This window comes from Myodes glareolus, chromosome 22 (genome assembly GCF_982192425.1).
Source record: "Myodes glareolus chromosome 22, mMyoGla1.1, whole genome shotgun sequence".
NCBI classification, from domain to species: Eukaryota; Metazoa; Chordata; class Mammalia; order Rodentia; family Cricetidae; genus Myodes; species Myodes glareolus.
Window position 1 is genome coordinate 21,455,577 of NC_142047.1, and position 71,765 is coordinate 21,527,341.

Below are 71,765 nucleotides of genomic sequence, written 5' to 3' on the forward strand. Positions count from 1 at the left end.
CAAACATGGTGGTAGAAGGCTATTCGTTCATTCCAGGCCACTCAGATCCAAAATCATCACATAGAATCTATATGATCTGCAATACTGTTTGGCTAATAGCTTAAGCGTACTGCTAGCTAGCTCTTGTATCTTAAATTAACCCATCTCTATTTATCTGTGCATCCCCACGTGGTAGTGGCCTACTGGCAAAGTTTCGGTGGGCTCTGCCAAAGGCATCTATCTCTTGTGATGGCTACATGGCTTCTCTCTGATTCAGCCTACTCTCTATATGTATCTTTTCCAGTCTGGCTATGTTCTGTTAAGCCACTGGCCAAAACAGCTTTATTCATTAACCAATAAAGCGACACATATACAGACAGACCTCCCACACCATATATGGTTGTGTGTAATGGTGACTGTTAAAAGCACTTGTGGGTACAATTTAGTAACTTCTGTAGTTGGGATTTTCTTTGAACCACCACCAAGCTCCCAAATAAAGACGTGGGGACTTATTAATTATGAATGCTCCACCTTAGCTTAGGCTGTCCTACTGTCTCGTTTAAGTTAACCTGTTTCTAGTCATCTACATTTTGCCTTGGGGCTTTTTACATTTTTTTCATTCTGTGTGTCTACTTTCCTGCTTCTTTCTGGTTCTGTTGTCTCTTTTTCTTTTTTCCCCTTGAGCCTAAATTCCTCCTCCTCCTACTTATTCTCCCTGCCCAGAAGTCCTGCCTATACCACCTCTTTCACAATTGGCCTCCCAGCTTTTTATTAGACCAATCAAGTGCCTTAGGCAGGTAAGGTTAACTAGCAACACATCTTTACATAGTTAAACAAAGACTTTACAACATAAATAAATGCAACATATCTTTACACAGTTAAACAAATATTCTGAAACATAAACAAGTAAAACACATCTTTGCTTAGTTAACAAATGTTCCATAACAAACTTCTGTTTGCAGTGCTAGATGGTATTCTGAGTCTGTTGCGAGAAGTAAAGTAACTTCTTCCTTTGTAAAACTCTCCTATAGATTTCTGTTAAAACTCCTGCATTCCTTTACCTATGCCATGTTTTCTGTGCTGTTCAATTAATACAGAGGCACAACAGATAGACACAGAACACACAAGCACCAGGGACAGACAGACCAGACGCACAGAACAGATAGATTATAGATAGGCCAGTAAACTACAGACACACAAAAGCATATGGAGAGAAGGAGAGAATTCAAATTTGGCCTCACCCTTTTTTCAAGCTGATGAAAGAGGAAATTGCTTTGCTGTCATTCCTTATGGAGACATCAGCATATTTTGGTGCCCTCTGAGGTTGTCTTTAATGGATTAACGGTTGCTCCAGGGTCCTCTTTTAGGCATCCAGAAAGCAGGAATTATAGGGTGCTATCAGGCCTACTGGGCTTGTATGTGCATCCTGGAGGCCCAAGCTCCAGTCCTTGTGCCTTCCGGACAAGTGTTTTATCCACAGAGCCTTCTCCACAACCCTTGAGATTTATTTCTAACAAAGGACTTGCAATCTAAACTATATAGGGTCTCTTACAATCAGTAAAAGGTTGATTCACTAACCCTAAAATGAGGACACCAGAATGACAGTCAACACATGAGTTGACACGTAGGCGGTAATATTCTGCTATGATAGGCTAACCACAGCTTGGCAGTTAAAAGAAACAAGCTTTGTGAATCTCAAAGGCTTTGTTGGTGATGAGGAGAGAGAGAGACACACACACAGCTTAATGCTGTCATCCCCAGCAGCCTGAGAACTTCCACTAGACTCTTAGCGACCTCAGTTCAGGCCAAATCAGGACTCAGGCCTTCAAAACTGAAAAGAATTTCAGGACTAGCCAGTTTAGAATTAGAGTTGCCGAGTTTGTGGAAGACATTTTTAATATGGATTTAAGCACAAGGAAAGACATCCATACCCAGGTGAGTATGGGATCTTCAAGGGAGAGCTGCAATTAATGGTCTTAATTTCAACCATAGATGCCTTTTTGATGACTCTTAAGTTGCATATTGAAAGATTGCCAAGGAACCCCTGCCTCTCCCCCCATCTCTCTCTCTCCCTCTCTCCCTGCCTATGTGTAAGATGATACCAGTGGCTCCAGAGATGCCTTGAGTGGAATTGCAATCCTACACAGTAAAACCAGAAGCCACTGGGGTTGCACAAGGGTGTCTAGCACATGTCCTTTCCCCATACATGGGGGTTCTGGTGAGATTCCTAGAAAATTGTAGGTTTACAGTCGGGAAGGGAGAGAGGCCTTAAGCAGTTGGTAATGATGCTGGGAGTGTTTCCCTGCTGGTGACAGGCTACGACCAGATTCAAGGATCTGATTTCCGTCTCCCTTCTTGTGTTCTCAAGACTTTCCTTGCTTTCGACCCCACCTCAATGTAACTTTGGGTAAAAGAGACCAGACACAGGAGAGTACCTCCTCTAGGTCTCTGCATATAGGGTTTGTCGGAGAGAGTACTATGACATCAGTGATAGGGCTGGGAGCAGTGTGCTTTGGACAGGCCTGAACGCAAGGCACAGGAACACTTTTGGAATGAGTGTTCCAGTTCTAAGTTAGTGTGCCTCAAGCACAGGGGTCCCCTTACCTGGGCGGGGTACAACCCAAGTCCTCCAAAAGGTGACTGAAATGGTAGAGAGGATGGTGCCGTGTGTCCCCACTGCCTGTTCCCGCATGTATATGCCCATGACAGCCTGCATGAAGTAGGCACAATAACTAATGAGCAAATATACAGAATAACAGAACAGAGGAACTGCAATTGCACACTGTAACGACAGCCACTGTTTCTTTCTAGGAAATGTAGCATCTTCAGACTATGCGTGACTGCTGGCGCCACACCAATGAAAAGGGAAGTTCTGCTGTGTCAAAACTCCCTGAGCTGTACACGTAAAACCTACGCAACCCTGTTCTGTGTAAAGTATGCTTTTGTTTTATTTTTAAAAAGTTAAAAACATCTTAGTTGTAACAGGAATAGTCAAAATAGTCAAAGTGATACTCCTTCCCCACGGTGGGTACCCAGACATGCACATGCCTACACACACACATACACACACACACACACACACACACACACACGCACACGCAAACGCACACGCGCTCACACACACATTAAGAGGATCAGGAGGGAAACTGTGGAGGGTTTATTTTTCTTCATAAACTCAGAATTATTTAACACTTTAAAATCTAGGCCTATATAACTGATAATAATAAAGACTGGAGAAATGGGGCGTGGGGTGTGTATGGGGGCGATGCCATCTGTAGTGTTGTGAGCTCCACCAGAGAAGCAATGGCTTTCATTTCAAATAGGGAGTTATTGGTGGTGAGTGAGCAGCAGGCCTCAGCCCGGGACTGTCCCCTTGCTGTGTTCTTGTTACAGCGGCACTACTACCAGGCAAGCATAGAGGGTAATGTGAGAAAATCCTGGAAAAGCAGGCATTAACTAAGACAGGAGTGGAATTGTGACAGAAATGATCTGTGCACCCTAATTACAGAAGTCACACGCCACACTTCCACTTACCCCCCACCCCCGCTACAGATGCAAAACCAAATTCCACATTGTCTAATTAACCATCACACGCGAAACTTTCCAGGAGGGGTAGGTGTGACTCAGCACAATCAAAGAGACCCCCCCACACTTGCCAGTCCCCCCCCTCCCCGCCCTGCAAGCTGTGCCACCTGCCAAGGGCTCCCAGGCACGCCATTTTGTTTTCACACATCTCTCCTTTCAGGGCTCTGCTTGTAGTATTTACAGAGAAGGCAGCCCAGTAAACAGTTTCACACAATGAGGTGCGAGAGTTGATAGGGTCCTATTCAGCCCTGAACTCCCCTGATGAGCTGCCAAAAGTTGTTATGAATGGCCAGGCTGACAGGGTGATGGCTGATAGAGGAAAAACAAACAGCTCGGGCAATTCATGAAAACACACAGCGCCAAGACAGATCCGGTGGCGAGTGACAGTTGAGATAATGGAATTCTGGAAGCATCTCTTAAGGGGTCCTCTCTACACAGCCATTCTGCTAATAGATTCCCCTTAATGTATCAGGATCTTCAACTTACTTCTACAGAAATTATTTATGGTGATGTCTGGTGGGAAGAACCGGCTCTGGACTTCTGTGCAATGGCCAGTTCCCAGTGTTTTTCCAGAGCAGCCAGAATCTTAGGAGATGTAGACCGCTGCCTGCCATTTAAAGAAATAAAATACCCTATTTGCAGTTCGATTACCAGATACATTTCTGAGACATTCGTCTCTCGTTTATAAACCATTTGCCGCAAACCTTTGATTAGAAAATAAATATTGGCTTACACACTCAACTGCTAATATTTAAAAAGAGAACAGTTTTAAATGTGGTTGATGTCAGTTTCCAAATTGCAGCCCATTTTGTGTTCATTTCCTTAAATCAGGCGTGGCGAAGCAAGAAAGTATCAATTTGTTGATGCTTTGCTTTTGTGCCCGATGGTTTTTCATGAAACACATTGTGGTTTCTGTAAAAAAAAACACAAAAAACAAAAAAAAACCCAGCCCATTTCTTAGTGTTTTAGGAAGCAGAAAAATGAAGACATATATTGGAATGCATATATGCATATGTAAATACTATCAGGTGAGCCAAGAGAGGGGGAAGGGAGGAAAGAGAAAGAAGCAGGGAAGCAGGGAACAGCAAGCCTGGGGGCATTGGTCAAGGTGTGTGTGTGTGTGTGTGTGTGTGTGTGTGTGTATAAGAGAAAGAATGTGTGTGTGTGACAGTGAGTGTGTGTGGGTGTGTATAAGAGAGTGTGTGAGTCAGTTTGTGTGTAAGAGAGTCAGTGTGCTTATGTGAGTGTGTGTATAAGAGAGAGAGTCAGTGTGTGTGTGTGAGAGAGTGTATGTGTGAGAGAGTGTGAGTGTGTGTTAGAGTGTGTGAATGTGTGTGTGAGTGCAAATGTGTGTGTGTGTGCACGTGTGTACCTGTGCGTGCGCCTGTGTGTGTATGTGTGTGTCGAAGGGCTGAGGCCAAGCAGTTGTCGAGACATGCAGAACCTGGATCCTATCAACTGCCACCCAAATCAAAACCCACGTTTTAACAGGCGCCCAGGTGATTGACACACACATCCAGGCTTTGAGAAGCTCCATAATTGACGTGGCTGCTTCTCTTCCGGTGTTTAAGGGTGACAGTTGTGAAAGCTTGCAGCTTATCATGGTCCCTGTTTGACAAAAAGTTTGAAACTGTGTCACAAGTTAGCTATTTCAAGCTTTCTCAGAGTCAGTTATAGCAAGTCTTCATTCAATCTTTTAAAAATCATTTTCTTCTCTTTCCCTTAAAGTATCTTGAGCTTTCTGGGCCTCCTGGGAAGGTCCTCCTCTTCCTCGGTCATTTCCCTTTAACTCTGATCATCACATTCATCAGCCCACCGCACAATGCTAGGCCCTGTGCCATCCTGGCTTTTAAAACACCGAGACGGTAATGATGATATGGTTTCCATAACAACCACAAAGACACTACAAAGTCCTGTCTTGACTATAGAATCAATTGCTTATTTGTATGGAATTTTATTTGTTTTTGAGACAGGGACTCTTTATGGAGAGCTGGCTGACTTTGAACTCACAGTCCTGTAGCCTATGTCTCTTGTAGGCTGGGATTTGTGGGCTGCATGACCACACTTCAGCTCAGGATCAACTATTTAACTACTTAACTACTACGTTGTGCAACTGGGTATCTTAAAGGAGAGCTCAAAGCCTCTTCGGAAGGCAGCCAGCCAGGGAACTCTCATGCATGCATGGGATGCAGTCAGAATCTACCATTAGAGACAGTGGCTTTAGACTTTGTGTTCATTAATATCTACAGAGTCTTTTTTAAACTTGAAGGAATCTCGAGATCTAATCCAGCTATCAACCAGTTTCTTAGGGATTGCCAAATTTAACCACATATAAATTTCAAAGTTCATAGCCTAAAGCCAAAAGTTATCAGGGAAAACATCTGCAATTTATAGTTATTATAAGGATTTGTCACCTTAAATGAAAAGGGATTGCTTGTTTGAGTGTGGTTTTTTTTTTAATTGCAAATATTCATTGTTCAACACAATAATGATTTCCTTACAGCATCTTCATGTATGTATATAATGTGCTTCGATCATATTCACCCCCACTTTACCCTCAGGTCCCCTTCCTCCACTTATTTTGTCCCCAGACAGAGTCCCTTCTATTTGAACAAGTCCTGATCCCTCCTCTTCCTTCTCCTCCTCCTCTGTTCTCTGCATGAGAGAAAACACACCATATTTCTCTTTCCTGGTCTTCCTTCTCATGTTGATCTCCAGTTCCACAAACGGTGTGACGGCCTTCTTCTTTATGCCGACTCAAACTCCCCTGCACACAAACCCTGCTTTTCTGTACCCTCCCATCTCCTTCTGGGCACATAGACTGATTTCACAATTGACTGCCCTGGGCTAGTGCACTAAGCAGGGGGTGCTGGAGTGTCCTGCTCCTTCTGCTGCGTACCCTGGAGTAGTACAGCTGGGTCATCTGACAACTCCAGTTTTAGTTGTGACAACCTTCACATTGATTTTCAGAATGGCCATACTAATTGACTATTTCGCTAACAGACTCCACAGCATTCCCATCCTTGCCAGCATGAATCATTATCTTAACAGTTGAGTTTATATATGTAATTCATTTGGGAAAAGGCACGTCCAATGGGGAAAAGGACACTTTGCAAACAGAAACAAAGAAGACAAACCAGAAATGAAGACATGAAAGGGTGCTCAAATTCATCCATAAAGATGATCCACCAAAGCAACCATGGCAGAATATCCTAAGGCTGGCATTTCATCACAAGTGACGAGACTTGACAATATCAGCTGCAGGCAGAAACAGGCTCCCTCCTCCTCACTGCTGGAACTGGGCTGCCCTCAGCACGCAGAAGGCTGGAGGGTCACTTCTATCGGAACAGAGGATGTGCCCTGCTTCTTACCTCAGCAGTCCCACGCTGGGAATTTAATCTAGAAAAACATTTACAAAAATGTTGAGCAGAAAGGAGCAGGGCTATAAGAAGCAACAAGTCAAGGGCTGAGCAACCTATGATGCTACAACCCAATGAAGGGGAGCAGTCTCTGCCAATGTAGACCCAACCACTCTGTGTGCTTGGCCTGGATGCTCTGTTTATTACACATACAAAGTAGAAAAGCAGAGACAACTTGCTCCCTTTAGATTAAAAATACATATTTACCAGTAGGTGATGGACATGTTTTTCTAAAAAACGCTTAAAAAGAACCGGTTTATATTGCTCCCTTTGAGATGAGGAAATAGCTTGGCAGTGAAGGGGAGGAGAAGGAGGTCTTATTTTTAATGTTTACTCTACCTTTTTCATTTTCTAAAAGTGTATATGTAATGGAGGCCGGCAATGTCGTGGCACTGAGCTTTTGAGCCATGTTGTCTTTAATCCCAGCTAGTATAATATTAGGAGAAACTCTCTAGAGAGAATTTATTTCCCACATGTTCATCTCCATCACTGAATCCCTTCTAGCAAGGAGACTTCCCACAGAGCAGCCAGACATCCTGGAGAACTTTCTCCAGGGGGCACTCAGATTGAGGCAAGAGAATCACAGATTCCCAATCAGTCTGAGGTACAATAACATAATTTAAGAGAGAGAGAGGGAGAGAGAGAGAGAGAGAGAGACGCACAGAGGCAATGTGTAGATAGGGTACTTTCTCTAACGTAGTGTTCTCCACCTGGTGAATTCCCTGCTCAGAAAATGGTCCAGCCTGTGTATGTGGACAGGGACATGAAATGGACCATCTGTTTTTTTGGAAAACGAAGAGTGGGACATACAAATCAGACAGTCCACTAGCTAATTACAGATGATGAAGCGTCTTTAATTGCCCTTGTTCATCTGATTCACCTTCGATTTGTTCTTAGAAGCAGCAGATGTGCTCACAGAAGCTGTGAAAGCATGCACACGCCAGCATAGGTTCAAGTAGGGGTCCCAGTCATGTGTGTGTGGGGTGGACACAGGTTCCCATTGCTAACCGAGACGCCATCTTCAAGTGCTAGTCTAGGGCAAAGGAAGAATCAGTCTCCTCCACTCAGGTCTCACTGGGTACCGCAGCCATGCCTCAGGGTGCCCAGGAGCAGTTGGCCAACACAAAATGAACTCCATGCTGTTTTTGTAAACTTTTTGTCTCATTTTGCTTTGCGCATGTTTTTGTCTTCGCAGTCTCTTGATTGCTTCTTTCGGTTTTTGCTTGTGTGTGTGCTTCCTGGTTTTGTTGTTTTGTTTTTGTTTGTTTTAAAGAGAGAGAAAAAAACATCTTGGAAGTTGGGTGGGTAGGGATGTGAGGCAAATCTGGGAAGAAGAGGAAATATAGTCAAAATATATTGTATGAATAATTTTTTTTTCAAATAAAAAAGTTTAAAAGCAAAACAAAACAGAAAACGAAGAACATCGCGGGCTGCTTGCCAGTGTGCGCCTGCCCAGCTCCGTGGGCTCTGAGACCCCCTTCGCCAGCATTCTGCTTGCCTGACTTGGGGCTCGGACCAACACATGCCTGCATGGCCATTTCATCATTCCGTGGTGACCAAGAACATTTGGAAAGTGGTTTTAAGGGTGTAATTATCATTTTTTTTGTGGTCTTTTAGGAGTTTGAGAAAAAACTTTTGGCAGCCACAACGGCTATCCTGTCACCTAACTCCAAGAAAAAGCTACGCGCATGCCCAACATATGTTATACTCAGGCACTGTTGGTCTGATTCGCAGGGCTGGGCCCCATTTATGACAGCAGGCCAAGGCATTAAAGCCTTTTGACATATTACACTGGCCTCTGACATGCTGCCTGTGTAAAATGACACAGCATCCTGAAACGGTAACATTTAAAACTGTGATAGTAAATGGGTCAAAGAACGAGCTGATGACGCTCACGGATGCTAATATGGAATGCTAACCATCATTTGATTATATCTAAAATTGTATCCTTCTCATAACAATGACATCACACACACACAAATAGTAACCAATAAATAAATAACACCGGGAGCCTACCATATGTAGCCATGGTTTTAAGCAGTTATGTGAGTCACCCCAGAGTCCCCACTGAACACGCCCTATAAGGCAGGTGCTATTAGAACCCTTAACTTACAGATGAGAAAACCAAGGGCCCAAGAAGTGAACTCAGCAAACTTGCTCAAAACAGGCATCTCCCGTGAAAGCAATCTGGAAATCTGAGTATGTCTCTTTCAAACTCACTCCATAAATCAAATTTTACTTCTGACACACTTTGTAAAGAGGAAGCTCTGAGTATATGCAAGTGTGGTAGGCTCCCACATGCCGGTTACCAGGCTCCTTGTTCCCTTCAAACAATGTCTATTTCTTCTTTTCTAAAGCGGTGATAAACTCATTACAGAACTCATGAGTCTTCAATGCTAGTGTGGGCTGAAGTGTGTCTCCCTCTCAGGTGTTGAAGTCACACATGACTTCCATCGGCGACAGTCTGAAGACCGTGTCTTTCAGAAGGGAGTTAGTCTTGAGGGAGACCCTTACAGTGAATTCTGACCTAACCCACTGAGGTCCTTAGAAGGTGAACTGGACACAGTGCAGGATGCTGGGGGCAGAGCTCTCTGTAAGCCAGGGAGTCAGACCTCCAAAGAGACCAACTCTTTTAACCTCCATAACTGTGTGAGATCAGTATCTGTGACTGAGACCACTCAACTCATGACTTTTGGGGGAGGGGCGTGGAGTGGGGAGCAACTCTCACGAGTGAATACATAAAGTCACATTGAAATTAATGGCCATAACGACTAGCAACCAGCAAGTACTCAGTTAATGGTTTCACTGTTGCTTCAGTTGTGAATAAAAACACATGTGACAGAACCTTGAGTTTTGACTTAAAAGCAGTATGTCCTGCAGTATTAAAACACAATCTGAAAAAGAATGTTTCATGTCCAGCCAATAGACCTTTTGTGAAACTTCAGCCGAAGGACTGAATGCCCTCAACTCTGAGCTAATAAGGTCTACCAGGATTGGCTGAAAGCCAGTGTCCGTAACAGCCTGCTCATATCAGGAAGTTGAGTTTGCATGTGACTTCAGACCCTTTCCACTCTTGCGGCTCCTGCAGCATGCGCTCTAAGTTCAGGTTATGCATCAGCAGCAGCCATGTTGATAGTAACGCTCAAGCTAGGATACACACAAAGTTGTGCTATCTGGGCATGAGTCCATGTAACTGAGGAAAGAGAGAACACAGACATTTTCCCGGACCAGTCCCCTGGGTTTCCTTTTGTGTTGAGAAAGGTTACAAGACCACATATAGGCTCAGAAAAGTCCAGTGCACTGGATTAGGGGCAGCGTGAGGACAGGAGGCTGGTAGCGAATGGACTGCATCATCCCCATTCTGGAAGGGGGACACTGGCTAACAAGACTTTAACCCCCATCCTCTAATTAAAGGTCAGCAAAGCTCAGACAACTTGAGCATTGGATGTAATTCAATACCTTGTTAGTTCTGCAGAATCCACTAATTTTCTGTATGTGTATATTTCTTGTGACATTTAAGCTTGTTATTTGAGAACAGAAGAGAAACCACTAAGCCATCAAAGGTCATTTGCTGATTACTTTCCAGGTTACTATACAATTTGAACTCACTTAATAATAGAACCCCAGAAACGCAGAGGAAGGCAAGTCACCACGGCAGGCTGTGGGCTGTCATACAACAGTAGGTCTGAGGCTCACACACTGGTAATCAATAACTTGGTGACCTGTAGATGCTGCCCAATGCTTGAAAGATGTGATTGTGGAACACATTAGGACAAAGCCCTAGAAGACGATCTCTAGAATTTGAGTCAGGGTCCTTTATATCCAAACTCAGTTTGCTTCTGAGCCAGGAACCATACCTCAGGCTACAAGAGTAGTCTGAATTGACAGGGAAGCATCAGCCACTGACTCCTCTGTGACCCACCGTAAAAAGTCACCAGCATTGCTTCTAAGGCACCTAGTCAAAGCGTCTATGTAAAGATGTTGAGGAGTCTAAGATGGCGCAAACAAGCCCTCAAGGGTCACATTGCTTCCCACGGAGAAACCACCAGCTCAGCTCTAACCAAGTCCACCACACAGGTCAAAAGGTGGAAGTAGAGAGACAGTGGCAAAGAACTAGGCTCAAGACAAGCAAGGAGTACATGGAAAGCCCAGCCCTTTCCTCACCAAGATCACTGAAGAGCCCCACCAATGCTCAACTCATCCCCCTGCATCAGGCAGACAGAAAAGAGACCTTAGGGTTCTGGCCTGCTATGAACATCAATCTGGATTGTCAACTTGATGGAATTTCGAGTCACCAGAGAGACAACCTCTGGGTACATCTGTAAGAGTGTTGAAAGTAGGTTAACTGAGGTGAGGTGCTCCATCTTAGACGTGGGGATCCTGAGGTGATATGCTCCATCTGATACATGGGGGTCTTGAGGTGAGATGCTCCATCTTAGACATGAGGGTCCTGAGGTGAGGTGCTCCATCTTAGACGTGGGGATCCTGAGGTGATATGCTCCATCTGATACATGGGGGTCTTGAGGTGAGATGCTCCATCTTAGACATGAGGGTCCTGAGGTGAGGTGCTCCATCTTAGACGTGGGGATCCTGAGGTGATATGCTCCATCTGATACATGGGGGTCCTGAAGTGAGATGCTCCATCTTAGACATGGGGATCCTGAGGTGAGATGCTCCATCTTAGATGTGGGGGTCCTGGACAGAGGAAGGGAGAGAGAGAGTCAAGCAGCCCCAGGCACTATTCTCTGCTTCTAGATTTGGGACACCGTATGAATGTCCTCTGTTCCTGTTGCCAGCCTTCTCAGTCACCACAGGCTGTGTCCCCTCCAACTATGACTCAAAACAAACCCTCCCTTTGGTTGCTTTGGTCAGGCATTTCACAGCATCTAGAAAAGCAACCAACACATTCATGGTGCCTAAGGTAGGGAGCAAAGTTCTCACAGAGACGGGACCCAAAGATCTGTCAACAGACCACAATTAGGAAGAAGTGAGTCTGCCACCACTCACAGACCCCAGTGACCCCAGCTCTGTTAGGCTGGCTGAAGGAAGCTGATTCACACAGCAGCCTTTTTGTCACACCAGGGACGGAACCCAGTGCTTCCCAAATGCTAGGCAAGCGTGGTGTCTCGGAGCCGTGTCTCCAGCACTCTTTGCTCAGCTTCATTTTGAGATTGCAGTTTACGAAGTGGCCTACGCTGACCTGGAGCTCCTGCAGTAGTCTGGCCCTGCCTCAAGCTTTTGATCTGTCTGCCTCAATCTTCTGAGTAGCTGGGGCACAACTTGAACCCCAGACCTAGCAGGTAGCTACTTTTTGTACTGCGTTAAAAAGTTGGAAAATTGACAAAAGGTCGGTAGTATTCTTTTAAGTTGTCATCTGAAACGTAAAAGCAAAACTAAATAAGAATTGTGTCAAACTGTTTTAACACAGGAAATTATCCGGAAGACTTTAAAAGTCTTTTCCTGTTCTGGAAACTAGTAACAGTCAGACTGACAGACAAAGAAGACAAGCTAGCCACCAGCAGGACTTCAGAAATCATGGTGTCCACATAGCTTACATTTCTAGCAGCCTCCTTTGTGCTTCCCAGCGGAGCATGCCGAGGGCTTACAGATGGCGTATTTTCTGGTGTTCTGTAAGCAGTACCTCCATAGACCAGCCTTGCCCACCACCAGAAGAATGGCCATGCTGTGGGAAAAGCTCAGGGATGTTGTTCTCTTCCCAGAAGCAAAGCTATGTACTTCTCCCAGGATCGCTGATGCTCACTCAGCATCACTGTGTCTCATCTCTAGACATCCCAACTTGAAACTACAGTTAGCGATGCTTCAGTATGCTTCTTCCAGACCAGTGCAATCTGCCGGTCGGATGTTGGGGTTTCTGGTGTCTTATCTGGAGAAGTCCTTCAAATCCCTACAGCCTTCAGCTCCTTTATGACTCTAGGAACCAGAAAGTGCCAGGATCAAAGATGAACCCGGACAACACAAGGGATGAACCTATCCGTTCCTGTTTCATCTCCTCTGCAGCCCAGGAAGGCTTTGGAAGTCACACAGTCCATTAAAGGCGAAGGATGACGTAGCTGCAGGAACAGCAGGTTAGCCACTCAACAAAGGGCCACAGGCAGGCGCGATAAATGCCACCGGGATGTGGAATCGGCATCCTTTGATTTTATTCCCTCTGCCCTCAAACCCTGCTTGCTGTCAGGAGCTGTGGGACTGGTGGGAGGGCAAGGAAGAAATGTCTTATGGCTGTAGTTAAAACCGCGCATCACAACTGAAAACTCAAGTCACGTTTTTATCTCTTTTGAGCTACTGTCTCTATCTGTGTTGCTTTATGACCATGATGGGTGGTGTGGAGGGAGCACAAAGAGCACTGGGCTATTAGACGTCATCCATTCCTTTTCCATCAGGAGGAAAATTTGTTGTTGAAATTAGTTGTTTGTCCTGGAGACAAGGGTTGAGTGTGTATGTGGCAATCATGTGGCCCGGCCTCAGGCTCCTGTACGCCCTGATAAGCTCTACAGTAGACCTAGTCCTAAGGCTGCTTGTGAAGAGCCCACTCCAAAATGACAGCACCCAGTGCCAGAAGCAGCTGCTTGGTGGCTGCAGACACTGGGTTTCCACCTCTGCTCAGTGCTGACAGGAGGAGAGCCAGATGGATGACCTTGTGGATGGCTCCTGCCTCCGAGGTACCAGGCCCTTGACACCAGTGACCCGGTGCAGTTGGGTAGTAGAGATGTAGAACTCTCAGCTCCTTCTCCAGCATCATGTCTGCCTGTGTGCTTCCGTGTTTCCCGCCGTGATGATAATAGACTAAGCCTCTGAACTGTAAGCAAGGCCTAATCAAACGTTTTCCTTTGTAAGAGTTGCTGTGGTCATGGTGTCTCTTCACAGCAACAGAACACTGCCTAGGACACCTCCTTAGGAGAATTTAATACAAATGTGTGCTCCCCAGGAAGCAGGTGTCTGCATATAGTAAATGCTCACCCAATAAGAGATCTTACTGCTAACTCTTTGACTTTCTACGTCCACAAGCAGTCCCTATGCAACACCTGTGCATGGCAGGCACGATTGATTGTTTTGGTTTTGGTGGTACTAAAGATTGAACCCAGAGCCTTTTACATCCTAGGTAAGAGTGCTCCCACCGATCTACACCCTAGCCTTGGAGTTCAAGCTATTAATAGGCACGGTAATGTGAAGTTGCACATTGATTACAGTAAGGCGATTAAAAATTAGTTCCATTGCAGTAAGACAGACAACCTAATGAGGAGCACAAGACCCCATTTCCGGGCTGCTGGTTGTTCTCTTTCCCGGGGTGACACCTGCCTGGCTCCTCATTCCTGAGTCAGTCTTTTGGGCCTGCCCTATCCTTCCCATGGGGAGTGTTTACTGAGCATCCATACTACTACATATATAGCACCCTGAGAACAGCACTTTTCCAAGGCTTGGAACCTGCTCCTGAGGCACATGCAAACCAGAAGAAGAAATATGTGTCACACAGGCCTTCAAAACAGTGAACTGGATGTACCATGACTGTGCAGGGTGTGTGTATGTGTGTGTGTGTGCGTGTGTGTGTGTGTGTGTGTGTACAGTCAGTATGGCTACAGAACCCACATGTACAACTGTCCAGTTCACATGTTTTCCATACATTGTCTGTCTTCTTCTTCAGTGTCTGTCCAGGTAGATACAATATGACATCGGCTGTTCAGAGACAAGGTCAGGGATCAGTCTGTTGGTGTTTTATCACCATGAAGATTATGTTCAGAGAGACACTGGGATAGAGACAGCCACCCATATGCTTTCAATACTAGATAGTCCGGATCAAACAAGCGTTTTCTCTGTGCTCTGCCTCTGCCCTTGCTTCCTGGGTGCTCACAAGATCCCACCCAGGCTTCCCCATGACTGGTTTTTCCCCATGCAAGCACACCTAAGGTCGCTTCTCTGACATGCCTCAGCTGGAGTTCCCGAACCCTGGAGCTGACCTCTCTCCACCCGCTATGGTCCATTTTTCTAAGAACACACTGCATCTATGGCCATTTGAGTACGTCATGATCTTCCATGTCATAAAGCAGAGGTTTCGAACTGCATGTCTGGTTTCCCCTATAGACTCAGAGCCCAGCCTGAGAGCTCTGGCTTTCCCGGCTTTTTCCAGGCTCTGTACAATGCCCGTATTGACTTATTTATGTAGCTCCAGTATTTGTCAGCTGTTGTCTTAAACTGCCACCTACTACGGCGATAGAGACTACGGTGACAGCCCCATAGCTAAAGTCAATGGGAACCTGTGCAAATTAGGGAATGATCGCCCCCCCCCCTCCCGGCTCAAGATGCTTTGTTTGTCTTTGCTTGCAAGTGGTCAACATAAATGTACACAAGTTTACCATGTCCACAGTACAATGCCCTTGTACAATGGCTGCCGATGGAAAAAGGACAACAGGAAAGGCATTTCTGGGCAGTAAGCCATGCAGTGAGTGGTGGCACTGACTGGTGAGATGTGAGGGCTGTTGCTGCTCCTTTGCTGCTCTCTGGTAGGACTGAACTATGGGATGCATATTCTAACCACACACATGAAAATAGCTCTCCTTCTGTTGAGACTAAGATCGGTTATTTTACAGGGCTAATGCTAGGGGACACCAGGAATCTGCCTGCACATAGCAGCCACACTCCCAAGTCCTTCTATGTCTTGATAACTATCCCAATTGGGGAAATTAAATGAGAGGTTCCAGAAGTGGCTGACGGAACAGGTCCAATGCACTTCAGGGTTGTTGCATGTGTGAGAGTCTCAGTTAGTAGCCCAGGACGGCCTCAGGTTTGTGATCTTCCTGCTTCAGCCTTTCCGGGGCTGACTTTACAGGCTCGAGGCATCACATCTGGCCCAGGATAACTTGTGGTTAAATAAGGATTTGGTATTGCAGTTATTATTCATCAAATAAAATGTACTACTGGGGAAAGTTTCAATACATCCCCAGTCATGCTATGGGAAAATCAGAGCTGCTAATGTTCTTGTTTCCATATTTGATCACTTTAATTCCCCAGAGGAGCCATCTGTCTTATTCCTGCTGCATGACGGTCTGTTCTTGTGTTGTAGATACAGTAGCCTCTTATTTCTTGGAGGTTACTGAGGTTCTGTAGTTTGTGTTCTACAAATCCCATTTTCTGTGTGTTTGGGCCTTTCTCTTTCATATTGGATGATCTCCTTAAAGAGCTGTGTGTTCATTAGCTACAATCTGTAAGAGGAATATGCTACTAAAGGAAATTTGTAAAGAGTTGCTTCTAAGAAGAAGATGAAGAGGGGGTGAGGCATGACACATTTTCTTTATAAACCTCCAAGTGGTACTTATTATCAACAAATTCATCATATTTTCTTTGATAAAAATAAAAATAGAGAAAAAGGAAGGGCCAACAAAATGGTTCTGCAAGTAGAAGCACTTGCCTAAGGCCCGAGTTTCTTCCCTGGAATTCACAATAGAAGGTGAGAGAACTGATCACTGGAAATTGTCCTCTGACTTCCACACATGCCAGGAAATGCAAGCATCTGCATTCACACACGTAAAAACCACACTAGGAAATACACCTGCAACCACACATGCATAATAACAACCCTAGGAAATGCACCTGTATTCACACATGCATAACAACAACCCTAGGAAATGCACCTGCATTCACACATGCATAGTAACACCCCAGGAAATGCACCTGCATTCACACATGCATAATAAACAACCCTAGGAAATGCACCTGCATTCACACATGCATAATAACTACCCTAGGAAATGCACCTGCATTCACACATGCATAGTAACATCCCAGGAAATGCACCTGCATTCACACATGCATAATAAACAACCCTAGGAAATGCATCTGCATTCACACATGCATAATAACTACCCTAGGAAATGCACCTGCATTCACACATGCAAAATAAACAATTCTAAGAAATGCACCTGCATTCACACATGCAAAATAAACAATTCTAAGAAATACACCTGCATTCACACATGCATAACAACAACCCTAGGAAATGCACCTGAATTCACACACACACCAATAATAATGCATTTTTAAAATAATTGAAACATCAGAGTATACTACAGGCCAAGCAGGTACAGCAATTGCTGTTCAGAAGATGAAGGTTTTCCTTCTTGACGGAGTGAAGATAAACATGGAGGTGACAAATGAGAACGACCCACATCACTGAGAAGCCACCTGGATAGTGACTGCTAGCAGGGTGGAGTCTGCAGTATGCCAGACAAAGTGCCTGAAACACAGAAGTCAGGGAGGCACACACTGTAAAGACCGGGCAAACCTGGCTCAACCCTGAGAGTAAATGTCTAGGTTTGCACCCTGTGGGCCTGACCGACCACAAGCCCACACTCCAGGTCCAGAAGGAGAAATGCAATGTGTACAGCTCATTTCCCGGGGCCTAGGGCACAGGGAGAACTCCACTCTTCTAAAACAGGAAGGAAAGGAAACCACGAGGCAGTTTCCAGCCAGGAGTGCCACAGGCACAGCCTTCCTCCCACCACCAAAGGGGACAGAGTGCCGAGGTGCAGCAGTCGCAGGAGCATCTACCACTACAACGAAGTGGAAGAAAGCCTGTACTCCTGAGAAAGAAGTTCGGCGCCAGGGCTTGATTTATTAAGCAGACCTAGGGTAGTTTTCCTAAGCAATACAACACACGTTCTATTTAAACTTTGATTATTGTGTATGTGACACGTGTGAGCGCAGGCATGCTTATGCCGCATTGTGTGTGTGGAAGCCAGAGGACAACTTTTGGGAGTTGGTTCTTACTGCATCCTGCACAGCATGGTCCAGGGAGTTCGACTGGGTGACAAAGGACAGACAAACGTACAGAAAGACAAACGTACAGAAAATCTGGGATGGTGTGGGCTGTGCCGGCTCTGAGGCACCTACCATTCAGCCTAGAGACTCAGTGAGTTTATGATGTATAGCAAAAGGAGAAGGCATTAGTGCTTCTCAGTAGGAGGTCGCTGTAGGTGGACAGTCTCAGGCTGTAAACATACAGGAGGAAGCAGCTGTGGTCAATACCTCACAGAGTCAACATTCCTACTCAAGCTTTACCATTTCCGAACCTGACAACACACACTCCCGTAGGACATCATTGGCTCTCCAGAGGTTTGCTCCTTTGCCATTGGTTCTGAAGATCAAACTCAGGTTGTCAGTTTCGCTCATCAAGGGCTTTCACCTACTGAGCCAGTTGTTAACCCATCCCACGTTCCTTTAGAACACGCATGTCTTCTATACCAAGAAAGATGCACAATAACCATGCTTTGGGTTTCAAATGAGTGAGTTTATTAAATACACAGCAAGTAAAAGAAGGAAGCAGCAAGCAGCCGATAAATGGCCGGACATTAGACTGGGAGCTCACAGAATCCAGCAGGGCTGGCACACAGAGGCCGCAGCAGGACTGCTGGTCCAGAAACACAAAGCTGAGCTTAGAGGTTAACTTAGAGCCTAAAAGTAGTTTTTACAAGACAAGAGAGAGGAAAAAACAAACAACACCTAAAACCAAACCAAACCAAAAAACTAGGCATGCAGTTAATGTACCCAGGAAAGTTTTAGTTTTATTTAACGTACACGAGTGTTTGGGCTGCATGTTAGATACACTGCATTCATGCCTGCTGCCTGGCGAGCTCAGAAGAGGCTATTGGATCGCCTGGAACTGAAGGCTGGTTGCAAGCTGTCATGCAGATGCTAGGCACCAAATCCGGTTCCAAGAGCAGCAAGTGCTCTTAACCACGGACTGCCACTCCAGATCCCAAATTTGGGTGTTTGAGACAGGATTTTTTCTGTGTAACAACCCTGGCTGTCCTGGAACTAGTTCTTGCAGACCAGGCTGGCCTTGAACTCACAGTGCTGACATTAAAGGTGTGTGCCACCACCGCCTGGCTCCAAAATATTTTTTAAGTTAAAAAAAAATTAATAAATTTCTGGTAAGTGTGACACAAAAAGATGTAGAAACTAAACTGCATTTGGATTAAGAAAGACACAGGGCTGGAGAGAAGCTCAGTGGTTATGAGCACTGGCTGCTCTTCCAGAGGACTGGCTCCATTTCCAGCACCCATATGGTGGTGCATTACTGTCCAGGACTCCAGTTCCAAAGGATCCACCGCCCTCTTCTGGCCTCCAAGGGTACTGCACACACATGGTGCACAGACATACATGCAGGCAAAACACTCATACACATAAAATAAATAAAAAAGAAAGTAGACACAAGCACAGGTATCAAGGACATTTCTAAGTGAAAGTTCAATGCAGAACTTTATAAGGAGAAGTTGAAAATCTTAAGTGAATTTAAAAAACCTTTGAAAGTATTTACAAAATATACAAGTATTTATCCTGTTTTTCTCTAAAAATTAAATTTGCATTGATTCATTGATTCAAGGGCTATGCCTGACTCAAGGATGGGGAGGTGGCCTACCGAGTCAGGACTAGGATGGTCCTATTCTGCTCCCTCACAAGAATCTATACACTAATTACATCTCCCAAGCAAACCCTCAGGCAACTTTAAAACATTGTTTGAAGAATCTAAAGCTTACCCCCAAAAAGTAAGTGTTAGAAATTAAAGTTTCTTTTGAAATAGGAAAGTGGATTTGCCTGAATAACAGGCAAACCGCACACCCATGTACGGACTCAGACACCCTGGTGATTAGCTATCCTGGTGGGAGTTGGCCTGAAGCATTCAGAGGGAGGAGAGTCAAGAACTAAGAGTCTGGGTTTCACTTTCATATCAACTTTTTTAAGCTTTGGTTTTTTGAGACGTGTCTCACTCGGGTTGTGGCAATCCACCATCTCATCTCAGTGTGAACCAGCTGCCCACTGTGCTATGGTAACAAATCACCGCACTTCAGACGCCTGTCTTTCAGAATCAACGACATGGGCCAAGTTTTACTTTCTTCAGGAGAGTACAGAGGGTAAAGTCTTGTCTTCTTCAGTGGCAGTGGCTGCCTGCAGTCCTTGGCTTGGGGCCCCATTCTTCAAGGTGCAAAGCCAGAGGGCTCTGCTGAGTTTCTCATTCTGCAACTCTCAAGCCTCCTCCCTCACCTCCCTTTTCCACATTTACCAGTCCTCGTGATTACTCTAGGATCTCCTGGGTAATCCGGAGTAAGCACCCTGGGCATCTGTAACCTTAGTGCCCCTTGCCATTTGTTGGTAACCATCCTCACGGGTTGTTTTATTATGTAGCTCAGGGTGACCTGAACTCACCAACCTCCTGTCTAGCTTGGGATTCTTTCATCACGCCTGAAAGAGTGCACACTACTTTTATAAAGTTAGATGCACACAACAGACATCATTTTAATGAGACTAGACACTTGTAACAGAAAATGGAATGTTGCAAGGCCAGGCAGTCTACAAATGGAATATTCCAGAAGAACTGGCTATCAAGACAGAATACGAATGGAGCTATAACGTTAGATAAAGGTGTATTTCAAGCTATGAAGGAAAAAGGAAAGACAGTTCACAAGAGGAGGCTGCAGAGGTCGCTGCAAATCAAAGACTTGGGTTTTCATCCATTCCAAATATACTGAACATCAATACGATAAAAATGCAAAAGAAATTAATAGTGTGGAAAACTATACAGGAAAATGTGCTTGTACCCCTATGGTTATAAGGTTTTCTTTTATCTCAGTCCACAAAGCAAATCTCGGTAATGTTAACATAAAATGAAAATAAAGGCAACAGACTGAAATCTTTTGAAGGAAGACATGATTATCTGTATTAGGGCCATCCAAGCCACAGCCTGTAAGCCCAGCTACGGTGTGACTGAGGCAGGAGGGGCTCCAGTTTCCAAGTCTGAGTGACTGTGTGAGATCCTGTCTCAAGAGAAAGCAAAAGCTCAGTGGTAGAGCACTTTCCTGCTCTGAAAAACAGGAGGCAGCCATGATCCATTAAGGTCTTTGTGTAGCCTGACAGGGCCATGAGACTATAATAAAATGAGACAGGACATGAACAGGCACAGAGACTGGCTAACGGCATACTCTGGTGACCTTGAGGAGTTTAACCCTATTGAGCCTCCAGTATCCCTACATAAAATAGGGCTAATAATACACTTTAACTCTTTCTTGTTAGTTTGGTTTTTTTTTTTCTAGACAGGGTTTCTTTGTGTGACCCTGGATGTCCTAGAACTAGCTCTGTAGACCAGGCAAGCCTCGAACTCACAGAGATCTGCCTACCTTTGCCTCCTGAGTGCTGGATTAGAGGTGTGTGCTACCACCACCCAGCTATACATTAACTTTTACTTAGGGTAAAGATGAAATGAGTTACTAAATGTATTTTTAATGATGCCTGGCACAGAGTAACAGTTCAGTCCATGATGGTTCACATGTTCTGTGATACATGCTCAAAGCCCTGTGCCCATCCATGCTCATTCACATGCTTAGGAAGATGTTCAGCATAGCATCATTTGCTATGGCAAAACTGAATTACTTTGAATGATACTGAACCAACAGATAAGTGCATTTTTGTACCTGCACAATGCTGTGGATAATGGTCTGTATCCTGTCACTTGTATTTTTAAATAAACACTGATTGGCCAGTAGCCAGGCAGGAAGTAGGGGTGGGGTGATCAGGCAGGAAGTAGAGGCAGGGCAACAAGAATTCTGGGAAGAGAGAAGTTTCAGTCTGCCGTTATTACCCAGACACAGAAGCAATAAGATGTGACAGCCTCGCCAAAAAAGGCACCAAGCCACGTGACTAACACAGACAAGAATTATAGGTTAATATAAGTTATAAGAATTAATAAGAAGCCTGAGATACTAGACCAAGCAGTTTATAATTAATGTAGATCTCTGTGTATTTCTTTGGGGCTAAACAGCTGTGGCACCTGGTGGGACAGAAGCCTCTGTCAAGAGCACAATATGGACTCATTGTTAGAAGCACTCACATAAGGCTATTAAGATGGTTCAGTGAGTAAAGAGGTTTCTTGCCAAGCCTGACTACCGAAGTTTGATCACTGGGATCTCCACAGTTAGAAGAGAGAACTCCTGCAAGTTGTCCTTTGATCAAAACACACGCACATGAGCACACACACACTTTGGTACCTGACCACCATCCCCAAATAAATGTTACAAAATTTTAAAACATCATGCATGATCTAGGGCACCAATATTATCTATAAACACAGACCAACATGTGCTTTTGTATAATATGCTCAGAGCATGTTGGCTAGGTGGACTAGCTGATCATTGAGTTTAGGTTCATCAGAGATCTGCCTCGATAAATACAGCAGGAAGTGACGTGAGAAGACATCTGATGTAAGCTGTCAGTCTCTGGCCTACACACACAGACACACACACACACACACACACACACACACACACAGACACACAGACAGACACACACACAGACACACAGACACACAGACACACACACACACACACACACACACACACACCCCATATGCATGCAAAAAGCAAAACAAATAAAAAAAAAAAAACTTAACAAAGGAGACCACCAGGCAGGGAGACAGGGCTGAAGGCAGGTCTAAGGAAGACTTTATCAAATGAAGTTTTTTTTTTTTTAAGTAAACATGCATTGTTTTGAAAAAAATGTTTAAGAATGGATACAAAATCATGATTACTCAGAATAATTCAAAACAGACATAGGAACAATGGAAAATCAAAAGGAAGTTGTGACATTATTTATCTTATGGCTTTTATTTTCCTAGAAATGAAAAAGGCAAAGGAACCAAACTTTCTAAGACTGTCAGCTTAGCCATGGGCTCTCAAGTTCTTTAAATGTGGCCTAAGAATGTCAAAATCTGACGTTTTTCAATGAGAAACATTCTACAATAAGTGTCTCAATCCCTTGTTTCCACTGCGTATCATATTTTGGAAGCTCTGCCTCCCTGGGAAGGTAATGTTTGCAAATTTAAAACACGACCCTTCAATATTACTTAGCTGACATAAACAAATTAAAATAAGGCCAGCCTAAGCCAGTTGTGTTTACCAACCTGATCCCCTCTGAAAATGAGAGGTGAAGTCAAATACCCTTTAATACTATTTATTAGTGGAGTAATAGAATACATTCTGACAAGCTGAGCAGCTTTGACAGGCAGCTGTTAAAGTCTCTACAGAGCCTGTTTAGAACGAAACAGGAGCGAGAGACAGTGCTGTAACTGGTTCTGTGAACAGCTCAGCCATCAACTATATCCTAACCAAGTACTTTTTATCCAGCTAATTTACGGAGCGAATCCCTCAGGGTCTCCAGCGTCTACACTGCAGCTCATTAGAGCCCAATAGCCAACTTTTTCTCATTGTAGCACAGAAAGCATGTGTGCTTAAAATATAATTAAATGGAAAACAAATAAGATCCTTATTCCCTGACAGTCTCAGTATTTTTAAATTGACAAAGGCACGAACTTATATGCGATTATTTAGAAAGCAGGATGAATTTCAGGCACTTATGGCAAGACATTTGCCCGACCACTCATCCTGCATGCAATTAGGACGCTAAAGACTTGGGCTACGAGTTCCTCGTGGGAATTAAACTTGCAGGTCTCTTACAAACGCATAATGTGGTAAGACTTGCTGTCCAATGAGGTGTCTTATTGAAATGTCCCAGGCCGTTTCGCTTGTCACAGCTGTCCTTTCAGCCGCTTGCACTCACAGTGTATAGCTTTCATTACGAAAATAGAAATTTGTGTCCTAAGTGCTGTTACATTACTAATGCTAAATATTTAATTCCCTGGGGTTCCAATTATGGTTGAGCGCTGGCAACACTGATTCCGCTTTCTAATAACAACTGTAAAGGCAATTGGAGCATTTTTCAATTAATTAAATACATAGTGAACGAGTAACCTCTTGTCATTTTGCCCTCCAGGACCTGAGCTAATTGCTGTAGAATAAAATGTTTTGAAAATTAACTGATATTCAGGGCTGCACACAGTTATACCATTAAGTTACAGTTTGCACAGTGAAGTTTGTCTTCTGATAGTTACACTCCATGGTCTGCAGTTGTGAGAAAGTACCTGGTATTATGGACTTATGGGCTTAGCGGGGCCTCCAATTAGGGCCAAGTTGAAAGCAGGCATGGATTTTCAGAACCCATCAGTATCAATGATAGTTTGCACTGCTCACAGAAAAGGAACGGATTTCCACAAGGCAAGTTCTCCAGACTTCACGACAAATATCAACATTCTGGAGTGTCCTCAAAAGAATCCCTAACACTAATTATATTCACACACAAAAATTCAAAACTCAAGTTTTCAATTTTGTATTTTCCCACCTGAGAAAGTTGCTAATTAAATGTCTGGGAAAGGCCACTTTCTTGAAATATTTTCTTGCAGTTTCTCGTTTTACCCTAAAACAACATCATAAATAAGCCCCAAATTGATGTCTAAGCTGAGAAGGATGAATCATAAAAGCAGACGCCACATTTAAAATAAACCTTTTTCTGAAGTACAATGAAATTCGATTAAAGAGCTGGTCTCCTTGCAGCAACCGCCGCTGACAGGTGTTCCTTAGCTCCGGCCTTTGATTGGTCATAATCTGAAATCCATGCTGGGAAGCGATGCCCCTTGCAGCTGTCTGTCTAGAGGGGATGATCCCCTAAACAGGCTTCACAGAATTCGTCTCTGCAGAAGCACTTCGGCTCGGGTAGAAGGCACTGAAAGGGAAATTAATCACTCTGGGAGAGAGGGAAGAAATAATAGAGAAAATTTAATCATTTCCATACCAATCTTTAGGGTTTAAATCTTTAATATTTCTAAGATTATAGTAACATCTTTGAGAAATGAATCTTAATTACAGGATTAGCATGGAAGTACCAGTCAGTTAATATAAATAGATCAGCCTAAATTGCTGATCTCTTTTAGACTAAAGTGGATAATGAGGACTTTTTAGAATTCTGAGGTTGAGTTGACTTCTCAAGAACTAATGCCAAGATCATTGGAAAATACACATGGCCATAGAAAAGAAAAATATAAATTCTTTGAAGATTATTGAAATATTAATCCATATGGCATGTAACATCTTAATAGACTCTTGCTTGATATATTCTGTCATTAACAATTCCTTTTGCTGTTGGGGGAATCATTAACCATTGTTAACATGATAAACCACTGAATTCATAAATGAGGACCTGTTGAGATGGGTCATTGGGTAAAGGCACTTGGTGCCATGCCTGATAACCTGGGTTCAGTCCCTGGAACCCAAACAGTGGCAGGTGAGAACTGGCTCCCATAAGTTGCTCTACATTCCTGTCATGGCATGCATACATGCATACACATGAACACAAATAAATACTATCAAGTCCTGATAAACAAATAATTATTTGCCAAAGGTGCTGATTTTTCCAAACTCTCAAAACTATATTTTTAAACAGAAAAGTAAAGAGAATTTGCACTTTCAATGTAAGTTGTTGAGTTACTGTTTGTATTGAGAAATATATCAGGAACCGGGATGCAGCTCAGTGAGTTCCTGCCTAGTATGTATGAGGCCTTAGGCCCAATGCCCAGCATTGAGGATAAGAAAAGAAGAAACAGATTGAATTTTATTCCCAAATGCTCATGTTCCCAGTTTTGAAAAACAGTAATTTTATTAACTGACTAATAGCATTTGGTTAAGGCTGAGTGTGCTGGCATATACCTATGATTCTAGTATTTGGGAGATGGAGACAGAAGGTTCTCAAATTAAAGGTCAGCCTGGACTATACAAGGAAATGCTCTCTCAAAACAACAAATAAGCAAATATATGGCCCAAAAAAATTAAACAAACACCTGGTTTTCTAAAAACACTGTGACTACAGTAACCATTACAGATAGCATATTTAGTACCAATGTTCCCAAGTTACTGGGTCTGGCTAGCCAGTTGGAATCAGTCATTAGATCCCACATGAACAGTTTTCATCACTGTCCAGCCACATCTCCCCTTGGGATCACATGCCCTTGGATCGAGTTCCCTCTCTCTCCTCCCTCCATGTGACCTAGCATACCACATGTGCAGAGGGTTTGGCAGCCCAATCTACACAGTCGTAACTAGGTCTCACTTGTTATTCAACCACTCTTGTATTTTTGAGTAGTAAACAAACCCCATGGGCCTTGAAAGCAGAGGATCCAGGTCCACCTGAAGCTGCTAACTATGGTTTGACTTGGTGCCAATCTCTTGATGTTTAGGCTCCTCTGGTCTCCCAGTTCAGAAAATGAGACAGTTTAACTCCTCAGTGTCTGAAGACTTGAGGAGACAAGTCGCCAAAGACTCTAGAGCAGGTGAAAAGGAGGAGGTGAAAAGGAGGAGGCCTAAAAGTCCTGAAGCTTCCAACCTAAGGGTTACCTTCTGGCATACCCTACAAAGCTTTCCATGATGATCATATCAGGAACAGGATGGGGCATATGCATCCATGCACAGCAGAGAGGCAAATCAGAGCCTTGCAAGAGACTTTTAAGAATTAGTCCCAAAAGAGTACAAGGTAGAAGAAGGTCTGCCTGGGATTTGTAAGTGAAGGCCGAGAGCTGAGGATGTGCTCACTGGTAAAGGGCCTGCCTAGCATGCACAAGGTACTCCATTCCATCACCAGACCCACAAAGAAAGATAATGGAGAATTGGCAAGACAAAAAAGGCATTGTTTAAATCACTGAACTTTTGATACAGCTTGTTTCAAAACTGACTTTCTTATTCTAGCGTGTGTTCAACTAGCCCCATGCCTGAGGCTTAAATCTCAGAATTCCCCTCCCCCGGCTAGAATGAGTCCTGCAGGAGGCTATGGAACTTCAAGACTTGAAAGGTGGAGCCAGTACAATTTCCCATCCTGGCCCTTGAGTGGTCAAAACAAAACAACAAAACTCACAGAACTGAATGCTGGTCTTTAATGAGTGCTTCCAAGTGACCATTTCACACCAGAATTAGTTCTAGTACCTGGTCTCCATGTTCACAAAGTCCAGGGCCCAGGAGCTCTAAGGCAGGGCCAGGAGAAATATCCCTGGAAGCAATGGAGGGCAAAGAAGCAGTTTAAGAAGTGTCAGAAAGAACTAAAACAAAAATAATACCAAGTCCTCTAAGGAGAACCAAGTGTTATAGTCCAGCTTGCACTGATGTCAGCACCAACATTTTGTGAGACCCCACCCATTATTTCAGAGGTAGATAGGCTCCCTTGGCAAGATCTCCAATACCAGCAACACCTGTTAATTCTTAAGAGTTGGCTATCCTGCAAAGCTCTCTCCGAGGGCTGCAGATCATAGCGGTTTGGGAGTACTTAGATAGTTTTATGGTTAATGCACTGCAGTATAAATAAATATAGCTTAGTGTAAGCATCTCTGCTGAAAATATGTATGCCATAAAGTGACAAATAAAATAGGTCAATAACTAAGCCCATAGTAAATAGCTCAGGTAAAACATTAGCATGAACCAGCCTTCTTCAGAACTGATGATAAATTCTTCATAGTAAAATTTCAAAATAAAAAGCTCAATGTGAATTTACATATATTCCACTTCATGTAAGAAGAGGCTTTAGGAAAACACAGTGCATTCATTTGTGTGCTCAGCTAACAGCCTGCACTGCTCTGGCTCAGTGTGCTATCACAAAGACACAGCAGGTGCCTAAAAAACTGTCCCTGATCACAGCTGTAATTTACAGGTCTTGAATGGCAGGTAAGCACAGGAGAAGCATCCAGCTGTTGTCAACTTTTTTGGGGGGATGTTTAAAGTGAAAGCAAGGGTTTGAAGTGTGTACTGTACTCTGACTTTGATGGCAGTGGGGCAAAGGCTACCTGGTAATAGTGTCTTGTTTTGGTTGCGTTTAAGAGACATCGCTGATCTGCGGATACTTGGAGTAGGTGATGGGACTGTAGGATACCTCTGTTCAACACCAAGTACATTCTGAGAACCCCCAGCTCTCCTTCCCGAGCACCCCACACAGTTCATCCTTAACCTTGTACCTTTAGGACAAATCTTCATTTCCGTGACTCTCTTCCACACTCCCGTCTTCAAGGTGGCAACACTGCTGGAGTTCACTGCTTTGTCTTGAGGCTTTAATGTGCTGTTAGATTCCTGTCACTGTAATGAGATCCCAGAGAAAGGAACTTACAAGGAGAAGGTGCTTATTTGGGCTCATGGTTTTAGAGGTTAAGTCCTGAGGAGTGGGCTGATTCACTGCCTTGGGTCACAGCAGGAGGGCGCAATGGAGGCAGACTTCTTACACTGCTAGCTAGCCAGGGAACAAAGAAGAGACCAGAGTTCCACAAAACCCTTTGAGGTCACAACACTGATGGCCTCTAGGCCCTAATCCTCTCAGGTTCTAGGACCATCTTGAGGGCCAATCTTTTAGAACGGGCCTTTGGAGAACATTTCAAATCCAAACTGCAGAAACTGTGCAGAGATTTTCATACATCACAGAACCATAAACTAGGGCAAAGAGGAATGTTAAATTACAAGTCTCTAAATGGTTTGTTTTGTTCCTACTTTTCTTCTTTTGTCACAAGTTCATTTTTTTTAAGTTGCTTTGTAGTTCTCAGTTTGGCATATAAAGAACTTAGAGTCACCCCTGAGAAGCAAACACTGACCAATTTGAAAAAAATCAATGACTTCTATTCAATCTGAGGTCCCAGAGAAAAATGCTAACCCCAAATCTGGAGATAGTCAGGTACATATAGAGAATGACTATTCATAGCCGAGATCCCTGGGAAACAGGCCCACACTAGGAAAACCCAGGCTAGCATTGGCTAGAGTCTTGCATTCAAATCTGGCCATAAGAACTGGGAGTGCACAGGCAGCTGGAGCCCCACACTGCTGAGATGTCTCTCCTTGAGCTTCGTCAAACTCCAGGGACTGGAGATAAATTTTCCTTGGGCTTCTGGCAGGGGAAGAGAAAGTAAGCACTGTGAAATATGCCAGAACATTCTATTCCTTTCTGTTCCTACTAAGATCTGCCAGTAGAAGAGAGTCTCAGCCTAGTCTAACCTGCAAAGTTCCCTCTGTCAGAGACCAGCTGACCCCAGTGTCAGGCGCATCTGAGCTCCTACAACACCCAGCTCTGGCCATCTCTGGCCCACTGAGCAGATAAGGTGCGGAGCTGAAGGCTCCCTGAAGGCTGCAGTGTGCTTCCCCTCCTCTCTGCACATCCCGAAGGCTGCAGTTCATGCTACCCTGCTCTTTGCCTCAGCCGTCAGGAGGAATTACATAGCAGAGCACAGTAAGGAGCAAAAGCACACGTTGAACAGCTAGGGCTGAGGCCAGATGAGGCAGCAAGGCAGACATTTAAAGCTAAAACTACCATGACTTGAGCGAGTCTGTCACCTCCAAAGCCCTTGTGTTGGAAACTCAGCTCTTGATGCAACAGCATTTGGAGGTGTATCTGAATGGGAAGATGCAGTGAATGGATTAATGCTGCTATAAAAAGAACTTGAAGGAGTGGGTTCCCCTTCTCCCTCTCTGCCTTGTGAGGACAGGGCATGAAAGCCTTCACCGGCCTCCAGAACTATGGAAGTAAATCCTCTTCCTTCCAATTACTCATCCTGTTGCCCTGTTATAGCAACACAGGTCAACTAAGATGCTGCACAGAAAACAACTCCAATGGAGAAAGAAGAGGGTGTGTGAGGACAGAAGAGAAATGCAAGCAGAGAGGAAATTTCAAAAGGGAACAAAATACAGAAGCCAGAGATGCCACAGAAATGAAGGTGCTTCACTGTGTGTATCAGACTGAGAAAAGCCTCTTGGAGCAAGAAGATACTGTGATATAAACTGCCAAAACTGAAGCCCATGGAAAAATGAGTAAGAAACAAATAAAAAACCAATCAATGAATCCCAACACCCAGAAGACAGAGTTAGGTGGGTCTCTATGAGTTTTAGACCAGACAGTATAACATAGTGAGACCATGTCTACAAAAAAAGGGGGGGGGAAGCTAAAAGGAATACTACAAAGACTATAGAGAAGATGTACAGACATGGAGAGATGTATAGGTAAGAAACTTGGATCTACAGATTTTAAAAAAGGAAGACTATTGGGAAGGAGGAAATGAGGATGACAAGACAGATGGCACTGTTACAACAGTGACTTGATGCCAGGTTACCAGGGCAGGAGAGATGCCTCAAGTCACAGTGAGAGCTGAAGAAGAAGTGGCTCAGGAAGGAGACAGAGGGAGGCAGTCAAAATTACACACCTATGCCCAGGCAATGGAGAGCGCCAAGGCGAGGGCAGTGTGCCGGGGCAAGCATCCTTGAGGACCACGATGGAGCCAGCACAGGAGCCAGAGACATTGTGTGGTGTGCACACAGAGGTGAGCGGGATGAGAAGTGTAGACCACACGCTGTCAGAGCTCCTTGGACTGCTAAACAAGCGATGGCACAGGAGCTCAGATGAGATCATGGAGACGGCGGGAGGAAGACACGTCCACGGCCTCCCAGAAGGCAGAAAGCTAAGGAGGTGAACATTCCCATGCAGCAGAGAATACGCAGGGCTAGAGGGGTTAAATCAGACTGGGAGGGATTGTTTATAAGTGAATGGAGTATTTTAACAAATAGAAGGTAAGCGGGAAATTAGGGTAAAACAAGTGATTGGCTGACCAGAAGGGAACCCATTTCAATAAAAATGTGCCACAGCTGTGGAGCTACAGGAATCAATATTATTACTAAATATAAAATCAGGATATAAATCTGATATTTTTATATAAATATAAAATCCTAATTTTAGTGTATTTTATAACCACTCTAAGTCATATAAATTTAAAAACAACCCAGCCATTCTGAAGACACAGACTTACAATCCCAGATAATAAAAGGCTGCGTTGAGGCAGAAGGACTGCAAGCTCCAGGACAGCCTGAGAACGCTGTGTCAAACTTTAAAAGGGAAAAAGAGGGCTGGGACTTTATCCTAGTGGCAGAGAGCTTGCCTAGCATATACTAGGGAGGAGAGGTTCAAATTCTTCTAAGGGACCTATACTACATCAAATTAATGATGTTTAGCAAAGGCTCTCAAGCATTCCCTTCTGACCTGTACTTACAAAATAGTGATATGTACACACTTATCCCAAATAAATTTTTTTTTAATTCAAGACAGGCTCCTCACCATGTAGCTCTGGCTGAACTGGAACTCACTTTGTAAAGCAAGGTCAGATCTGCATGCTTCTGCCTTCTGCTGGGATTAAAGGTGCGCACCACCATGCCCAACCCAAAGCAATTTATTAATAAGGACATTGGCTCAATATAGTCTTACCAAGTAGTCACACTCTAGCTTTCATGAGTGATTTTGGTTTTAATTTTGAATCTCTTCTCAAAGAACTTTACATTTCTTTGCTACTTTAAGTCTATAATGAAGTACAATTTGAAATATACTACAGTTTTACAGATTAGGTACTTAAGATACCAGTCAAGTACAAAACATTCCTTACCAAATAGCAAAGGGAAGAAACAGATTGAGATTCTTGCCAGCCCCAGTTTTAGGAGGAATAGCTGCTATCTGATTTGCTCTCAGACCCATGCTCTTCTTCTTCACTGTGGTCTGGGGAGGGAGCTCAGGGCCTCAAAGAGGCTAGGCGAATGCCTACTATATTGTGTAGTGGTATTTCATGTGTATTTTAATAAATAAAGCTTACCTAAAGATCTGAGAGTAAAACAGCCCCACTGGCCAGCCTTGCAGACCAGGTAGTGGTAACACACACCTTTAATCCCAATGGTGCACATCTCTAATCCCAGCCCTAGAGAGGATTATAAAATGGGAGGAGACAGCTCTCAGTCGCAATCTAATTCTGAGATTCCTGGAGGCAGGATCACCATTTTGGACTGAGGTGGAGGTAAGAGCCAGTAACTGGCTGCTTTGCTTTTCAGATCTTCAGGTTGACCTCAAAGTCAGTCCCTGAGCTTTTATTAACTGCTTCAGCATTGTTCCACCTCAGGCTCATAAACCCAAATCTATAATTTATTTAAAGAAGGACACCTCATTTCTGGTGAGTCCAGAAAAACACCAGGAGCTGTTAAATAGACTGCAGTCTGGGCAGACGCTTTGATGCTTCAAGAAATTCTAGCTAGACCTGATCTCACTCTGGTAACCTGCATCCTTACTCTAGTTTGTGTCCCTCTTTGCAATGGCTGTCCTGCCTCTCCATGTCATGTGCATCTCCTTCAGAACACAAGCCTGACTGGCTCTTGGTCTCTTTATATCCAACACTGCTTCACTGCATCCGTCATTACCAGTGTCTGTGTGCTCTGAATTCTGAGTTCCAATAATGCAGCACTGTGTGGGTTCCTCATTTCTTCTGACTTTTCCTCATCTACACACTGCAGTCTAGAAGCATGAGCCAGGGACGGGACACTGTGATGTCTTTTCTATTGTTAGAGTCCCAGAGACTCAAAGTACTATGACACAGGATAGACAACTCCAACACATTTTTCCCAAACCAATGACTGCACTAGCTTTAAAAGGTTTGTGTGGGAATCTCACCTTTTAGCTTCTCATTTACTAGAGTAAGGAACATTTAATTATCTTATTCTTTTCCCATAATGGTGGCTTTGACCACATTAGCCCAAGATAAAGCCACTGAAAGACAGGGGTAGTCTAAATCTGGTTCCTCACTTATTAAAGTTAGAGGTTTATAATCTGGACTATAGGAGGGGGTCACTAGGTTCAATTAATTACATCCAATGTTTCTTAGAAAGAAAAAGATTGGGCTGAGCGTGGTGATGCATGCCTTAAATCCCAGCACTCTGGAGGGGAAGGCAGGCAGAGTTCTAGGCCAGTCTGGTCTCGAGTGAGTTTAAGAACCAGGACAGCCAGGTGTCATATTATTATATTTTATGTAAGGAATGACATTTTAAAAAAGAAAATCAGAACAACAATCACTCCTTAAAACTCCTTTCCATGGGTCTTCCCAAAATATCACATATGGCTTTGCAAGACATTATCATGTCTTAGTAAGTAAAATTTAACTCAGTTAAATTTAAATAATTCCCAGAAGGGCTAGTGGGAATGACAGCTTTTTTTCCCATTAAGAACTGTGTAAAGTAGCTACATTATTTAGGGACCATATACCCAAAAAGGACTACTTCTTGCTTTTTAGTTCTTTCTTTCTCTAATTAAGTGCACAAGATAAATTAAAAGAACTTTATGTATCACCACCAATCTGACAACATGTGGGTAATTCTGCAGGTGAGATGGAGTGGCCAAATGGGCGTCTAAAGATCTAGAAGGCACAATGCAGTTTTGATGTCCAGTCTGTTAAATCTGGAAAATTGCCCCATATTTTCCTGAGTAAACAGTGAACTTCACAGCAACAATGTTTACACCTTTCCACCCACAGGAAAATTTACCAAGAAGAGAGATGGTCTAAAAACTAACCATCTGATCATGAATGAACAAAAGCCAGATTCTGAAACAATGTGTGCTTCTATATAACTACAAATAATTTAAGCTATATGTTTTAAAATCATTAACTAATGTAGTTGATATAAAAATTCCACAAAAATGTAGGTACCCTCCTTCCTTCTTCCCTCTCCAAATATCAATTACAGTCTGAAAAATAATCACCTACAGATATAGGTATACTCCACAATTCCACTAGTGGCTATGCATCCCAGGAAAATAAACTTATATTCACACACACACACACACTGCCACATGACTATGTATGGCACCCTTACCTGTTGTAGTCAAAGCCCAGAAAGAACTATGACACCCTGACCATGAGAGGTTAAACTGAGGCACTCCTATGTGTTATGAAGCTTCATAACACAGGCCGATCTCAAAGACTGCCTGCTGTTCTTAGACAACGTTCATAGGAATGGAGGGCCGACTAATGCTGCAGCTGACAGGTGGGGAGGGTGAGTGGGCATGGCCACAAAGGAGAAAGATGAGGTCTTCATGGTAATGGAAATGTTCCTCTCTTGATTATTCAACATCAATATTCAGCTTGTGACATTAAATATACTGCAAAATACTACTGAGAAAAACTGGGAAAAGGGTTCAAGGACATGTCTATTATTTTATACAACTGCCTTTGACTCTTTAATTATTTCAAAATATAAAGTTTAATTAATGGCAAATGGCAAAATTAAGAAGGGGAGCTAGGCATGAGACAGAGACAGAGGTAGGTAGATGTCTGTATGTTTGAGGCCAGCCTGTTCTACATAGAGAGTTCCAGAACAGCCATGGCTATATAGAAACACTGTTTTTTTTAAAAAAAACAGTAACAGCAACACACACACACACACACACACACACACACACACACACACACACCCCGAAACAAAAACAAGAAGGAAACATTCTAGTTACTGAATTTGTTTTGCCATGCCGAGCTCTAAGCTTCAGAAATCACCCCAGGGCTTGGAGTCTTTGTAATAGTTATGGAGGTGGGTGAAGTACAAACTGGGCCACTCATACAAAACCCATAGCAATTTCTGTACCTGTTGGCATCTTTGAATCTCCTGGTTCCTTGCCTGGGGGTGATCTCTAGGTAGACACACACACACACACCTTCCAGGTTCCTGCCACTAGGGCTGTAGGCATTCTCTGTAGACGAACCAATCCTTCCCTTTTCTACTGGTGCTACAAAGGCTACTACACGGATTCCCTGACAGCTAAGAAGTGGGTCGCCACTCCCCGAAGGCTGAAGGGATGACAGTCTTCTCTACACAAATTGGATGTTCCCACACACGATGAAGGCTATGCCAGGTGAAGCAATTTTCTTCCAGAGTCTGAACTGCAATGATATATTTGTTCAGGAGGAAATGTTCCATTAGGGGTGGGGGGGAGCAGTATAGAGAATTAAAAAGTATATGTGGATGCCTGTCATCTTTTTTGTCCCACGAGTATAACAGAGGCAGGTTAGAAAGTGATTTTGAGTCTACCCCATGATATCTGATTGCTAGAAGAATCACAACAGCAAAAGAACTTTTAAAACTTTTCAACCAACATTCATTCAGTCAAATAAAGGCATGTTTAAAAATTAACAAAATTTATTTGATTTTTTTCCTATTCTTTGATTAAAGCAGCAAATAGTCAACAATCTTCTGTAATATTAAGCATTTCCAATAAAACTAGTGCTACAGAAGCGCTTCAGTCCCACAGCAGCTGAGGGTTGGGGCTGGGAGAACATTATAACCTAAGAACACCTACCCCCACGCACACCAGCATCACAGAGCGCCCGTGTGCTCCATGTTCTTTGCATCCTGATGGAAACAGACCTCAGGAAACCCAAGGACATGGACTGAATAAAAATAATAACTATTTGTCATGATCACTGTCAGTCCTTAATACCTTGTACACCACTGATTATAACTTAACTTGGCCATGCTGCTTCGTGTTTGGGAGAAGAAAAACCACTAATCAACTGTGGACACTAATTGAAAATGCTACTTTGTGGAGGCATTATAATAACTTAGTAATGGGGTGAAGTGTTCCCTCTATCTGCTACTTTAAAATGCTCTCCATTACAAAATGTCAGCCAGGGTGCATGCAGTCTTTGCAAACACCCAAGGCTACAGTCTGAATAAGTGACTGAGCCTCCCCTGAAAGGGGAGGCACAATTCTGAAAGTGGTGGAGGTCATATGGAAAATAGAATTATATGCTAATTTGTTTCTATATTAAGTTATAATAGAAGGTCAGGTGAAACACAGGAAAGTGAGTTCTGGAGAAAAATTAAGTAGATTGGTATAAACAATGTCAAAGTAAACTGTCTTAATACAAACAAAAAAGATTTTGAAAGCAGGGGTCTTTCTTCCTTTATTATATCTACTAGACCTAAATAATCACATGTGTAATTTTAAAACAAAAATGTTTTCTACAACTAGTTTTTCCCTAAAGAACTGGGACAGAATAATTCTGTTTTTAGCAGAAAAAATAGAGAAAGGTCTAATATTCAAGGGAATAATTTTCTCCAAAAAACAAAATAAAACAAATTTCACTTTAACTATTTAAATTAAGTTTACAAAGATAATTCTCCATGCACTGTCAAATGAAGAGATACATACTAATTGATGGGGTCCTAGGTTACTATTACAATGCTTTATTTTACCCCAAATAAACTAAACAATAGAGGTGTTTTTGCTTAACATAGAGTCAGAGGAAAAGATATCTTATTTAAAAATCTATTGAGGAAAAACTACTTTTTCCCTTAAAAGATGTAATTCTATGGCTATTACACTAAGTTAAGATCTACAAATGCAATATACATGACTGAAGACTTTAGGTTACTGGTTCCAATGGCATGCCCCTCAGATTTATTTCACAAGTTCCCTTAGAGGAAGAGAAAAGAAACTTGGGGGGCAGTGATGATGTCGAGATGAACCCTTAGGGACAGGAAGTCACAGTTATAGCTTTTCACAATGCCACTCCTTAGGCAGTTCTTGGGGACAATGTGAGACAACATTGCTGTGTTCTCAGGTTCGCTTTCTCACTTAGGTATTAGCTGCATTGTCAATTTCTTCTCCACATTTCCAAGGCCAGTTCATAACAGAACGAGTCCAGCTGGCTGAACTTCCCTTAAATCAACTTGTTTTTAATTTCTAAAATATTGATCCTATTACTAAGTTACTATAAAATGAACAGGGTTCCCACAGAACACCACTGTGCTATCATCTTTGAATGTGTCTTTTCCTGGTAAACACCACCAGCTCAATTCACCACACTTTCTCCTACCATGTGAGCCATATGGATATGAATCAGACCTAAAATCCTTACACATTCTGATGTATAAATACATAGCACTTATTTCCTGTTCAAAGGATTTCATGTATTGACATCTTAGTTCATAGGACATAGAGGATCACAGGAAAGAAGGTAACAAAATCTGACAAAAATGAAGGTCTGCACTACTGTCTAAAAACCAGCACTCGGGATTAATCTTCCCAGTGTCAAGACAGAGGGTGGCTGCCATGGAACACTGCACGTTAAATACTACGACAACCCGTGTGGAACATCCTAACACAACCCATGTCACCTATAGACGGTCATGTGTACACCTTCAGTTTAACGTGGAAACTGCCAAAATATTAAGTCAGTTAAAAACAACATCAAACAAATTGGTAGCTAGTCTACAACTAAAATGAAACAAGAAGAACCCTTAAAACCAAGGCACCAACATCAAGACTCCAGTTATCACAACCATCATCCTGGTAGGCTGCTGCTGAAAACTGCATTTCCATAGCTAGCTGGGAGGAATGAAAAGCTTCTTACAATCAGCTAAAAAGAAAGTCTTTACCATGCCCCTTGAAAAAGCTCATTTTCACATTACTCAGGCTTCATTATGCTAAATCAATATTCGTTTAGTCACTGGGGTTATTGACATATTTTAAAATAAAAGTATACCCTTCAGCTACTGCACTCATTACAGGTAATTTGTCTTGTCAGAGAGCAGGGAATATTATCTTAGTCTTTCAGGGGCTGACAGCCCATGGAAATACCTCCCCATGGTTACAACTGTAAATAATTTTAAGGTAAAATATTGAAAAATCAATGACTGCTTCCTGCAATCTGTCACAAACAAATCAATCATAATCTGTACTGCCATCGAGTATGATTTGAAGGAGATGGGAGCAGATGTAATTCCTGGCTGGAGTCTCTCATTTCAAAATCACTTCACATAATGGTGTCATCATTTAAACACTTAACAGTCAGTGCAACGGCCGCTGTAACATCAAGTCGGACCAAACCACAAGGAGGAGGAGGAGAAAATGCCATCGCTATTATGTTAACAAACATTTAATTTAAATGGTTGGTACATTAGTAAATTTCCTCTGTGAACAATTTTACCTGCCCCTTTCACAGCTCGAGATTAATCAAGGCTGCTTTCCCTCATCCTGACGGGTGGCAAGTTAGCCCGGGACTCCAACTGTAATCTCTAAAATACTTGTGATTTTTATTTTAAAAAAATTATAGGGGACAAAATCTTGAATTAACAAAGATACATTGGTTCCAGAATATTCTATGATTCTATCCCTATAACAATGACAAAAGACAGTGTCATACATATCAAGATCATACTTTCATGATCTAAAAAATTGGCAGAAAGGTATCGGATGCCCAAATGTTGAATTTTACATTTTCCTTCTATTAATAAAAACATTTCAACTTTGTAATGTTCTAAATGACCAGCAAGACCGAGTCAGTTTAAACACGCTGTATTCTACACACAAGCTGCACCATCAACTGCTGTATTAAAAGCAAGAGCAATAGCCCACACATGCCAGGTGCAAAGTTGGTCATGGTCACAATACTGAAGAGTTGTGCCAATGTAAACTGCTTTCCAAATAAGTGCTCTGCTATCGGCACTGTCTGACTACATTGTAATGGTTCCCCAGCTGCTGACACCCTGCGAGAAGACATGGGGAAAGGAATTTGAAACTAATATTCCTCCCACTGCTCCAGGGATTCCCCCCAAACATCACTTCACTTCCAGATTACCCGGAGTCTTTTCTGAAGGTTTGCGATTGTAAATGTGCTCCAGTACCTTTAATGGAAGAAATCAATTTGAGCCACCACATTTCTTACCATTTTCCTAATTATATAATTTGACAGCATGAAGCCCTTTACTGTTTCATTAATGTCCCTTACTAGATACAGGTCAGGGGCTAGAAATTTGTGATGCCAGGGAAAAGGTTGCCTTTCTTAAAAAGAAAGACAAACAGCTAGAAATGCTATTAAATGACTGAGGTCTGTGTCAACATTCCCAGATAAAGTAACTGCTCTTTGGAAAGGACCGATTTATAACTGAACCTTCGTGGTCAACATGGCAACACAGGGCCAGAGGACAGATCCTCTCCTGAAGATAGAGTTGGAGCCCAATGCTGTTTTTCAGGAATCTTAGATTTCAATGCCAGCGGTAGGTTTGAAGACAAAAATGCACGTGAGTAAATTATCAGAGATGCATTCAGAATGTAGTAGAGCCTTCTATTCTGTGTGAGCCCCTGCAACAGCTGCAGAGCACACAGTAGCCAACCTAGTGTGGTGGGAAGGGAAAGCCTAGCCAGGGTTTCTGGAAGCCAACAGAGCTCGGGCTGGAAACAGGCAAAGAAACCATGGCCCGCTATCACCAGCCAGCCTCTTGCTGGGGTCTCTACATCCCCCTGTAATGGGCTGGGGCGGCTGGCGGTCAACCACCATGGAGAATACACCCCTAGGTAAATGCAACAAAGGAACAGGAGGTAAATGAGGACAGTTGGACAACAGGCTGAGTGCATGTCAATCCCAAACTGAAATGTCATCTGCTAGAGCTGTGCAGGACGCCATCACAGATCTAATTCGCAGAAAGAAGCTATTTTAAGGGTGCTGAGTAGGCCGAAAAGCTATTTCTCAGCTCTCTAAACACAGCCTGTGGCCCTGGGAGAAGCAGGCTCAGAAAGTTAGCAGAGAAAAACAGGACGGTTTCCATCGCTCAAAATTAAAGAAACCGCGGTCTATTGGACAGAGTTCTCATGTAGGCTAAAGGTTCAGGATTGCAGAGAAAAGTGTTCTTGATGATAGATAGTATTACCTTCCTGTCTTCTGAATCACCTCCTTCCACGGGCAGCCAGAAGTCCAGTATGAACTGCGGTTCTTAAAGAGAAAACGGCCACAGTTAGCTTCCTCTCTCACCACTCCCTTCCTTCATGAAATCACAATTTAATTAGTGATACCTCAATTGATTTTATTCGTGGATGATGCATTTCTTAAAAAGCACATTCTTTAGCTATTTCCACTAGAGAACATTTAGTACAACCTTCTCAATTAATCAGTCATAACCCATTACTCCAAAAAGGATGCTTCTTGATATTTTCAAGAGTGTGCTCCAGTACAAATATTTCATGTAAGATTAAGAGATCTAATGCATTTGAATACCTTTAATGAAACTTGGATCGTAATAGTAAATCTAGCCCACAACAGATATGAAACTTGATAAGCCTGAATGCTTAAATATTTCTCATATATACCATATTTGTGCTTAGGAGAAAAGAACTAAACCTCAATCCTCTTATGTTTAAATCAACAACTCTATCATGGTTTAAGAACAGAACAGACCCCTAAGCTTAAAGGTAAATAGCGAGGAATCCTATTTGTGCCTGCCTAACATTTTCTGTACATTTGTGCTGTGCTTCTAGCTTGCTGTAATGCTTTAGCCCCCAGTTTCTGGAGATTCCGATCAGTATAGGGAACACAAGTCTATTTACAAACACTTATTTACGAACGATAAAACAGAATTTCCTGTTATAGCAAGACTACACTAATGCCTAATAATTCATAGAGAAGCATTTGTTCTAGCAAAGGCTAGACTGACTAGACTGCCTTCAATAAAATTATCTTATTGGGGTGGAGAGTTCAGCCACAAACTTTATTGATAATAAATGTTGTAATTCATTAAGTCCAATTCCTTGCTCTATCCTTAGATAGCACAAATCGTCTGCAAATTGTTTCTCAAAGCCTTTCTTCCCCACCTATACCAGAGCCCTATTTTTAATAACAATGACAAGTTTTGCATACTTGTATACTCTCTGTAATTTAGAGCTTGATGCCAATGGCCGAAGATGATGCTAAATTTATTCTTAAAAGAATCAGATTAAAATAATAATTCCAAAATGTGATTTGTTTTAGTTTTATTATTTCCTTTTAATAGCAATTTGATTTTTATTAAACATTACAACCTTGGTCTTGATTTTACTATCCAATGCTATAATTCAAATAAATTATTTAATGCAATTCCAAGAAAAAATGATAAATTATTCAGACATCCCACAAATCAACAATTTTTAAATTTACCAAATTCCTGTTAGTGCACTAATAGAATTTGAATAATCAAAGGTCTCAGGTGACATTCCCCCACTATCCACACTTAGCACCAATTACTAATATGCATTCTTTGCTGAAGCCACCTTGGTGTTATCTGGGAGCTTCACATTCAGGCAACACCCAATGCATGCAGATAAGCCTTGGTGTGTTCAAGAACACATTTTAGTCAATATGTAAAATAACCCTATATTTTGGAAATGAACTTATCTGAAACATCCAAATATATTATAAAACATTGTACTTATCACCTGATCAGAAAGTAGAAAGGATTCTGTGTTAGAGAACACAGAACACTAGCAATACTTTGGGAATATTAGATATGAACGTCTAATCCAATTTTCTCCCAGGTATCACTCCATATTATGGTAAATAAGCAAATAAGAGCTGTATCAAGGTGTGGAATATCATTAGCCTGAGAAAAGGCAGGAGAAATGGATTACACAAATGACAGCTGCGGGAGGAAATTATATTCCCCTTTCCTGAACAAATGTTAGATGCATCCTCACTAATAAAGACTTACACTCAAACTATGTTACAATATACTGGGTTTCAATTTTGAAGCGTCTAAGTTGATTTGCAAGCTAAATTGCTGCTGAGGTATACTAGAGCTATGAAAACACAGCCAATTTATACAGAAATAAGTCATCAGTATTGCACTTCAGAGGAGAGCTGTGAAAGCAAACTAGTCATTACAGAACAAGGGGGAAAAATCACCCCTAGGTTTTACGTTCATGGAGAAGTGTCAGCTGCTGTTCTGTTAAGAAAAGCTATTCTCTACCAAAATGATGTTAAAAACAGAAGCTAATGCAATACAGAAACTGAAGAGAAATATATGAAGACAGACATGCCTCCACTCAAAGCAGGTGGTGCTATTTCAGAATTAAAATGTTGTTCCAACTACGGCACTGTGCTCATAATCTATTTTAAACAACCCATTCAATTCACAAACGATTACACGATCTCATTCATTTCCAGCTCATCAACTAAAGAACATTTCAATTTTTCCTAAGATTTCTAGAACATACAAACATTCATAATTGTATTATTAATTAAAATGGATAATTCATTTGCATTAATATTCCATCTTTTAACACAATATATCTAATTTAAAAATAACACATGCATAACAGCATAAAAAATAGGGACTGTAGCTGCCAGAGAAAACATTCTGATGGAAGGGTCTGGGGGATAAATAAAGCAATTATCTCAAAATTAACACTCTTGTTTCAGTTTCAGCAAACAAATCTAAGTAAGTCTTCCTTTGATTTTAGTTCTCCGTGTAATTCTAACCAGCTAATTATCCTTGAAGTCAAGAATGAGCCATGACTCTACACCTGGCCTTTCCCATCATATGCCCATGATCCCCTCCACTTTCATTTCCTCTTTCGACTCTGAGATTTAATATTGAAGGAAAGCACGGACACATCTTACACAAATGCTGATTGACAGCCAGCTTCCAGGAAATGTTGAGCTACAAAGAGGAGGGAAATTTTAATGTAGCACTTATGTTAAAGGGTATGAGGTGCAGGGTAATCCAAGGGCAAGTGGCCACCAGCATCCCCCTTGTCATTGTTTGCACACTGAGAGATTCCTAGTTAAAGGAGATGATACTATTTTAACGATTACCCGGGTTATAAATTGGGCTTTAAACTAATACTGTATCATCATTTGCTTACTAGTTTAAATATATTATATAGTATTTTGGAAGGAGTAAAAGTTTCCCTCTATTTCTATAAATGAGAACGAGCTATTCCACAAACATGGTAGCTATGCACTTGATGATAAGAAAAGGGAATTGTTTCAGCCCATCAAGGCACTCCCCAAACCTTAAAAGGCATACATTTCTCATCTATTTACCTTTTCATTATATCCCTTTTTTGCACACTAAACATGTCTTCCTCACTAATGAATGTCTGCCGAACAATACAGCCCTCTATTTTATACTTTGCTTTCAAAATTAGAAGTTATTATTCCACAAAGACAGAGTACAAAGAGAGCCGACACAAGGCATTGCCAAAAAGCCACAAGTAGTATTAGAACATGCCAGAACACTTAACATTAAACTACCATTCCTCTCTAAAACTTCTGTTGCCAAACTGCTCACACAATCTGGAAGCTCAAAGACAGGTTTCAAGTGTAATTAAATTCTCCAAAAGCAAAACTGTACAAAATTATGCCCTCTTCTTCTGGCTCCATTTACAGACAACATTTTCTCTGGATCTTAATTAAGATAACGATGCGCACCTGTGTCAACATTCTCCAGCAAGACAGCCTTATCAATCATAATCCTTTAAGTACACTCGAAAACAGCAAAGCGAAATGACAGAAGCAATCTGTTGCCTTTCCCGACGCTGGTGTTGTGTCTCTGCCACAAGAAAGATGAGATCTTTAAAATCCAGCAGATCTACTCTGGCAAGTCTTTAAAGTTCTAACTGTAAACAGCTATTACACCAAATAAACAGGCGTCACCTCCTTTGCACTTGACAGAGACAATGACAACTCTCCTGGTCCAAAACTTGAAGAGCAAGCTCCGCGCCACATCTTGGCAGTACAATCCGAGGTCTTATTTTAAAGCTCTCTGTTTTCAGAGCTAGGCATAACTGGATCCGTGCAGACATGACAAACCAATAAACCCTTGGCAAGTTTTAAAGTGAAGCTTAACAAGGCTACATTAAAAACAATCAGAGTAACCGACCCCTAGTACAACATGTTCAGAAACATACGAACGCAGCAGTAAGGAAAATAAAAAGTCCTGGCGACTTGGGCATGAGGAAAGATGGGTCCTACCTCTGCTGGTGGAAAAGGAAGGAGCTTCAGCAACAAGCGAGCCGGAACTACAGCTAACAAGTGAGCAAGTCCTCAAATGGAAAAGCTGATGAAAGGAAAGGAAGACGTGTGTGTGTGTGTGTGTGTGTGTGTGTGTGTGTGTGTGCGCGCGCGCGCTGTGTGTGTGTGGGGGGGTTCATTCTCCCCCAGTATCAAGATAAAAAGTTAAAACATTGTGTTTACCAAGCGAGAATATAAATGCTTTCTTATAAACAGGGAGCAAGGCCACCAGATGCTATCTGAATTCCGTCTGCCTGCTAATGGTCAGCGTTAGTCTTCCCTCACTTATTAACACAATTCTGTCTCTGACGCAGGCGGCTGAGGGCAGCAGAGCAGCAGAGCCATCAATGTGCAAATAAAGCAGAAAATAGAGACATCTTTAAGAAATGAGCCTTAAATTTGATGTAGAACGGAGGTGACAACCACGGAAACAGAACCATAAATTCTAAATGTTTCAGTATCGCGCAGGATTCTTTCTAGTCCTTCACACCAAAAAGAAGACAGTAGTAGAAAAAAATAGGGTGGGAGCAAGATGGGGAGGGGGAAGAGAAACAGCCAAGTCGCTCAAGTGGCAGGATTATGTAATGAGAATGTCTGCGTGACAGACTCAGGCTCTCGGTGGCACAAACCTCCTTGGCTCGCTTTCAGCAGTCATCGTCCTGGACGAGAGCCGAGACACTGATTCAGGGGGACACGCGTGGGCCCGGGGGGACACGCCCACGCGGGCCTGCCCGCACGCGGCCTGAAACACCCGCCTGGCAGAACTCACGCTCTGGCGGCCCACGCGTCGGGCCCGGCCGCGTCCACGCCATCGGCTTGGTGCACGTCTCTGCGCGGGCCGCGGACGCTCCCTCGTGGCAGGCCGCGCCGACCGTTAGCCGGGCTGAGCGGGCGGAGCCGGTGGGCGGTGCGGTCGCGGGAGGCGGGGACCCTCGCGTCCGGGCGGGGACGCTCCCTGCAGACAGCCGAGCCTACCCGGAACCCGGAACGGTCAGCCCGAGAGGCAGCCTCAGGCAGTCGCGCGCTCCCCGGGGCTCCGGTCCCGCGCGCCGCTCCGGCCGGTTCACAGCCGCCCGCCTCAGCCGCGGACCGCTTCTGGTCTCCATGACAATACACGGACGAAGCCACGCCCCTCCACGCCCCCTCGGTGCTGGGACTCTGAAGGAAGAGGCTGCGTCATCCAGAGGTGGAGCTAATGGAGAAGAGGGACCAATCAGAGGCGAAGACTGTGTATGGGCGGGGCAGGATGGGCCGAGAGGTTCTCGGAGAATGTAGTCCGCAGGGGTCCAACCTCTTGGGGGCGGAACCTGTAGCCGGAGTGCCGGGCAAGGGGCAGCCTGCGCGCGTGCGTGAAGGCGCGCAGTGGAGCGGGTCCCCGTGTGGTCAGGGTGGGGTTAGTGTGTGCTGCGGCCACAGCTCAGCAAACAGTGTCCCGCGGGTCAAAAATCATTGCGCGAAACTTTGTGTATAGTTATGCTCCAGTCTGTGCGTTGCCGGGTTGTGAAAGACCACACAAAATGCTTGGGTTGTGCGCTCTGCCTGCCGCGGTCCTGGTTCACCAGCGCCCCTGTCTGTCCCTGAGCTCCAGAGCGTCTGTAATTTGCGGCGGCGGGAGGTGGAGACCAGGGGTGAGGGTCTGTTTTTGCCTTCTCCCTGTGTTGCCGTGCGGGGGTGAGATCTGCCCGTGACTCCTGCGGTGTGTGTTTGCCTGGCCAGCGCCTCGCTGAACAAACAGCGGTGGGGTCGGACACTTCTGCCCAGTGTTTGCAATGGAACTGGGGGGGAGGGGGTGCGAGCGAGGAGGAAGGCGACTTAGTGGAACAAAAGGGAAGATATCCCACACCCTCCATCACCGCAGACCTGGCGGAGCGAGCAGCCCGCAGCTAGCCATGCAAAGCAGGAAGCGCTGCATGAGATGGCAGTGGGGCCGGGGGTGACTCGGGGATCTACTCGCGTGTAACTGCTTTTCCGTCCAGCACTTCTTGCCCACTACCTCCTTTGGTCCAGAGAAAAGTCACACCCCCATCCGGAGGTTCCCCCCCCCCCCCCGAGTGTCCACTCTCGCCTTCTCTAGCCGACTGGCAAGGGTTGGTGGAAGGAAGGCCCAGTCGGGGTCCTTCAGCCTAGGCCTGGCTCTCGCCCACCTGCTGCTGCGGCTGGCACAGAGAGGCAGTCATTCCGGCCTCCCTGTGCCCTAGGCGCGGGCATCCATTGGCTCTCCCTGGGACCTAAATTCCAGGTCTCCAGCTCAACCTAGAGACCTCCGGCAGAAGGGAGAAGCCGCTGTGGAGAGAGCGACGAACCCAGTTTTCCGGAGATCAAGACGTCCGCCAACTTCGCTATTTGCCCTGGCGAGGAGGACGCGGAGCGTTCACCCAAGCGCAGCCTGCTGCCTCTTTCCCTTTGTGTTCCGAAGCGGCCCGACACACGACCAGGGCCAGTCGTGCGTCGAGATTGCCGCTCCGCCCAGAGTTAGCAGAGGAGAGGAAAGTTGGAAGCGATCGCCGCGCTTGGGATGTGATTGTCATCCTGGGGCCGGCGCTCGAGAGTCTGAGAAAGAGAAGAGAGGAAGAGTCGGGGAGGGAGGAGGGGGAGGCCGGGCTGAGGAGGAGAGGGGGGCGGCGGAGGAGAGGCGGGCGCTAGGGAGGGGCGAGGGGAGCGCCAGTGAGCGGGAGAGGAGCCGGGGAGGAACAGGGAGAGGGCGAGGCGCGCCTGGCGGCCGGGTTGGCTGCGGCCGCCCAGAGGCTCCTGCCAGTCCCCCCACCGACTACACCCCGGGAAGGAGGAGCTTCGCGCGCGCACAAGGCGTCAGAATCCTCAATTTCCAACTTAGCATCTTGGCAGGACCTTTGCAAAGCCAAAAGCAGAGCCCCCCGGTGCAAAGAGCGAGGGGGGGCGGGGGGAGAGAAAGCCTAGCCCGGGCAAGCGGGGCGCGCAGAGGAGCGGGCGCGGCGGTCGCAGCCGGAGGCGCGCGGGAAGCCAACCAGGAGGCGCCGCGGGCCGGAGCCCGGGAGCCGGGGCTCGAAGAGCTGCGGCCCGGGGCAACCAGAGGCCAGGTGCCCGCTCGCTCGCCCTCGCAGGGCGCCGCCCGGCTCGTTGGCCGCCGCGGCGCGGCGCGCCCCATGCCCGTGTGTGGCCATGTCCTACCCGCAGGGCTACTTGTACCAGCCGTCCGCCTCGTTGGCGCTCTACTCGTGCCCCGCATACAGCACCAGCGTCATTTCGGGGCCCCGCACGGATGAGCTCGGCCGCTCGTCTTCGGGCTCCGCATTCTCGCCCTACGCAGGCTCCACTGCCTTCACGGCTCCCTCGCCGGGCTACAACTCGCACCTCCAGTACGGCGCCGATCCCGCGGCTGCGGCCGCCGCCGCCTTCTCGTACGTGGTGAGTGAGCTGAATGTGCGGCGGGCGGGCAGCCGGGGCCAGGCCTGCAGACCAGGGCTGCGGGGGACACGGGCCTAGGCGCCACCTCGTCCGCCCAGCTTCACGGCCCTTGCAAACTTGAGCGATTGTCTTGCTCGTCTTCACCCGAGCCTTGGACTCCGGAGTAGATGTGGCAAGAGCCGCATCTCGCTGGAATTGCCGAGCTGAAGAAGGGAAGGGTTTAGGGAGAAATTGGTCCTCACTACTGAAGAGCAACATTTGACCCAAAGCTCTGGACCAACCCACAGATCTCTTTTTATGTTTTTTCTTTTTGTTTTACCATTTTAGAAAAGTAGCTCAAAAGAAGCCGAACCGAATTCTGAACAGTAGTAGCGTGCAAAAATCTATGTCAATGAGTTTGGCCTCGCCTTTAATTAATCCTCCAAAATGTTGCAAATCCGTAATCCTATCTTCGCAATCCGATTTAGAAGTATTAAATTCTGAAACGTCCAGCGAGCTGCGGTGTATCCGGGTTTTATTTGGTCGGGTGTGCTTTCTGGAAAAGCGCAACGGCTTCGGTTAGGGATAGCATTTTTGGACCGTCGGCGTGCAGGCTAAAGCTCAGCTTGTCCTTAGAGTTTGAGGAGTAAAGAAAGAGCCTTGACTTCTCTTATTGTACCCCCTTGCGCCCAACGTGCGACCGCCCTGCCATAGAGCTCTGAGTCGCTGCTGAGGCTGTTCAGGCCTCTAAGTGAACCATGGGCCCTGCCGCGGAGGCCAGATCTAAGCCCTGGGCACCGACGTCTCCCAGCAGACGAGGGCCTCCAAGGTGGTGTTCCAAGCCCTGAATAGCCTCAGGGGTTTGAAGGACTAGATTTAGAAATTGGGGGGGGGGCACTGCTTTCTGAGGAGGGGGAGGGGGGGTCACTCTTGTGTTAGAATCAGCCAGCTCTGTCTGCCTCAGGGGAAGCTGGAGCGCGGGCCGCGCTGGCATGCAGGCAGACCCAGGCACAGAGGGAAAGTGGGTTTCAGCCTTTGGGGGGGGCGGTGAAGTCCACAGCCCCCACCACTGATCTAATCTCTGCCTATCTCCCGCAGGGCTCTCCCTACGACCACACTCCCGGTATGGCTGGTTCCTTGGGGTATCACCCTTATGCGGCGCCTCTGGGCTCCTACCCTTACGGGGACCCCGCGTACCGGAAGAACGCCACTCGGGACGCCACAGCCACGCTCAAGGCCTGGCTCAACGAGCACCGCAAGAACCCGTACCCCACCAAGGGCGAGAAGATCATGCTGGCCATCATCACCAAGATGACCCTCACCCAGGTGTCCACCTGGTTCGCCAATGCGCGCCGGCGCCTCAAGAAAGAGAACAAGATGACGTGGACGCCCCGGAACCGCAGCGAGGACGAGGAGGAGGAGGAGAACATCGATCTGGAGAAGAATGACGAGGACGAGCCACAGAAGCCCGAGGACAAGGGCGACCTCGAGAGTCCCGAAGCAGGTTGGTGGAGACGGGAAAGGGTGTGTTGCGCGGGACTTTAAAGGCAAAAGGGGGCCTGGAGGGGGCGCGCACGGGTCCCTGCCTCTGGTGGCAAGAACCGGGACCCCGCCGCGTGGCCTCCACGCCTCTGACAGCCTGGGTTTCGCCCACAGGAGGAGTAGACCAGAAGGCAGCTGCGGGCTGCGAACGGCTACAAGGGCCGCCCAGCCCCGCGGGCAAGGAGACGGAAGGCAGCCTCAGCGACTCGGATTTTAAGGAGTCGCCCTCCGAGGGTCGCCACGATGAGTTGCCCAGGCCCCCGCGCACGGGCGGGCAGTCCCCGGTTGGGCCCGCAAGCGCGCGTCTGGCGGAGGACGTGGGTCCTCACTATCCTGCGGGCGCGCCGGCTTCCGGCCCGCACCCAGCGGCCGGAGAGCTGCCCCCTGGTTCGGGCGGGCCCTCAGTCATCCACTCGCCACCGCCACCTCCACCGCCGCCTCCGGTCGTGCTTGCCAAGCCCAAACTGTGGTCCCTGGCAGAGATAGCCACTTCCTCGGACAAGGTCAAGGACGGGAGCGGAGGGAGCGAGGGTTCTCCGTGCCCACCGTGCCCTGGGCCCGTGGGCGGGCAAACCCTTGGAGGCAGCCGCGCTTCTCCTGCCCCCGCGCCCGCGCGATCGCCCTCGGCGCAGTGTCCCTTTCCCGGCGGGACAGTGCTGTCCCGGCCTCTCTACTACACCGCGCCCTTCTATCCTGGCTACACGAACTATGGCTCCTTCGGACACCTTCACGGCCACCCAGGCCCAGGGCCAGGCCCCACAGCGGGTCCTGGCTCTCATTTCAATGGATTAAACCAGACGGTGTTGAATCGAGCGGACGTTTTGGCTAAAGACCCGAAAATGTTGCGGAGCCAGTCTCAGCTAGACCTGTGCAAAGACACTCCCTATGAATTGAAGAAAGGTATGTCCGACATTTAACTCGGGTGCGGTACTCCCGGACTTTCCTAATTTATTAAAACCATGGCCTTGGCAGTTATTTTTCCATCACCAAGAGAGAGAAAGAGAAAGAAAAAATAAACTACCCCTCTTATTCAGAAGTTTATAGTTTATGGAGGTGGATGACATAAAAATGTATACATCTCCACACTCGAAAAAAAATTGTTTTAGCCAACTGAAAAGAAAAAAAAACTTAAGAGGATTTGTATTAAATCTTATTCTGTATATTTAATGTAGCATTTTTGTATTTAAATTGATAATTCAGTATCTTTGAAGTAAATTATGAAATCAAGACACCTGTACAGGCATTTAATGTTTTGTAATATAAATATATACATTTGTGTTCCCCCGAACTGTTTCATAGTTTAAAAGTACAAGTTTAATTTAATTTTTTACACCTATTGATTTTTCTGGGTATGAGCTAAAGTATTATTACAGAAAGGAAACAGGTTATACTCTTAGATTTAAAAAGTAAAAGAAACTGCAGTGGTCTTTGTAAAATGCGAAATATTTAATTAAAGGAGATTTTAACATAATCAGAGCCACTCATTACTTCTCAGAAGCCTCAATAAATTGTCAATTGCCTCGGTCAAAGGGTGCAACTGTAACTTCTTTCAGAGCGGGGAAAGGTGCTGTCCGCAGACACTCAGTGTGCCTGGGGAAACCGTGATTAGGCCACAAACCCGAGGAAAGCGGCCCAGTCTGGGAACGCAGATTTGGATCTCCGTAGCGGGCTGCTTGAGCGGGAGATTGAACCCTGGAGGAGCAAGAAGAGAGACCCAAGTGTGTGCCAGAAGGGAGAAAAGATGGCAAACCAAGGCAGAGGCGCGCACCACCCGAGAGCCATCGCTTAACCTAATTACTTCCAATCAGTGTCGTGTTTTATGCAAAGCAATCAGCTGGTGAACTTTGCTAATGAGTTCGATTTTATGCCGGATTTAGCCCTTATTACTATTTCAAAGGTGCTGTTAGCTAATGCGGGCAAGGAGCGTTAAGGGGGGAGCCAAATGGGATGGCTTCCCCAAGTCACAGTTTCCTCTCCCCCTTCAAAATTGGGCATTGATCTCTTCTTTGGATTTGATTAAATCAGCCTCTGTTCCATCCGCGATCGTGAGGGTGGCCTGTGGCCTTGCGGATGCAGGCTCAGCCTCCCGGCAGGGACCACAAACCCGCAACTCGACGTTTTCCCCCTTTCACAGGTAGGTGTCACACTTGTCCTGAATTTCGAGCCTGCCTTTTGCAGAGTCTGAGGTGGGAGCCTGGGCCGAAGAGGGGGTGGGAGGCGGAGGGAGCATCCCAGTCACCAGCGGCAACGAACAGATCCCCCCCAAAGGGAGTCGGAGGCCCCTCCCCCCCATGGGCTCCTTTTTGGATAAGTGGCTTCAAAAGCTCCAGGCCATTTGCGTAGATAAAGAGGCCATTGTGGACTTGATGAGGCTTGTCATCGCGTTAGCACTTTTCCCAGCTCAGATTGCTACAAAAGTGTTTTTGAGGGTTTATTTTTCTCATTTTAGTCTGCCTTATTTCAGCTCAGTGAAAACTTGGGATTCATCTCGGTACCAAATGGTCAAGGGACAGCACCCAGCGCCACCACCCACCAACCCCGGGGTTCTGTCTTGGTTACCCTGTTCGAGTCTCCGTTTTGCACCTGAGATGTGGAGTCGCCAACCCTTTTACTTCATGAGAAATTTTCTGTGGCGTTGGGGCGGGTATGTGTGTGTGTGTGTGAGGGGGTGCGTTATAGCAAAAACATACCCCAGCGAGGGGAATTAATTTGACTGAGCGTAGGGACAGAACGTGTTTGCACACAACGGCAGCATAATGTATATACATATTTGCAATTCTCCTCCATTACTTTTGCCTACTCGGATTTTAAAGCACACCCCAAACTTTCACCCTGTTGTAGCTTTTTTTTAAAAACCTGCAACAGGACTTAATTTCGCTTATCCGAATCGAAACAAGTTTGAAAGCTGCGTTAGTCAGAGGCTTTAAGGAACAGTGATTGAAAAAAAAAATCGGAGTTTAAATTAGAAAATTCTCACAGGGGAAATGATTATAAAACTAGTAGTGTGAACAATTAAACATACATGAAACGATCGTATTTTATTTTGTCCCTTTAATTATAAACGATTTTTTTGAACAATTGCATTCCAGAGATGACTTGCCCTGCCCCCTTCCCTTCACGCCCCCTCTCCTCAACCTACTTCACAATCAGCTCCCCCCACCCCCCATGCTTATGCAACCCCAGGAGTCATCTTCTTTTCTGAAAAGTCTAAAGAATAGGCAGTTCGCTTTTCTTAAGGGAAAGTTTAAAGACCACGTCAACGCGACGGGGTTTTGGAAGCACTGGTCCTAAACTCTGCCCAACGATTTTTTAAAAGAAAATTACAGAGCCCCTTGTGTTCCTGGGAATATGCAAATGACGTGGCTCGTCCTCCCTGTTCCGCAGGCGAAGGTTGGGTCTCCAGCCGCATACCCGCCGGGCTGCCTGGGAACGGGAACCGCGCCCGCCGTGGAGCGCGCGCCCTTTCTCCGCATCCAGGGGCTCAAGCGGAGGTTCAGGGCTGGGCAATGCAAGCACCCGGCCTGGCCAGCTGTTGCCCTAGTCGCTGTGCCCTGCGTGCACCTCTCCTGAGCTTGGCTTCTGCAGTCTGTGGTTTTCTTTGCGTCCTTCAACTACTACACACACTTCCAAGGAAACCCGAGGTTTTCTTTCTTGCAGAACTAGATTTCGGTGGTCTGCGGTTTTTCTGGTGTCTAGAGATTTTCTAATTTGGAGGTAGCCTGCCGGACAGGTCCGAGTTTAGGACATGTAGAAAATAACACCTGCGTTTAATCCCAGTAGTTGTGTGTCCCGTGACCCTGAACCTCCATTTTGACTTCTCTGGAGCGGTCTAGGAGGCGATGTATCTTATAGGCGTGGGCACGAGGGGTTTCCTTTTCAGTGCTGGGATTATGGTTTGTTTGCAGGCTTGGATCCGGACACGAAAGACGCAAGACACGAGAGACAGTGCCTAAAACAACTCTAAAATGCCCCAGAGCTGATTTGGCGCTGGTGTCAACCACCTGCGTCTGGCTAGGCCAGTTTTGGACACCCCCCCTTGGGCACTTAGGGACTAAAAGAAGCCGAATCCCTAGCCTCCTGGAACTACTCTTGGGGTCTCTGCAGTCAGTCTCCTGAGGCATCGTTCCTTCCCTTATCCTTTTGTGCAGGCCAGATCAGTTTACGGGATTTAGTAGTCAAAGAAGAAACAACCTGGTGAAATCTCAAGGGCGAATGTCAGGGCCTTGGGAGGTAGCAAAGGGGGTCCTGCTCCCAGAAGTCCGGTGTTAGGTCCTGGAAAAAGTGGTTCCCAGTCCGGGTGAAGAGCCTCTGCGAGACTTTTTACGTGGTAAACACTTTCGGACCACTCATTGCCATTTCCAACCCAAATCTTGGGGCCCAAAGGAAGGCGGGGAAGGAGGGTCGTTCGTGTGTCTTGGGTCCAAGCCAGGCGTCCCAGTTCACCTGCCCCCCACCCCCAAGTAGCACGCCGAGCTGATAAAAGCTAGGGGCAGGTCAATTCAAAGCGCCCAAAGTGAAAGGAACAGAACTAAACTCTCAAGAGGAGCCCATGACTTGCAGGTTAGAAAGGGCGCCGCCTACTGGTCCCCAGAGCCACGGGGTTCGCAGTGAGAAGGAGCTGGGCCAAAACTGGCCAGGCCCACATTTACTGACTGCCCAGCCCTGGCTCTGCACTTCAGCTGGGCGACCTCAAGATGCTTCCAAGTTGCCTAGGCTCTGGACTCTATGACCTAGTTAGCACTGGCAAGTTGGGTAGCAGGCCCTGGTTAAATCAACTTTAACTCTGCGGATTTAACTCTGCGGACTCACGTCCTAGCTAACTCACTGTTTCAAAAGTCAGGCAGCAGGCAATTGAGAAGTATGGGCATCCAAATAGCCTGCAGGTGGGGAATTTAGCGCGAATACGATCAATCGTGGTCTGCTTCGTCTCACATGTACCCCGTTTCTGCTTCTTTCTATCCTTCCATGCTCTCGCGCCACAAAGTCTTGTTTACTTTGTGGTTTGCCAGTTCGGGAGGAGCCTACCAGGCCACTAACCCGGCAATGCAGTTTTGGCCTGTGCTTGGACATTACAAAATAAGGGAAGGATTATTTCCCCTTCGCTTTGCTTCGAACCCTCTCCTTTCAACAGTATCTTTAATGGCGTCGGGGTGGCAAAGCTCGTAGAGCGCATAAGGTGCAGAAGTGCCATAGCGTGGATGAGGAGGAGGAGAGTAGGGAGTGCCCTCGAACAGGCTCTGAGCCTTCCTTGCCTCTCGACCACTGAACAGGACAGAAATCGGACCCGAATGGGACCTTGCCGTCTGCCCTTTTCGCTAGTCAAAGCTTTACCAGGGTTCCTAGGCCCACCCTGCATATCTACCTCTGTGGCCAGGTTAGACAGGCTCTCCTTTTCGTTTTCGCTATAAATACAAACCTGAACCACCGACAGTGGGCAGGCCAGGATTGTGGCCTAACAAGAGACCGCCTTCGGGGCAGGTCTGCAACTCTGCCCGGCCTGCCCCACGGGGCTGCTCTGGGTCTTCCGCCTCTCTTGGGCTGCAGTCCCCCAACTCTGGATTCCCCCAAGGCAGCTCGCCCGGCAGCGCTAGTTTCTGACGCCGGAACGAGTCCCGCGCGCCCAGACGTCACTTTCCCACTGAAATCTGCTTTTATTTGCTCCGAGCAAACCCCAGGCTCTCAGCGCTCCCGCCTGATGGATGCAAATGTAAATGTGCACTTATTTAATTGGATCAGGCCCCAAGATAAAAGAGATAAACGGCTCCCCGTTTGCTAACTTATTTTCCGAGGCATGCAGCGCCGCGTGGAGGGGAAGCTAATGAAGGAGCCGCGCGTTGCTCAGCTCTGCAGCTCTTCGCCGCGGTGGTGCACAGACAGACCCGCGCTGCGAGGCCTGCGCCACCTCATCACCTTCCTTTACACAGGTCCTCCAAGCCTGGTGGTGTTCCCCCTAGGACCCTCTGTGAGACCTAGTTGGGAAGACGAGAAGGCCAGAGGCTGTTGTCTCCTTTGCAAATATCGGGTCCGCGTCGGTCTGTCGGTCTTCACCTCAGTTTGCCCTCCCCCGCACCCCGCCTTTTCGCCCAATCCCGGTGCTTGGGTCACAGCAACTAAGCACATTAGGTAGAAACTCCTTTTTTTTTCCCCAAGGACCTCTTCCACCTTAGGTGGAGGGTGCAGAGGGAAAGAAGCCGGGGTGTGGATGCGGGTGGGTGGGGAGAACAGAACTGCTTCTCCTGCCTTCAGAGTCAGGTGGCACCGTCCTCAATACGGAAGGACCCTTTTTTCTGTCCCTACAGGGCCTTCTCTTGGAACCTGAATTTGCTTTTAGAATCACCTGGAATCCCTGGATTAACTCCTCTTCCCCTCCAATACTGTTTGGCACTCAATACACGACACAACAATTTCAAGGTGTTTCAGAATCCGGAGGGAAAGGACAGCCTGACTCTTTCCTCCTTGAGACAGCGGTTGGGACCTTTAGAGCCAGTGGGTCCTCCTGTGCTTCTCAAATTGGGCTTCTGGTTTCTTGGAAAAGTTTCTCTTCTAAACTGAAAGAGGAGGGTTGATGAGAGTGGGTGTAAAAGGAGAGAAGAGGGGCGCCCTGGGCGAAGACGTTCTCCCAGTAGACCCAGTTCCCAGAACTGGACTGGACAGGAAAGCTGGGCTTTGAGGGGCTGGGCTGGGCAGCACCGATGTCGCTTACACGCTGGGTCCCAAGGAGCTGATGGATGGGCTTGTCAGGAGAGCTGTGTGCGCCGAGCATTTACCTCGCTAAACTGAAATTACTGTCTTTTCAGGGGCTAATTTGTGTAACTCCCATGGAGGGGCCTGGAGGGGGCTTGATGAGGCATAAAATGATGATTAATGAATTTATTGGCCGCTGTTCGTCAAACAAGGGCTCAGAGCTTGCGTACACATCCGGAGCCTGGCAGAGGCGCTCAACCCAGCTGGGATTCAGCCTCCGGGTTCCAGGGCCTACAAGGGTTTTCCCACTTGCCCAGTTTTAGATGCGTTGCTTCGCTTTCACCCAGAATGTTTCCTGTGGGCGGTCCTGGACACCAGATTCAGAAGTGGGGATGGAATCCGAAGGTTCTTGGAAGAGGAGAATGGGGCCTAGCTGCCCGCCATCGCCCCCTGCGGGCAGGATGCTCAAGCCTGGGTTAGAGCTGGGTCTGAAGCAGGAGGACACAGGTAGGCAGAAGCCTCTGGAACTCCTAAGTGACTGCAGAGTCTGAGATAACTTGGAGTTGTGAGAATGGACTGTGCCCCCGATATATCACCGCTACTGGGTAGCTTCTTGGGCAGAGAGAGCTCAGAGCTGTCTTCCTAGGAGCTCTTGGCTAGTTTCAAGAACCAGTCCGAACCTGATGTTCTCTGCTGTGAAAAGGGACTGAGTCACCACCCCCGGGGGGGGGGCAGAGATATGGTGCATGGCACATGGTACCCTTCAGTATAGCTATTAAGGTATGCTCTCTTAGAGACTCAGGTTCCCTGCAGATACTAGCTCCGGCCTGGGATGAAGGCAAAGGAGGGAGAGGCATGATCTTGCCCGAATGGCTGCTCCTCCTTGGCACTCCTCTACATTTCCCCTGCCCAGGAACACCGGCAGGAGCTTGAAGGGAAAATCTGGGGGAGCCTAGGAAGGCAGTTAGCCCCACCAGTGATCTGCTGGGTTGACCTGGGCAAATCGACAGGAATTGCCTGCCTACTTCACTGCCGCTCTGGGCCGTTTTTGGAAACTCCCTGCATCCTTGACCAGGCAGCCCTTCATCTATAGGCACCTGCATTTTGAACTACAACTAGAAGGACCTGCGGGCTACTTCCTTTGGTCTCAATCAAGAATCTGCAGCCTCGAAGGCTTCTAAGTTTATCTGGGATTCTTTCTTCAGAATTCAACGCCTTCACCCTAACCTTCCTCGCACCCATTCACACAGTCTCTCCCAGACTTTCAGTCAATTCTACCCTTGCTTCCAAGTCTCTTGGAAAAGAAGACAGGAGAGAACTTGGCATTGAGCTCTTCAGGTGCTCTTACCATGGTCTCCTTGTTAATGCAGATCTACCTCACCTCTTTTGTCCTTCCTGTGCCTACTGCCAACGGAGAATCTATGGTGGACTAAACATGCAGCATGAGCAAAACAAGGCTCTACCCACTTTTACTTCAGAGGGCCAGACAGTAGCTCAACAAGTGAGCCACGACAACTTCACAGTATCTGTGTGAGGAGGGTTATAGGGCAAATGAAGAGGGTAAGGGATGGGTTCTTTTTGTGAGGGAGCCCAGTGAGCTCCTTTGGAGGTGGTCATGTAACAAAAAACTGGAAGGATGCTAAGAGCCTGTCAAGCAGAAACTTGGGGAAAGAAGAGTTCTAAGTGCAAAGAATAGAAAAAAAATGTAAACCTTCTGGGGGACAGATTTGAGGGAGATCTTTGCAGGAGAAGGCCAGGGCCCAAGCCAGTAACAATTTACATGGGGCATTGTAGGTCCTATGAGATCTTTGGCGTTGGTGATGAAAGACAGATAATGCGGTGTTCTGAGAACCTAACTCATATTTATGAGCATCCCAGTGTATGAGCTGAGCTTCTGGGAGGATGGTTTGAAATAGGAACAAGTTAGGAGGCCAACAGAGAATGCTGTGGGAAGAACACACCTAGGACCAGTGTGGTAGCTAGAGCTGGCAAGAAAGTAAAGTCTCTTCCCCCAGGAAGCAAAGAAATTCCCTTTTTTCAGATAGAAAAAAAGCCAGATATTCTTTGACATGACACCCAAGCTGCTGGAGCAAACGGTTTTCGTGGATGTATCGGGAAGACCGTGACAAAAATGCTCAAACGCCCAGGATATGATGCCTGTGCCCATGGATGATTCCAAAATGGACACTTCCTCTCCCAAAGCCCCAGATGTTAGCATGTTGTGATCAGAGTTTCCCTTTTGTTCACACCCCTCCCTCCAGCCCCAAGAAGCTGGGGTCTGGGAAAAGTGAAAGACTTGCCCCGAGCTCCTGAAGTGAGGTCCTAGGCAGAGGCACACCCCAAATCCAGGTCTCCTAATTCCCGGCTTGAGTTCTGCCCTGCCTCACTCAAGCTAAGTTCTTCAGGATATCTGTATTTTAACAGAGAACTCTCAGAAACAAAATGCCTTAACAGAGAGGAATGAATTTATAATGGCGGAATCCCAGACACTGTGACAGGCTGTCAAGGGAGATATTTTTAGGCTGGGCCTGGAAACATCTTAGCCTTCCTCAAACGCTGCTGGCGGAGGGCTGCTTCCTCAACACTTCGTGTGTGAAGTACAGATGAGGGAAAAGCCAGAATGCGCCATCTCGCCCAGAGACTCAGCAGCAAAGAGGGACCGCGGCTGTTTCCCTGCTAAGTTGTCGTCTGCCCTGGGTAATTGCTATCTGATAACATATGCTCACTTCTCCAGTCTGAAGTATCTTCTGTCTGCCTACAATTTTCTCACACAGCAGAAGCAAAAGTTAATATTCCTTTGCCCACTCTCTTACAGAGTGAATCGCACCAAACAAAGGTTTGGGCTGGGGCAGGCTGTGAGTCACCAGTCTTTTGGGGCATTTGTTTTGCATTTCTTATTTTGACATCTCGTTTTGACTGCCTTTTCTCACTGCCTCTTCTGACTTCTGGCGCGCTCGTGCGCGCACACACACACACACACACACACACACACACACACACATATATTCGCTAGCTTGGGAATTTGTTTTATTCTGTAAATTATCAGGTCTTTGTCCCCAAGGGAACCCACAGGTCTTCAGGAACAGCGTCTCAACATCTTTCAAGTAGATTCAGGCCCTAAATTCTAAATGCCTTCATGGTTCCAAAATGTTCCAAGCACCTTCCTAGCTGACGGTTTGACGTCAGAGTCATCACCCAGTTGTTCCTAAGACTTTTCTTTTTAGATCCAAACCGCAAGAGTTCTTGTTATTTGTTTTGCTTGTCCTGTATTTGTATTGAGCATCTAAATCCAGACCCTGTGGTGGGGAGAGGCTCTTTCCAAATACTCATGTGTGCAGCGGCAGAGACTGGCAGCTGAGGGCCAATTTATGCTTCCCATGAATTGACTCATGGCTTCTCAGAGAAAAGGGCTCATTTGAATAACTAACACCTCTTTACTCTCATGAAGAGTGTGGCAGACAGTTCATAGGCTTGCTTCATTTTGGTGGATGGACTTAATTTTCCTCTCTATGTTATTTCTTCTTTACTTTCAAAAGATTTGCTTTACTTGTCAGTTTGCAGAGATATAATATATAACATAAGATATAATATAGTCAGGGAGGGGAAGGGATGACATCAGGAGTGTCACTGGGATGTGGGAGTAGGGCTGTGGGGCTGCTTGCTCACATCAGTGAAGATCAGAAAGCAGAGAGAGATGGATGCTATGCTCCATTCCCTCTCCCCCTTTCCCCTTTTTATTTGATCCTTCGAATTCCCTTCCTTCAGTTTGGCAAAGGTACAGGTAAGAAGAAAGGCCATCTGAGGAAGTACTGCAGGGTTCAAGGACAGCCCCTCCTTGGTTCAAGTCTTCTCAAAGCTGATTCCAGCTCTATATGTACCTTCCAGATCTAAGTCATGGACCACTCTCTGTCGGGACTGGTGTTTATATACTCAATTGCTTCAAATTTTGTACCATGTACTAATTTTGACAGAGATGTTTTTATGGCTACTGTGATAGGTACAGATGACAACGACAGAAAAGGAATCTAGATGAACTTGCTCCCTCCCTGAATTTTAAAGAAGCCAGTGTCTTTCAGGGTCCCCGACAGTTCCTATTTCTTCTTCTTTGAATGTTGTCCTTAAAGTCATGTAGGTATCTTTTGGGAAAACACGAAATCATCTCATGATATGTGGACTTCTTGTTGTTGATGTTTGGCTTGTGTGTATGTGCATCTCTCTCTCTCTCTCTCTCTCTCTCTCTCTCTCTCTCTCTCTGTGTGTGTGTGTGTGTGTGTGTGTGTGTGAGTTCTCATCTCTTTCATCTTGAGACAGGGCTGCCTCTTTTGTTCAAGCTGACCTGGAATTCCTGGGTTGAAGACCCTCCTGCCTCTGCCTTCTGAAGAGCTGGGGCTCCAGGCCTGCTGCTGCATCAGCCCAGCAGGCATGTTGTCACCGCACTTTGGGAAAGAGTACCGGCTTCTTTTACAGGTGTGGAAACTGAGGATTTGAGCGAGAGGTGAAGATTCGGTGGCAGAACCTCATCACCCGCTGCCTCTGTCCCTCGCCAGCTTTCTGAGAACTCCATCCTTCGCTCCTTTTCTATTTTTCTTTCATTTCCTTTGCTTTCAAACGTTTTGCCTTTCCGATTCTTTTTAGTGTGTATGAATGTTTTGATTGCACCCCTGCCTGTGCACCACTCACATCCCCGTTGCCCATGGAGTCCCCCAAAAGCTTTGGATCCCCAGGAGCTGGAGTTACAGACTGTGAGCCCCATGTGAGTGCAGGGAATTGTACCAGGGTCCTCCAGAAGAGCAGCTAGTGCTCTTAAGCACAGAATCATCTCTCTGTCCCCTGAGAGTACTCCCAACCCCATCCCGGAATAAGCCTCTGGGGATCCAGGACCAGACAGAAGAACCTATGACCTGCTTACGAGGAGCTTGAGCCCCTCCTACTCCTTTGGTCTATGATGTCATTCTGTTCTGCTGTCTGGAACCTTCAGAGGTGAAGGGCCTTGGCTTGTTTTGCCTTTTACAGCAAAAGGTGGAGGGGAGGATAGGAGCTGGATCTTCACCTCTGAGCAAAGCGTATGGAAGTAGTGGGGTTGGTGGTTCTGGGGACCCCAGGGTGAATCCAGGTGGATGACTGCCATCTGCTTTCAAGAGGGTCTGCCTGCAAGCATCCCCATGATCCCTATATTTAACTGCTCACAAGTAAGGCAACCACTACAGTGACAAAGGGACTTTGATTAGTGTGGTGGCTTGAATAAAGATGGCTCCCATAGGCCTATAGGAAGTGACTTTGATTAGTGTGGTGGCTTGAATAAAGATGGCTCCCATAGGCCTATAGGAAGTGGCATTATTAGGAGGCGTGGCCTTGTTGGAGGAAGTGTGTCACTGGGGTGAGCTTTGAGGTCTCAAATGCTCAAGTACACCCAGTGTGGCCTTTACTTCCTGCCGCCTGAGAATCCAGATGAAGAACTCTCAGCAACCTCTCCAGCATCACTCTGCCTGCCTGCCACCATGCTTCCTGCCATGATAGTAATGGACTAAATCGTTGAACTGTAAAACAACCCCAATTAAATGTTCTCCTTTATAAGAGTTGCCATGGTCATGGTGTCTCTTCACAGCAATAGAAACCCTAACTCAGACAATTAGTGTTCTCTAGTGAAGGACAATGGGTAACAAACTGTAATGTCACTTAAGTCAATGCCTTTACTCCTACCCTCCTTTCCTCCCTCCCTCCCTGTTTTCCTCCCTCCTCCCCACACTTTCTCTCTCCCTGCATGGGTGACCAGGTACATCTTGTGCTACCTAGCCTGTAGGTAAGCCATATCTTATGGTGTTACTGCCATACCCGGCTAAGCCTGCAGAACCCTCTTGCTCTAAGTCACACACCCAACTCCTGAACATACAACTTCAGCTCAAACAACCACATGCAACTCCAAAATGTTCCCAACAGGGGCTACCCTTCCCACCTTCAGATCATTCCCACCCTCTCCCATTCACACTCAGCTTCCATTAGAAAACTATGGATCTTTCTTCCCCCATACCTCCTTCAAATTCACCCTCAAGTCCTCTGTGGCCGTTTAAGGGACTTCTGTCCATGTTCTTGCTATGCTCTAGCCTGAGCCTTGCTGTCTGGCGGGATCTAGAGCAGGTCCTCCCCATGGTTTCCTGGCTCAGAGGCCATTGCATCATGAGCGCAAAGCCAGTGTGTTCTCTTTCCCAAAGAATGTGTTCCTGTACTCAGAATGAACTCAGGAGTCGGACTGATGTGCGTTCAAGTCCCACTATTGTTTGAAGCACACCAGTGAACCAGGAAAAATGGCCAAAGGTGTAGACAGAAAGACCCAGAACCCGGACCTGTGGGAGGAGGCCACACAGAATTTTTGCCTATCTGGTCTTCTTCTCCACGTGGACCACTCACCAGCTATAGGGTTTGGAGTGAGTTCCTCTGACCCTCTGAACATCAGTATCTTCATCAGTAAGTGTGTGTGTGTGTGTGTGTGTGTGTGTGTGTGTGTGTGTGTATGTGTGTGTGTGTACACGCGCGCGCCTCTGGTGGTAAGTGAGACGAGGCATACAAGCCTTGGAACAAATGTTGGCTGGGATCATGACTACCGAACCGGGATGGCTTTGTAGTGTGACCGATGATTGAGACTTCCTCAGACTGTGTCGTCTGTCTTCTTACGCTTCGCCACCGCACATCTTTTTGCTGACCTACCATGTTGAAGATGTCTCGAGTTTAAAGCGAAATGAGAAATGTGTTTTAAGAAATACTCCTTACAACATTATTTCATTACTTAAACTGCCTGCTGACTCATCCGTCCCTTGGTAACTGGCTCTTTCTTTACCAATAACTTTAATTACATCAATCACTCACGCGCCAAACAGCTGAATAGTGGAAACTCCCAGAGGTGACACCACGAACTTGTGTCACACAAGCAGGGGCTCGAGGCTGCGGAGCTGTTTTCTTCTCTCTTTTTCTAAAATAGCACAAGGAACTTCAAACAGGAGGCATACGTATTTTTTTTTTTTTTTACAATTTACTACCTGTCTGTCTAGCCCCTTATCTGTCTGTCACTAGCAATCTTCGGAGTGGGAGGAAATGACTATCCCTAACTTCTTGAATTCAGTCAAATCTTTTCATCTTCTGACGTGTCTAAGTCATGAGTCCCAAGTCTGCCCTGAGGGTTAAATACAAAACACACAAGAGTTCCAACGCCCATCTTTTTACTGAAAGCTGCTAATTGTACTGTTCAAGAGTGAAGATGTTACCTAAACAATTATCTTGTTAGCAGTAATAATGGCTACCTTATTAAGCACTTCATTCATGCCAATTATTACCGCAGAAGATGGCAGAAGGACCGTGGCAAGCCCTGCTGCAATGATTGTCCCCATTTACAGATGAAGAAACGAAGGCTCCACTGAAGGGTTATTCTGAAAGGAGACCAGGGAAGCAAGAGTCTGATGATGTCTTACTGGCATTCTCTACATGGGGACAGATCCAGGAAAGAGTGGCAGGCCGCTTTAAGAATGAGCTTGCTTTTTTTCCTGACTCTCAGACTGGAAGAAAGTAGAAAAAGGAACTTACTAAGCTTGACATTTTCTGACTCTGAAAGCAAGCAGTGATCATCATCAATTTGGTGAGAGGAGGGGGATGTGCAAAGGGGGGTTACCTTTCAGAGCCCCGCCCTAAGGTGCACCCTCTTTCCTTGTCCCCTCCAAGCCCTCTCACCACGGACTGGGTCCTTAGCCTCTTAATTATTTCTGTCTCCAGGCCTGCAGGGGAGCTATAGAAGAGTGTGCAATGCCAGAGTAACAAAAACCCATGCTTCAAGAAGACCGAGCTTCAAAAGCACTTCCGTCTGTCATTTGAAGCCGGTTCCTTACTTGGTCCCATGCTCTGACGTAGGCCCAAGTCTCAGGGCTTCTCCTGGTACATTGTGTTGGAGTTCCAGTGCTTGAACACTCATTTTTCCCCAGGCTGATTTCCTCTGCCTCAAACTGTGGGCCCAGATAAACATGTCCTTGGTTGATTTGTCTTGCATTTTGCCACAGCCACAGGGAAAGGAACTAGTACAACCTTGGGTGTTCTGACACTCAGTTTTTTCACCCACAGAATGAGACAGTCATAGTGTTAAGAATATTTCCTTGATGTTGAAGCCCAAGCCAGCCTTAGACTCATGAGCCTCCTGCTCAGCCCTCCTGAGTGATAGAAGTATGGGTGTACCCCACCACACCTGGCTTCAGGGGGCATCTTAAACTCGATGTGCCACTCGCTGCCTCATAGGGCTGCTGGGAGGATTCAAGGGGATGGTCGCAGGCAGCTTCACATGCCTATTAAGGAACCAACAGAAGAAGAGAGCCCAGACCTCCGCTGAGAGAGTTTGCAATGAGCCCCGACTTGGTCCGCCAGGGCTGTTAGTCCCTCACCAACTGGCTCTGGGCTCCCTCTTTTCTAAGGGATGCCTCATTTTGTTTGGGGCGACAAGATACCCAGCCCCAGAGAATAAATTACATATGTCCGAACCAGCTATGATGATTCCGTGTCCCTTTGCAAGAGGCTCACTTTCCAAGCTTTCCTCGTAGCTCATGGATGGTGGGACCCATTCCAGTCAGGTGCATATGAAGAGAAACCTGCGTTTCGGAACCTTAGGCTGCTAAACGAGGAGGGGGACCCGAGAGCAGCAGTGCTAAGCCCTAAATGGAAGTTTCTCTTCTTCTGTTTCAAAGATATCTTAAATTCACATGTTCGCATAATTTCCCAGCCTAAAACATTAACTGGCTCTCAGTAACCCCCAGAGATGGTTTCCTGATAGGCATGGAATGAGTGAAGGATCACTGATCCCACTGAAAGAAGTGGAACGTGCAGCTTGCCACTCTGGCTTTCACCGGCAGCTTCTAAAACGTGGTTACAGAGCAACACATAGGAAAAAAAAAACCCACCAGGTCAGAGCAGTGGATACAGGGCATTTTCTTTGTTTGGTTTTCTTTTTAAATAAATGCAGAGACTCCATCATAGACCCTGATTTTCTCCCTGGACACATCTCTCTCCTCCCCTGTATCCATATACTTTGGAAACTGTTAATTCACTTCCGGGTCCAAGGGGAAACAAGTGATTGAGCATAGCCAACACTCCATAATTTGAATACAGAGTCCGGCTGTCGGAAGTCCAGGCCTGCAATATTGTTGATGCACCCCACTGAGCTTGAATCTCGGGACTGTGACAGTGGAGAAGGAAGCTCCAGCAGAAGAGAACAGAGCTGAGACGCGGAAGGAGACCCCATCTTAGAGGCTTTGACCCTTTACATCTAGCTTTGCCTGAAGACTGCTGGGGCTACCGCTGAACATTTGGTTGAGGGAGTCAATGTTTCTGTTTATTTAACTAGCCCAAATTTCACTTTTTATTCCTTATAACCCAAACACTCCCAGGGATAGCAGATCTTCTCCGACATAGGATCATCTGAGAGAAAGATATCCAGGCATTCTGGTTGCTCTCCCAGGTGGCTTTGGTTTCCAACACAAAGATACATAGAAGCGAAAAGTATCGCTTCCATTGCGGATACTAAGACATGGCACAGTTTACCTTCCGAGCTCCCTGATGGTGGTAGCCCCAGACAGGCTGTGTTGGATGGCGACCTCTGCTGACCTTTAAAGGATGCGTATCACGAGGGAGAAGTAAACACTTGTTGTTTGGAGGCTTTGAGACACTGGGCCATTTGTTACAGCATCAAACCTTATCTTGTCCCTAGAGATATACTCCAAGTTTTTATTTTCGCCCTGCCTCCTGCTGCTCCTTCTCTTTTCCATCTTGTTCTCCCTCATCCTCCTCATCCTTCTTTCTCTCCCCCATCCCTCTTCCTCTGCCCTCCCTGGCTTGCTTGCTCTGCCCACTAGAATCATTTCTTAACTTCTTTCTGTCAACAGATCATTAAAAGACTTCTCTGATTGCTCACCCCCTGCCTTCCCAGCAATACCCAAGCAGACATTGGCAGGAGATAGTCAGCCTGCCCCGGCAAAGTTGTACCCCTGGCATCTTCACCGGTGCCAATCAATTACAGCTGTCAGTCACTCATTCATTCTCGCCAGCACCAGTCCCAGCAGGCCAACTTCCCAATCATATTACTAGACTCACAGCGTTCCAAGCTCTGGAATAAAACCCTCTTCAGAAATTCCTGTTCGTTATCTTCTAAAAAAAATCCCCAGGATTCTGAAGTTTGCCGTGTGGTATTAACGGCACATTGTTCTTCTAAGACAAAACACTGGCAATGGAAAATACCTCGGCCTTAGCTGTTAATGAGCCAGTTCTGGAACTGATGAGCTCCTGAAGCCGGTGGCCCACATGCTCCTGTACCCCTTGCTGTATCTAGCAAGTTGCTGGCCCATGGCTTTGGAAGAGACTAAGCTCCTTCGAAAATGCAAAAGTAAAAATAAATCATAGCTGAAACTCAGATGTGCTTCATCAACCTTCTATAGGACCCTTGTAGGGTCTCAAAGCATGTTCTTTGTGGGAACAGTGGGGACTGCAGGGACCATTTCTGCCACATACCTTCTGCATTCAGCCCCTGCTAATTGTTACTGTGTAGGAATGTGGGCATAATGTTGCCAGCCTCCCTCAACCCCCGTCCCCAAGGGAAACTTGGAATCTGTATACATTTCCAATTATATCCTATTTTCCCTAAATCACCATGAGGTTTCAGCTCAGTTGTTATGGTTTGGATGTGATGTGACCTCCGCCCACCCAAAGGCTCTCATATTAGAGGTTCGTCCCCAGCTAGTAGTGCTGTCCGGAGATGTCATAGAAATGCTCGGGGAACCTGAATAAAAAGAGGTCACTGCAAGCAGATCCTCGGGCCTTCTTTCCCCTTTCCTGATGTTTGTAGTCTCTGCTTCCTGTCCAGGGAGGTGGAGAAGCTCACAGGTTACATATGTCTCAGGCACACACTCCCATTGCTATGATGCTCTGCCCAAGCACACAGGACCAAGAAACCCTCTGAGAGGTCAAGCCCAAATGGACCGTTCCTCACTTGAGTCGTTTCTGACAGGTGTTTCATCCTGGTGATAAGAAAGGTAATGGAGGGTCCCAGTGACAGCTACAGGGAGACACTCAACAGCTCATAACGCCCAGATGTGCCCATCTTCTTCCATTCTGCTCAAACCCTGTCCCCCCCCCACAGTTTAGGAAAACCAAACTCAGAAAGATGAAGGGTCTCACCCAAAGACACACTTTGAAACTTGAACTACCAGTCAGCAGCTGCCTCCTCATAGCTCCCATAGGTGACACACCAGTGTACTGTGTGTGAAGGAATCACACATTCATTTCTATGGCATAGGCCAGTGGTGGAAATAACTTCCAAGCTAAGGACTTCCATCCCCATTGTCCCTTCCTGACAATTCTGATTCCCTGTAACTGGGTGGAGAGAAGGGGCGTGGCTTGTAGTTACGACTCCCTCAGCTCCGTGGTAGATCCTTGCCTAGTATGTGCAAGACCCTAAGTTCAGTCTCTAGCACTGAAAGAGGAGAGGGAGAGTTGGAAGGGGGGAGGAGGGAGAGGGAAAGAGGGAGGAATAGTGGGATAGAGGGCAAGGGCAGTAGAGTGGAGGGAGGGAGAGGGAGAGATTGATTGATTAATTGATTGATTGATCACTACCAGCATTCTCCTCCCACACCTTGCTCGCTATCACCAGGTCCTGCCATCTTGGAAACCACACATGGGAAAAAAATCAAAGGACCACAAGACAGAACACATCTGGCTCCCTCAATCTTCACTTGGAGATGACCTCCCTCCCCGGGAGCTCCATCTCTGGCTTGGCATCAAAGACAGATAAGCTTCCAGTGTGGTTGAGCTGTTCTTCATGTTCATCTTTGTTTCTTACAGCAACGGGCAGCATCTTAACCAATGCAAACACAAGTGTGTTACAGAAAACAATCCTTCCCTTCCCTTCCCTTCCCTTCCCTTCCCTTCCCTTCCCTTCCCTTCCCTTCCCTTCCCTTCCCTTCCCTTCCCTTCCCTTCCCTTCCCTTCCCTTCCCTTCCCTTCCCTTCCCTTCCCTTCCCTTCCCTTCCCTTCCCTTCCCTTCCCTTCCCTTCCCTTCCCTTCCCTTCCCTTCCCTTCCCTTCCCTTCCCTTCCCTTCCCTTCCCTTCCCTTCCCTTCCCTTCCTGGCAGCAGGAGGCACTTGTAAGGAGCCCTGATTCATTTGGATCCCATGGATGTTGGATGCGACCATGACTCTGATAAGGGTTAGTTTCCAGTAACGGGGTGAGGTGACCCTGAATGTCACCATGTTTACACCCCACCCCACACTTGACTTTCAAGGGGGCCTTGTTCATTCTTAAGCTGGGGTGAGCGCCCCATCATTCAGCCCCTGAAGAGAGGCAACAGAAAGAGCAAATGGAGGCCACACACCCTCTACCAAGATAGGAGTCAACATGCTTGGGAACATCAAAGACAGTTCAATATTTTTAGCATAAGGAGATTAACATTTACAAAGGTTTGCCCTTCAGCCTGTTTCTGGGAACTGGCAGATGTAGCCAGAAGGGACAATTAACATCACCCATCTGCCCTGGGGTCTTCAGGCATTTTCTATTAGATTTTCTTTCCTTTTTTTTTTTTTTTTTTTTTGAGATGGCCTCACTGCTTAATCCAGGCTGACCTGGAAATGGTGGCTCTCCTGCCTCAGCTTTCTGAGTACCGAAATTACAGGCGTGCACCTCCATGAGCAGGCTTCCCATTAGATTTTCCTTTGAGCCATCTTATTGATTTGGGGTGCAGGAGGTAAGCAGTGATGGTCTGCGTACATCAAGAACCCTGTACAAGCAGGGACACACTGCAGTGCCCTGGCCATCGCAGCCTGGGTGGAAGTCCAGGGGGAGGAGTCTGTCTTTCTCTGTCCCAGAGCAGGGAGGGAGAAAGAGAGGGCACCTAACTTCTCGCGGCCACAGTCCATCCCTCAGCACAGCAGCACGGAGGAGGGTGAAGCACGGGCTTGTCTGTAGCAAGAGGCCAGGAGTACCTCACCACATGCCAAGTACCAGCAGCCTAGGCAGTGGATAGGGACCAAAATCCCTCCCAGCTGTTGGAAACCATAGCCTATTCAGAGATAATTGGCAATTAGTTAAACAACTCCTGTTTAGAACATGCCTTCTCCCCACTCTCCAAGACAGCTGTGTTTAAAAGGAGGCGGGGCTTCTCCTGAATATGAAACCCAATCTTCCAGTCCATGAAACACCACGGAACTTGGGGAGCCAATGAGTTAAGGCGCAGAAAACTGTCCAGATAGTGGAATCTCTTTAAAAGTCTCTGCCTCCTTCTCTCTTGTGTCCCACACAGGGGTTAAGACTACAGACTTTGGGGGTAGACGAACCCAGGTGTGAGCACCTGCCCTGCCACTTCCAGCTGTGGGAACTAGGGTCATGTGGCTTTGACTCTCTGAATCTTGGTGGGGGATGGAGAAAAAAGTGTAGGGCTGGATCACAGTGCCCCAGAGTGTTGACTTATAGGGCTTATTTGAGCTTAGATACCCTATTCCTGCCTCACACCACTCTCTACAGTTTATCGCCAACCTATTGCTTCAAATTGTCCTTCATGTCACATTCTCTGTGGTCTAACAGCCAAGAAAAGCTGATGCCCCGGGCCTCAGTTTCCTAATCTGTAAAATGAGTTCCGTGAACTCCCTTGCATGCCTGCCAATTGTTCCAGGCTAGGCCTTGGAAGATCCTTTTCCTGTGCCTTTGGTTCACAGTCCCCTCAGCTAGGACATCTATTTTTCTTCAGACCTCCACCTGTAGATCTTACTGGTCACGATGCCACCAGGAAAACCTCCTGGGAATAGTTTTCTTTTGTGTTGCAAAACAGCTCCAGTTACACGGAACCATGCTTTTTAAAAAGAGAAAGTGTCCTTGTGGGGATGAGAGAGGGAGGGAGAAGGAAAAACAGAAGGAGAGGGTGGGAACCAGAGTTGATTCCCAGCCTCTTTCGCAGTCAGTAGATCTAATCCTGTACCCACTTGAGGAACACTTTCCTGGGATGGGTAACTGCTGCCCCCTGCAGGCAGGGCAGCCATTAGAGGTGTCTCAGCTCCCATGTTTCTCTGGCTGATTGACCGCTCAAACAAAGCAGGTGAGTGAGCCCCAGCTTCCCATTTTCCTGCACATGTTCTGTACCAGCCCATCTCGTCATCTTCCTTATCTTTTTTATTCTATTGTTGTGGGTAGCTGTTGTTAGTTATGTTAGAGTTATGCTAACCTACCTTATGTTAGCGCTATCAATGATCAACGTACAAAATGTATCAGTGTTCACCTTTATATCCCCTGCTAGACTGAGATCCTTGAAGACCGAACTCCTATTAATCTGTGAAGTCTAAAGGAACTGGTCCAAAATCTGGGAAGGAATGGGGTCTTTTATGCATATAAACGGTCTTCTCAAGGGCTGTGAGTGGGGTGAGTGGGTGACTGTTAGACATACGCCTCTGTTTAGCAGCTACGGTGTGCTCAGGAGCACAGCAAGTGCTTTCTGGATCAATTTAATGACTGATTAAGCTAAAAAAGAATGAATATAGGAGTAACTGGGCATGCGTGATTCCCTGTTCTTGGTCTCAGTTCAAGTCTGGTGACTTTTCTAGGAAATAGGGAGACACAAGGTTAGTTCTGAGTCCTAGCTACCCTGAGGGCCAGTGCAAGCACCAGGCATCGGTCTCAGCAAAGTTCACACAGTGAACTTGGATAAGACTGTTAAAGCTGTCATTTACCCAGAGAGCTGTCCTAGCTCTTGTTGGAACCCTGAGACCTATAAGCAGAGGTCACTAACTATAGCAGCAACCAGGAAAGTGTCCATTGGAGTGCCTGCCTGCAAGGAGAATATATTTATGTTCTAATTTGCTTTCTATTGTTGGGATAAATACCACGACCAAAAGCAACTTGGGGAGGAAAGGGTCTGCTTCATCTTACTGCTCATGGTCCACTGCAGGAAGCCGATGCAGGAGCCTGGAGGCCGGGACTGAAGCAGAGACCACAGAGGAATGGATGCTGCTTACAGGCTTGCTCCCTGTAGCAGTTTGAATGAGACTGGACCCCAATACTCAGTTATTACAATACCTGGTTCCCAGTTGGTAGAACTGCTTGGGGAGCATCAGGGGGTACGGGATTGTTGGAAGAGGTTTGCTGCTTAGAATAGTCTTTGAGATTTCCAAAGACTCTCACCATTCCCAGTGTGCGCTCTGCTTCCTACTTTTGGACCAAGATGTGCTCTCCCTCTTCCTCCTGCCATGCCTTTGCTCTCCTATCACGGACTCTAAACTGGTAAAGTCATAAGTCCAATTTAAACACATTCTTTTATAAGCTGACTTGATCATGGCGTCTCATCACAGAAACAGAAAGTAACCAAAACACCCCTTAGCCTCTTCATCCTGCTCCTTATACAATTCAGGACCACATGGACAGGGGTGGCACTGGTCACAGTAGACTTGGGCCTCACGCATCAATTATCAATCAAGAAAATGGCCCACAAACTAGCCTACAGGTCAGTCTGATGGAAGTATCTTCTCAGTTGAGGTTCCCTCTTTCCAGATCTCTCCAGTTTGGGACGAGTTTGCCACAAAGCTAACCAGCACAATTTTATGTGTTTGTCTACTTATTTATTGTATTGGTGGAAACCAGAGGTTGATTCCAGGTGTCTTCATGTATCAATCCACCCCAAATTTTAAAACATTTGTTTATTTATTTATTTGTTTATTTGTATGTGTGTGTGTTACTTTAAGGACAACTTAGAGAAGTCGGTTCTCTCCGTCCACCATGGGGATCCCAGAAATCAAACTCAGGCCACCAGGTTTGGCTGCAAGGACTTTTACTGCTGAGACACCTCTCCCCCTTTTTTTCTGTGAGACAAGATCTCTCAACGAACCTAGAGCTCAAGGAGGGGCTAACCCGACTTCTGGGGAGCTCATCTCTGTCCTCCCAGAACCGGGATTGCAGGTGGTCATCTCCACGCCTGACCCTTTCCATGGGTGCTGAAGCTGAACTCAGCTTGCCCTGCTTGGGCAGCAAACACTGGATCCACCGAGTTTCTCCCCAGCCATAAACAGGATTTTAAAACAGCAGCATGGAGAGTTACACCAGTTGGTTTTAAAGTACTTCCTGTGACACCATCTACTCTTTTTTTTTTATATGATGGTGTTGGGGATTGAACCTAGGAACCCATGAATGCTGGCAAGTATTCTCTCACTGAATCTCATACTCTACCCTAGGCCTCATTCTCTACTTCCATCTCGAGAATTTCCTCAGTTCTCCTTTGTCCTCTCTTATCTCCCTCATGAAGGATATAGAGTGTGCATCTCCTCAAGCCCATTTCACAGAGGAGGAAACTGAGGTCACAATGGAAGACAGGATTGGCTCCAGGACACACTGCAAGGCGGAGGTGATACTTGGGACAAGGGTCCTTGATCTTTATTTCAGTGCTTTTTGCAGGGAAAACAAACCAACCACTGATTACCAGTTTGATGTCCACAGAGAGGAGGTGCCACTGGGTATGGAGACAGAGTGACGGGGGTAGAACAGGGGAGAGACCTGACTAGACAGGGGTGGGGAAGATTCCTAGAAGGACGGGGGAGATTGACAGCAGACAAGGATAATAGGATCTGGGGACAGATTTTCAGAGCACTGGAGCCCAGGAGCATGGCTGCTGCCCCCGAGAAGCC

General features: G+C 46.1%; 1 protein-coding gene and 1 long non-coding RNA gene across 7 annotated transcripts; one reads left to right on the plus strand and one right to left on the minus strand.

Moving 5' to 3' along the window:
* Positions 1-22,456: 22,456 nt before the first annotated feature.
* LOC125395409 (uncharacterized) lies at positions 22,457-45,962 on the minus strand. Of its 6 annotated transcripts, none has more exons than XR_015735922.1 (5): positions 44,273-45,962; positions 39,389-39,450; positions 27,865-27,982; positions 26,778-26,909; positions 22,457-24,620 (listed from the first exon to the last, which is right to left on the minus strand). It is a non-coding gene; the product is annotated as an uncharacterized LOC125395409 (long non-coding RNA). The 6 variants fall into 6 exon arrangements; XR_015735919.1 differs by lacking the exon at positions 44,273-45,962 and adding an exon at positions 44,133-44,263; XR_015735921.1 differs by lacking the exon at positions 44,273-45,962 and adding an exon at positions 43,465-44,026 and having other exon boundaries at positions 27,858-27,982.
* Positions 45,963-46,229: 267 nt separating this feature from the next.
* Irx5 (iroquois homeobox 5) lies at positions 46,230-49,879 on the plus strand. The gene is made up of 3 exons (XM_048426765.3): positions 46,230-46,887; positions 47,965-48,370; positions 48,523-49,879. The coding sequence occupies exons 1-3, from the start codon at positions 46,642-46,644 to the stop codon at positions 49,323-49,325; spliced, it is 1,455 nt and encodes a 484-aa protein (XP_048282722.1). The 5' UTR covers positions 46,230-46,641; the 3' UTR covers positions 49,326-49,879.
* Positions 49,880-71,765: the final 21,886 nt, after the last annotated feature.

Coding starts and splice junctions, on each gene's coding strand:
- Irx5 (XM_048426765.3), top strand. CDS start 46,642: ATGTCCTACCCGCAGGGCTACTTGTACCAGCCGTCCGCCTCGTTGGCG. Junction 46,888..47,964: donor CCGCCGCCTTCTCGTACGTG/GTGAGTGAGCTG, acceptor TATCTCCCGCAG/GGCTCTCCCTACGACCACAC. Junction 48,371..48,522: donor CCTCGAGAGTCCCGAAGCAG/GTTGGTGGAGAC, acceptor TTTCGCCCACAG/GAGGAGTAGACCAGAAGGCA.